General features: G+C 40.2%; 1 long non-coding RNA gene across 1 annotated transcript; it reads left to right on the top strand.

Moving 5' to 3' along the window:
- Positions 1 to 15361: 15361 nt before the first annotated feature.
- LOC144024975 (uncharacterized) lies at positions 15362 to 68066 on the top strand. The gene is made up of 3 exons (XR_013284824.1): positions 15362 to 15538; positions 46763 to 46855; positions 66684 to 68066. It is a non-coding gene; the product is annotated as an uncharacterized LOC144024975 (long non-coding RNA).
- Positions 68067 to 72089: the final 4023 nt, after the last annotated feature.

Genomic DNA, 72089 nt, shown 5'->3' with positions numbered 1-72089 from the left:
TGCTTTTAAAAACATGTTTATTAACAAGCTTTTCATATTTGCACCATGTTAAAGGACTCAGAAAAGGTGACAAGAATACAAGCAGATGTGTAGAGCAAAGGCGGAGGTGGCAAAAGCCAAAAAAGAAGCATATGATGACATGCATTCCAGGTTGGACAATAAAGAATGTGTTAAAGATCTTTACAAGTTGTCCCGAAAAAGGATGCACCCTCCGTCATTTTGCCAATGATGAGGTGAAACGGGGAATGGTGAGGTAAATATTTCCCATGCCTGCCACATTGGCGCGGCCAATTTATCTGTCAAAATTGCACTGGGGGAATATCGCTATACCAGGCATAAGTGTCCGCACGCATACACACGCACCCCCACACCTACACGCACACACACGTTTGTGGTACTATCTTTGTGGGGCCATCCCACTAACATAATGTATTTCTTAACCCCTTACCCTAACACCAACCATAACACAATTCAAACCTAAATTCTAAAACCAAATCTTGACCCTCAAAAAGATCTTCTAAAGTTGTGGGGCCCTCCAAAATGGCGCACTCTCTCTCTCTCTCTCTCTCTCTCTCTCTCTCTCTCTCTCTCTCTCTCTCTCTCTCTAAGTCCATCGTGTTCGAAGTTTCACCACATCACCCCCTTCCTGAAATCTCTGGTCTCAGCCGTCGCCTGACGCAGAAGTATAACGAGGCCTTCAGTGTATAAATGACATAGCGGCAATCAAAACAGAGCATTTTCTTTCTAAAGGCAGAATTTTCAGTGCAACTCTACTGACTGGCTCACCTGGATCACAGCTGATGTGGTCAACAAGTACAAATGTGTGAGGCCTGCATGAGTTTTTAGACAGAAAAGACCAACAAACACAAAGGCAAAAGATTGGAAAGTACAACCTTAGTTGCTACTAAAGAACAGTTGGCTGCCTCTCCGGGAAAGAGCAAAATCACTCGTATGTTATTGAAATCACGGAAGTCTCCATTATTTTCTTCTGAGTGGCACTCCATTTTGTGGATAAAATACACTTTAGTCATGTCGTTTTGTTTTTATGAGTGAATATGGCATGGCAGTAAAACCGGTTGTAAAAACGAGCTCCAACTAAACAGCAATATAACCAAAAATTGGATGATGACTACATGATGTCAGACATTGGTTCTTTATTTTTTAAAATATAATCAATTTTCAAGGCACTCCCATCCTCCATTGGGCCGCCTAGTGATGGTGTCATGAGCGCCACTATGGCTTTGATGTGCTATAAAGACATTCATTCTATCTGGGTGATAGGGACTTAATTAGAAACATAATGGATCTACTGCACATCTGACAAGCCTAATTAAGCCTGACTGAATTGTTTGGGATAATTGTGTTTTCAGACATAGACCCCCACACAAGCCTCCGCATGACCCTTTAACACGTCTGCGGGTCCCCGGTGATGTGTAATGTTAGAGTCAGCATATCATCATAGAAAATGGAAATCTTTCACCAAGTTGACTATTACAATAGATAATGTGGGTGATCTTTATCTTCCTCTGATGACCTTTATAATCCCATTAAACGTATTGTCTTTCTCTTATGGCTCACTTTTGCACCATTTAGGTTGTGGGCCCAAAGCACACATTTGTGGTTGGGTGTGTTGTTGATCTTAAAATGCATTAATACCATAATCTATTTTGGAGTCAGTGTTGCCAACTCCCAGTAAAGGCCTAGATTCACCAATCCGATGTCGGCCAAATGTGACCGACGCCGACCCCCTGTGGAGGTGGCTCCAGATGTCGGCATGCTGCATAGAAAAATGACGTAAATACATCGTCAATGTTCCCTCTAATTTTACGTGTGTCTGTGCATTCCCACAAATTTGAGCATTCAATGGACTATGGTGAGCAACATCCACTGACTTCTATATGAATGGACTCACAATGTCACTTACCGTAGCGAGAAGTGAAGCCGCCAGTGGCTATCTTACGTTGCCTAAGCCCACCAAACTTGAAAATATTGATATTCCCGCAGCATTTTCATGTTATTTACTGTCTCTACGGTAAAAATGCCACCGGATGTGCCGTATGGTTGTACCAATGAATCGGCAAAAAGTGCTACATGCACATTTCATTGATAAGGATGCATTTATAATATTTCTCTTATAAACTATTTGTGAGTGCTCCTCAAAAATATGATCGTATCAAGCTTTTTCAACATCAGACATGCTGGCGGCCAAACCAGTATCACACCTGTCCAAAACCTGAGATAATAAATTACATGGTATATATATGTTACAAAAAAAAATTCAAACCACTTGTAAATCAGATTTGTGACACAATTAGAATCAGCCCTAGTTTGTTTTTAATCACACAGGTCATTTTAAGCACAATCACATCTCAAGGATGTGTATAAATATGGGCCCACATCGTCCACTCAAAAATAATGGAAAACATCCATCCATCCATCCATTTTCTTGACCGCTTATTCCTCACAAGGGTCGCGGGGGCTGCTGGCGCCTATCTCAGCTGGCTCTGGGCAGTAGGCAGGGGACACCCTGGACTGGTTGCCAACCAATCGCAGGGCACACAGAGACGAACAACCATCCACACTCACACACACACCTAGGGACAATTCAGAGCACCCAATTAACCTGCCATGCATGTCTTTGGAATGTGGGAGGAGACCGGAGTACCCGGAGAAGACCCACGCGGGCACGGGGAGAACATGCAAACTCCACCCAGGAAGGTCCGAGCCGGGACTCGAACCGGAGACCTCAGTAATGGAAAACATGTCATTTATTATAACATGAACATTTCTGACATGCGAAGAGCCTCATTTAAAGGTGGATTCAAGGATTTTCTCGAAAAGTGGAAGCCAAACATCTGTTTGTCAGGTTTAAAAAACGGTGCATGCGAAAGACCATTCTACCAGCTCTCCTGCTCGTCCGGGGGAAACGCCTCTCAAATATCGCTAATGTGCGAGCTCATCTTCATCAGTCTCTGTAGCCGGCTTAAGCCTGGTTAACACGGCAGGAGAATTGGCCCGATTTTAGCCCCGAATTTCCCCTCCCGAAAATCATAAGGACGCGTCGAAACGCAAGCGATAATCCTGCCGTTGTGTTGTCACCACACACGGGTCCTCCCGATATCGGCGCTCAGAAGGACCCCCGACTTGAAATCGGGGATATCCAACATGTTGGATTGCTTTGGCCCGACTTCGCTCCGTGCAGCCGGTTGACAGTGACATGCAGCCAATCAGAAAGCGAGCCAGCGAGGAAGCCGGTGGGGAATCCAAAATCAAAACATTCATGAGCAGCAGAAAGTCCGTGCTCGCGCTATTACACTCTTTTTATTTTTTTTTAAATTATTATTATTATTATTATTATTATTTTATACACGCACACACATTCTCCACAAATAAACGTGGTCTCCGGGTGGGACGCCAACCCGCGCTGCCAGCACCGAGCCGAGGGCAAGTGATGTCTGGCCAGTTCCCATTTACACTCCTTTAAACAACACCTTTTCTTTTTATGCCGCTTTTTCGGCTGAAAACCAGGATCGACTCATGTTGACGACTCAGAAGCCACGTTTAATCTCGAGAGGTTTTGCGAGACTTCCCGTCACATTCTTGAATGAACTCCGCTCTGTGCGGCCACACTGCACAGCCACACACCACACACGGTACGTTCAAAACTGGAACTCCCGTGATTTTTTTTCTCTTCACGTGTGGTGTCCGACAAAGATTGGAAATCGCCCGACAATTTTAAAATCTTGCCGTGTGAACCAGGCTTTAACCTCGCTTCATACGGATGTCCTCTTGTGGCTCTCAGCTATTTTCAAAGTACGCGCTCAGCTCGGTCATGCTACAACGATGAATGGCCAAATCCGAAGCACAAACAGCAAAACACTTGAAGTGCGCATGCGCAACGAGGAACGAGCATGCACGGCATTGTTCCGCAGATTGATTGACAGGATCGAGAAACAATCGTTAAGATGATCCACCCGAAGACACAGCGACAAAAAAAATCCTTGAATCCACCTTTAAGGTGCTCGTAAACTACGCCCACATTTGGACTTTCTGAATGGAGCAGTTTGCGTGTCGCTGCAGTCTCGTCAGTACTGATGTGTGAGTTTGTGTCATCTATGTATGCTTCAAACTGCAGTAGAACAACTGAGTGTGAACCCAAACTGTAAGGAAAGTGGGAATGGTGTCCTGTTGTGTGGGTGTTACGCGCTGGCTGGCTGGCTGAGTTTTCCCCTATGTATTTCTATGTATTTATATATATTTATTTATTTATTTATTTATTTTTGGTCGCATTTTTCTTTCCCACTCCGTTAGCCACGTGCTATATAAAATTTTAAATTTCTTTATAGGAAGGTAATGTTAAACATACAAACAGTAAATACAGCAAAGGTTCCGTTTTTTTTTTTTTTTTTTTTTGGATGCACTGCGTCACAACGTTTGTTGTGCGCTGAGAGGGTGAGAGCACTGCGTGATTTCGCATGCACACAGCTTAGAGGGAACGCTGCACACCGCACCAACCCCAGCTATTACGTATCTTCAGTGCATGCGCGAGAAGTAATTCCCCTCCATACCATCGGCGGGGGTAGTCATTATTCCTAAAGGCAACCGGAAACCTCTTTATGGGCGTGGGATATAAAAACGTAAACAATGCATACCGGTTACTTTTTCTCTCATGATGTCCTTCCACATGAATGAAACCCTCCGGCTTTTTTCACAGTATCGTATCTAAAAGTAAATCCTACCTGCTTTATCCAGTCACATCCCTATGTCATGCCATATTTTGGCTTTCATACTTTTGTCGGCAAACCTTTTAACGGTAATATCATACAATGCCGGTCTCTCTTGAACCAAAGAAATGAAGTCATCTTCCCGATCTTCTGTCCAGACAGACATTGTACGTTCAAAAGAGGAGGGTACAGCAGGGTGACGATGCGCAATATGAGCGGGGGAAAAAAAAGGTCCAGGCTTTCCATCGCTACGGTTTATCCACGTTCGTCACTTCCTCTTCTTGCCCCGTGTGCTGATTCGCTAGCTAACAGCCAATCACAGTGACCAAAAGCCCAGACGCTGATTCAACATGTCAAATTTGCTGGAAACGCGCCCCAACACATATTTCAACTCGATCCGACTTGAAGACAGTAATTTATACACTGATCAGACGGCCATCGGCCCAACACTGTCCGACTCCTGAGGTTGGATTAGTGTATCTAGGCCTTAAGGAAAGTAGCTATTGGCCACCCTAAGAGTAGCTAGAAGTTGCTAAATGACGGCATTGCCTAATTTGCATTTAGTAGTAATGGACGCTGTAAGAATTGTCAAAGAGGCAAAAATTGAGTTAAAAAAACAAAACACCTTAAAGAACACCAGAAGAAGTCACTAGATTTGTCGTTTTTGACAACAAAAAAAAAAAAGTTGCCAAGAGGCTTTTGAAAGTCACCGGATTTAGTGAGAAAGTTACCAAGTTTGGGAACACTGTTTGGAGTGAAGATGGGTACACACTGCTAATCGGGGAAGGGAATCGAGAACCGATTCTCTCTCATTTGATTCTACTTATTGGTTCTTTGTTGAGTCCAAGATGGTAACAGTAACATAACAACAGAAGCAACTTGGTGGGCGGGCACAGCCATCCATGGCCCGTTCGTGGGGACGGCTGAGAGGATGGAAACCGAGTATCCCACCCAGGCTCTGAGCCTGCTGGTTAGCAAATCTAAACCATACAAATTGAGGCCACACACGGTTAGCCATGAGGGTATTACTTTGAAAGAAGAATCTTGATGTGTGAGAAAATACAGGAACAAACAAAATTCCAATGAGAGACAAGATAATTGTGCAACAGTAGCAACACAAGGAAGATAATCGCAGCAGCCGAGATGAAAGCACGGCAACATTAACACCAATGACCCGACACTTTAGGAGCCTCTCCATAGAAAATGCGTCCTCCCACTGCCGTCTCTGGGGCCATGCATGTGGATTAAAACCTCGTCTTCTCCGCACAGCGACTTTTGCAATTGTTGTCATGTCTCATTCTGTATGAGCCCTTGACAGATATTTGGAAATGTCATTCATCCGGCAGTGTTTAACACAACGCACCAAACATTTTGTTCATTTTCTTCCACTTCAGAGGCTACGTTTAAACAGGCAAATGGATAAATGTAGCATTCAATCACGTATATATTCAGTGACATTATTGTGCAATACAGATGAAGGAAGTTTAACTTATAGTATGTATCACACTTGTACTTGATTTGACCGCATGACCCCGGGTTTACACCGGATGCGGTTGCGGTGCGGTTGCGGTGCGGTCCGGCGACGCACAACGCAAGCAATTAGATTCCATTCATTCGAATGGTGCAGTTTACACCGCTTGCGGGTGCGTTGCGTGTCGACTGCGGAAGGCCTGCGGCGTGCCGCAAGCCTTCCGCAAGGATAGCCTATTTTCTATTTTTGCCGGACGCCGCAGCGGTAGGCCTCCGGCAAATGGCAAGCTAGCACAAAACACATCGAGCGGGACAGGAAGACCGAGGCAGTTTCAAAATAAATTTTCCGGTTACCTTTCAGAATAAAACACTCGCCAGCTCCTATTTCGCAAGTTTTTCAGCAAAACGTGACGTGGGCGTCGCCGGGCCATGTGCTCATTCATGGTTTAGACACCAGCGAACATGGACGAGGAGAGGTTTATATTGGAGGTGGAAAACCACAAAATAATATATGACACGGCACATCCTTTTTATAAGGACTGTAATGTATTGTGAGTTTGATGTTCGCGATTGCTTGTTGTGCCCGTCTCGCTTGCCGTACTGAGCGGCAGCCGGACGGGGAAGACAGAAATAAAGAGTGGACCCGCACTGACCCGACTCTCGTTATTAATATACTTTACAAGGACAACCAAAAAAAGGATGCTGCATGGAATCTCATAGCAGAAGAAGAAGAAAAGGTTAAATCAAAAGAAGTCCACCTCTCTTTCTGCTTCTCTGTTGAGCACAGACTTTCTGTATGTTTGTCGTTGTGAAATGCCACATGATCGTGCGCGCGCGGTCCCGCGAGACACGTTGGGAAGTGGGCGGCGACGGAGCTGCCGGACCGCAGCTGTGCGGAGCCGGTGTGGATTGACAAAAAAATTGACCCGTCCGGAGCACGCAGTCAAGACGCACCGCACCGCAACCCGGGGTGAGAAAGTGTGTCACATTTCGAAGAATATGAAGTTGACAGGCTAGTTAAAAAAAAAAAAAAAAACAGCACAAAAAAGTACGTACATGCTTTTGTGGCTTTCAAATCACAAAGGGAGGAAAAACTCCAGGGTTTTGGGGGAGAATAGTGGTTTCAGACAAACTACTTAATAATTTACACAGTCTTTAAACGGGACACAGAAGTGCAGGCTAGTGACATGCGCTGAACAAAATATAAAAAAATACAGTGCAACCTCCCAGATGAAACACAATTCAAAATGTCTGAAAATCATGGAAACTCAATTAACCGTTCCCAAGTAGGGTGGCCACTTCCATAAGGTCAAAAAGGAGGACATATTTTTCAAAAATTAAGTGTTCCCTCGCTACAACGCAGTTCACTTTTTATGGCCTCGCTGTTTCGTTTTTTTTCCTTTGTGCAGTTTTGCATGCATTTTTTTTTTTAACAGTAATGCACCTATTTTATAAAATTTATGGAAGTTTGAACATTGAGAATGCTTAAACAAGAGAAAAATTTGAGAAAACTGTCACTGCGAGGTAAGGTAGGACCCAGACGCAGGATAAGGTAAGCCACCAAGGCAGCAGGTTTATTTCCGGCCAACCAGCGTCTCCTCTCAAGCTGAGAGGAGAACGGGGAAGCAAAAAGGTGGAGAACAAAAAGCGCTCCACTAGGGAGGAAAAAACAGGCACAAGGCAAAAGGGGTAACAAAAGGCGCTCCACTGGGGAGGAAAAGGCACAAAAACAAGACAAGGCACAAAAACAAGGCAAGACAATAAGGTACCGGGAACAAGGACTCGAGGACTGTGGGACTGTGGGACTGTGGGACTGTGGGACGCTTCCATGCACTGACTGTGTGTGACACTTCGGCACTGAGGGGAAAGTGCAGGTGGCTTTTATTGTCTTGGTTGATTGGTGGCAGGTGGACATGATCATGGGCGGGGACCGGTAATTAGTGAACTGCAGGAAGGGCAAGTGACCTGGGGTGAGAAGGGAATCAGAAATTCAAAATAAAACAGGAAACATGAACACAAAAATAAAAGCATGGGCCGTCACGCGGCGGCGTGACAAAAATGTAAATGCCTTGATGAGAAAAGTGTATATACTGTGTGGTGAGGGGTTTTAAAGCCTTAAAACATTTTGAATAAGTGTAAACCATAAAGCTAACTACTTCACGGGTTTCATTTATTGCGGGTATTTTTTGGAACCTAACCCCAGTGGAAAACGAGGGAACACTGGACATCAGACTCACGGTGTATTTTCATCAACAATAAAGTTTTGCATGGTTTATAGATCATGTTTGTGTAACAAAATGGTAAAAAAAATATGAAAAAGTTACTTTTTTTATTTAGTTCACAGTACCATGTTTTTGTTGTTGTTGTTTGTTTTTAATCACTAAGCACACAGAGCCTTCGCTTTCATTTTGCTGCACGTCATCCCTTAATTGGCGAGTCACTAAAAATCTCTCTCACTTTCACACCACAATCTTCAAACCACACTTCTGTAGGACTGGTAATGCTAGTTACAGCATGGTAAACTTTACAAAGTTCAGCAGCAGTTGTTTGATTATCTAGAGGAGATGATGGTTCCCCCATGCTCACGTCCCCATAACATCAGCAAAGCGAGCAGAAACCATGAAACGAGTCTCGACTGCTTTTGGCCAAGACGTTGTGCTCTTTCGTCCATTCAATATTACAAGAAGGCGCTGCCTTTTTTTTTTTTTTTTTCTTGGTAGCGGGCTACAGTCAAAGAACACGTGGAGAAAATTATATAATCAGATAGCCACACGTGGAGCTTTGTTTACATTTATTGAACCAATATACGAGATTTTCTCACTCTTAGCCAGTCCCAGACCAGTTGACAAACATGGGGTGGGGGCGGGCTGGCGGTGCTAGTGTTGGCGGACAAACCAACGTCCGGTTTAGGGTTTGACGCCTGACACATCACGGAAAATTAGGACTGTCAGCCCTAAATCTGGACGTCTGGCCACCCTAAACCCAAGTGAAACTTGCATCATGACAAAAGCTTTAGTAACTGCAATGTTTCCATACAGTGGAGCCTCAACTTTCAAGTAAGCTGACTTGGGACTTCTTTGAAATATGGGCCGTCGCTTGGCTAATTGTGTTGTCCTCGACTTGCAAGCAAAAATTTGCGTTATGGTCGTAGCAGACTTCTCTTTAAGCAGCAGTTAGTTAGTAAGCCCAATTCACAATGGCTGCGGAACGGACGCGTTGCATTTCCATACGGCAGCCGTACGGACGCCGCAAGGATAGAAAGCATTCAAGTCTACGTGTCAATTTACACCATCTGCGTTGCGGTGCGGTGCGGAACAACTGCGGCGAAGCGGAAGGTTTCCGCAAGCGTTCTATTTCTTCCGGACGCTGCATGTGGAATTTCGTGACAGGAAATCGTCGCATCAAGGTAAATCCGGTATATTTCAAAATAAAACCCTTTGCGAACTCGTTTTTTTTTTTGGGAAGGAAGCTAGCTAGCTCCATAGCATGACATGAGTCGGACATTTAACACAAAAAAATGAGTTCAGAATAAATTAAACATGACAAAATAACACTATTTTAAGAAAAAATGTATTTTCCCATGGTAGAACAGCCATGGTAGAAGTCCCAGAAATAATGTCCAAAAAGCATATTGATGTGACAACAGGCAAGCTCTTGTTTACAAATAGGACTCTATATACACGGTTGTTATTGGGTGAACTCAACTCTCCAGCGTGAACACCACATGATCTTGTAGTGAATTGCAGCCCTTGTGGAAGCCGTGCGGAAGCCGTATGGAACAGGTCCTTTCCGAAGCCAGTGTGAATTGGGCTGTAGTGAAAGATTCCAAAAATGGCCAAAAAGGCCAAGTGCTTGCTTCAAGCCTGTTATTGCCACTACAAATTAAAAGTTGCTGTACAAATAGACATAAGGCCAAGAAAATAACACTTGACTTCTGAAAGTATGCTAGGTTAAAGGGATCGTTCGGATTTTTTAACATGAATCTCAATTTCATCCTCACCTCCAGTGTGTGCGATCAGCACTGACTTACCCCTGACAGCTTTCTGTGACACCAGCTCTGGTCCGGCGTTGGACGAGAGGAAAATAGTACAGCAAGCTGGCTGGGGTTTCGGAAATAAAGCGTTTTTCTTCTAAAAACTATTTGTTTTCAAAAGCGTGATACATTTCCATCACAATACTCCTTTCCTGAAAAAAGTCAGACGCCATTACTGCCAGCCACTACTTTTCTGTTCGTTCGCATCACTGCGCGTCGCCCTGTAGACGGCTAATCGACGCACTGCTGCCAGCTGATCCTTCCGCTAGAAGTTGTTTGTCTTTTCGAAGGCGGAAGTATCAGCTAGCTGGCTGCAGTGCTGGACTATTTTGTTCTCGTCCAACACCGGACCAGAACTTGCGTCACAAAACGCTGTCAGGGGTAAGTCAGTGCTGATCGCACACACTGGAGGTGAGGATGAAATTGAGATTCATGTTAAAAAATTCGAACCATCCCTTTAATGCTAACACACGATGCAAAAACACCATGAATGGATTTAGCATTGCTACAGAAAATGTCCTTGAATCATTGTGACTAACAAAAAAAGGTTCCTTCCTCATTCGACCTAGAATTTAATCTTTGTCCCTGCTCACTGTAGTTATCCTGGCTTTGGTTTCAGCACCAAAACACTTGGTAGGGGTCAGTGAGACAACACTTTTGGTTGTCATAGTGACAGTAGCAGTGGGGCATGCATTCAAATTAAGTGTGAGGCTTCTGGGGCGGAATGACTCATGTTCACTGGTCTCGATCATGCCAAAAACAACACACACAATAGTGTCACAGACATACAAGTCCAACACAACACGGCCGTCCTTCTTCCCAGTCGAACATGGTGCATTGCTCCTTGAACCTGCTGCTGCCCAGTGTTACTGTTACTTGCTACCCACCACCAGTGTTGCCGGTAACGCGTTACTTAGTAACGCGTTACTCAAAAAAGTTGCTTTCTAAAGTAACTAATAGTCTAACGCGTTACTTTATTCTACAAAGTAGTCTGATTAAAGTTACTGTCCAGAGAATCAATGCGTTACTCCACATTTTCATGAAGAAGGCAAACTATCTCGCTGTTGTAACAGTCACAAACAACTACTGCTAACTACGAAGATGAGGCAGAAGTCATTGATCACCACACTGAATTCAGCCATGGTCTGGTCATGAATGGTTTGCACATTCAAAACAAAAGTGATGATACTTTTACTACTAGTTTTATTAACCAACAGGCACACAACACAACAAAAAAAGTGTGCATTATGGACCATAAAAGTGGTAAAAAAAATAATTTATTTCCATCCTCAACTGGTCCGTGAAGCATTATGGGATGAGGTCGTCTCCGCCCTCTCGCCAGGGGGAGTGACGTCAGACAAGTTACGTTTTCAGTAGGGGTGGAACAAAAAACGATTCGACCGAACCATCGTTCGTCAAGGGGAGCTAAACGACCGTATCGGTTGCGAGTGAGGCTTTATGGTTTTCATAACAATAGCAAGAGTTCTGCGCCGTGCTCTACTTGTTTTGTTTACATTTCAGTAGCATCACCATTCAAGCTACTTCCGTGTTTCCGTGCTCGCGACACGGCGCGCGCGCGCGCAACGAGTGACAACATACAAATGGAGACAGTTAGCAGAAGCCGGTGCCGTACATCTCGGTATTTCCCATGGCTATCGAGTCCTCTCGGTGCACTTGTATGTCCCGGGCCGGCGTTGGTACTGCGCGCGAGCCAAAAAGAATAACTCCCGTGACGATCCAATGCATGGATTCAAACGACACAGGTATGTCCCACAGCCAACACACCAGCTAAGCTAAAAGCACACTGCAAGTATCTCATTTCTCAGTTTGTGGCTCCCTGTCAATGTCTACAACTAGCATGAGCAGCAGATAGGAGAACTGAGACGTGCCCGCGATTACGACAGCCCAAAAAACAAAATATAAACAGTAGTGATTCTGTGGTCATCATCGTGTCTCAGATTAAAAAAACAAAAACAGATGTCATACATTAACCAAAAATGAAAGTGATGACAAAAGAAAAAAAAATTGTTAAATACAAAAATTGTTGATTAAAAAGGGAAATGAACTTTTGGAAATATTTTTGCATATATTAAGTGGTTAAAATGTGTTTGATAGATTTATTGTTCCATAAGGTGGCTTCATATTTCTTTTGGCTGGACGGTAGGTTTATTTCATGTCTTAAATTTATGTTTCTGAAATACTTCACAATGTGCAAATATTCTGTTTAATTGTGTTGGTGTCTGTCTAAAGGTTAAATATTTATATTTAACATTAAATTATCAACCTTTTGTTTTCCTGATCCTTATTTTGAAGAGAAAAAACAAACAAACCAAAAAACAATTATAACTGTCAATAACTACTAATAAATATTTAAACTGATACATGTGTACACACTGGAATAGCGGAACAAACAAACAATAGAGGAATTTAGGGGATTTTCATTTTCAACCTGGATAGATTTTTATTTTTTGTTTTAAAAAAAATATTTACGTTACAAGAAGTCAAGAGAGACTGCCTATTTTGTTTTTCATAAAAAAAAACTTTATTTTCATGTTAAAAATGCACTTTCAATAAAGTATTTGGAACTCCGTTTCTACTGCATTATTTTTATGTTGAGATGGTGTTATCGGCAGCTGCTGAAAGTAACTAAAAAAGTAACTTTTAATCTAACTTAGTTACTTTTAAAATCAAGTAATCAGTAACGCAATTTAGTTACTTTTAAAACCAAGTAATCAGTAAAGTAACTAAGTTACTTTTTCAAGGTAACTGTGGCAACACTGCCCACCACTAATTGCATGTCAGAGCCATGACAATACGTGTGACTCAAATAATTTCTTGCAGGCGACACCACAGTGTCAGGCCTGACTTGTAACACCATGTAATTAGCAGCGTATTGACTCTCCCAGATGGCTAGCTGCTCCAAGATGAAGAACGCTTTCAATTTGTCTTTTGCCCTCTCCACTGTACAGATGGGACTTGGCACTAAGTGTTCTAGAAAGACAAGAAGAATGCCTCTCAAGCTATATTTGTCTTTTGAAACAGAAATATAATATTGGGCCTTTTAAAAGTAGGATGGGAGGTAAAGCCTTTTGCTATCAAGCTCCTCTTCTGTGGAACCGTCTTCCAGTCCAAAGTGCAGAATTTATCTCTCCATTCAAAAGTAAACTTATACTCCCTGTAAAGTGTGAATAAATATGACACACCACAGAGAAGAGTGTTATTAACAATCCTGTCACATTTCCTTCAGCATAGAAAATGAGGCTTAAAAGCAGTTAATGTCATTGTGCCATCTGATTGGGCTGGCACACGCCCTGCTCAAATGTCCATCAAATAATGCTTCTACGACGACGACTACACATCCCTACACAACACACATCCCTGTTGGCGCTACAAAAAATGCATCTGCTTAAAGCATGTGGTTGCCGTAATATATGCCACTATGCTGTTGCGGGGCCTTTCCTTGCTGAGACGAGACATTCTAAAGTGGCCACGCCAGCCCAAAGCGTTGGTCTCCACTCTGGCTGTCAAATCTGACATTCCCACTACTCGCGCTTCCAACTTCCTCTGCGTGAAACGTAGGGCTGTAACGATAACGGCAATATCGTGATAGTGCAATATCGTTGTCGTCATGTCACGATATTTAAAGCAGCACATCTGCTAAAAAATACTCGGGTTGATTTCATTTGTGTAGTTCTAGCACCCTCTGGTGGCTACTTTTTTTTTTTAGTGCAGTTTAATTTTCTCAAGGCATGTTTTGGCCCTTCTATGGTTAAAATCCACACGAATTGTCAGACGAAGGGGGACGTAATATGCTTATGAACCGAGTCAATAGGTGGAGGAACTCAATGTGTGCTTGCATTAGCAAGTAAGTGCGTCAACATTTTTTTATATATTACCCATTCCGGCAAAAGGGTCCGCATTTCGGCAGGATCAATCTAGAGATATGGATGATATTAGACAGTTGGACTTTATTTAGCTATTTTGAGATTTCCCCACAAATAGCCTTCTTGAGGTCTCTAGTTTCATTTCCAAGCAGCACAAAAGTCAAAATTGTATGTATCGAAGTGTATGAAAATAAGCAATTATTAGACAGTATGCCTCGTAACTAGGGGGAGTGTTTTTAACCTAACCGCTAGCCGCTAGCACACTTCTTGTGTAACTGTTTAAAAACAACCTAAATTTCCTAGCCTCAAATGTAATTCACAAATGATTTATGGAAATATTGTGAGGATAAGCGGATATGCTAATGGATAGATGGACATAGCAACCAAAAAAAAGTCGAAACACACCATTCAGCACGAAAGTCAACAGAACAGTCATATTGGAGCAGAAGCTATGTACTGTCATCGGTCCCGGATACCGGCGAATTGTAATCCAAGCAGACACAGGATCTCTTTCTTCATGAATAAGTTTCTACTTTTATTTCAAATTACTACATTCACACACTAAACCATGTCGAACTCTAACGGGGGAGTAGCCTCAATGCCTCCGCAGAGCAGAATGATGACAGGCTGTCACTACTCCTTCACTCAGACCGAGTCCGGACTTAAAAGTTGTGACATGCGCCAGTGCCTTGTATTTAATGTAGACTAATGTAATAATGTATTGTAAATACCAATTTAATGTTTTGATCGCTTGTCGATGTGTATTTCATACGACGCCGGACACACCGCTTCTTCAACGCGTCAAAAATGAAGTCTGCCTGAATACGTCGCAAATATCACTGCACCTTTTCACTTATGCTCTTTTAAATGGGATGACATGAACATAAAAATGACCTATGAAATATTTAATTTCAAGATGAAAAATGGTCCTCTCAAAAGAGTCATAGTATGACACCCCGCCCCAAAATGCACATAGGCTATATTGACTTGTAGTTTAGTGTCCCTCGTGTATTACTTGGGTGGGGGGACAAAACAAAAACAAACAAACAAACAAACTAACAAAAAATTGTCATTTTCTTCATGTGACTAAAAGCATTTGAGATATCACATCCATGATAAGTTATCAATGAAACACTTATCACATAATCGATCCTGTCAATCAATCTGCGTAACGTCGTCATGCGTGCTCGTTCCCAGATGCGCATGCGCACTTCGTGTTTGTAGCATGTAGCTCGCTTCGTGTAGTGAGCTTTGTATTCGTCCATTCATCGTTGTAGCTCCACCGAGCTGACCGCGTACTTTGAAAATAGCTGAGAGCCGCAAGAGGACATCCGTATGAAGCGAGGCCGGCTGCAGAGACTGATGAAGATGAGCTCGAACGTTAGCGACATTTGAGAGGCGTTTCCCCCAGACGAGCAGGAGAGCTGGTAGGATGGTCTTCCGTATGCGCAGTATACGTATACGGTGTCATAGACCACAGAATGCCGAAATTAAAAACACGTAAAAGTGACTTGTTCCTAAACCGTTTTGCTTTATGATTAAAGAAACATGTGTATTGTTCTGCTGTGAGCATGACAGAACAGTGGGTTGCATTACAATGAATGACTTCACACTGCCCACAATTGGGAGTTGTGTGTGTATTAAAAATAAATAAATGAATAAATAAATAAATAAATAAATAAATAAATAAATAAAGATTGCGGAGGTGGTGCTAGTAATGTGAGGATATAACGTATGAGGAGATTTACCTGCAGGCAAATGCTTAATAACTCTGCAAACTAGGTGTCCAACTAAACCCCGGTGGGATCACACAAAGAAGCAGAACGTACAGAACACTTTGGGGCTGCGTGCTGACAACAATGTGTGCCTGACATAAGCGTTTCAATGAAGGCAAGGATGTCTATGTGTGGAGACTGCTAAGTGGAGCAGAAGAGATAATGGGATATTTATCAATTGGGGACCATAAGTCTAAGACAAGGAGAAAGAAACAAGCTTGTGTGACCCGAGCATCCTTGCTATTATGATAAACAAGCCCATTGTGTGCAAGTCTAATGACCTTCAGCGGCACACGCAGTAACATCTTAGCATTTGAGGATACGTGTATTGGAAATACAAATAAAAACCCAAGCAAATGTTGGCTGAACATGTTGCTGTGTCTTACCTTTGGACGCTACTTAGTACAGTATTTATACCTTAGTCTTCTAGTGAATACAATCAGGTGCAACCAACTAATAAGCCGAGTAGAGCAGTCAAGTACTATCAATCCATTAGTGGATCGATCCAAATATCGAAAATATTGACATCAAAATTGGTCGTGAGATTGATCAATATCAGTGACATGAGATTCAACTTAAAAAAAATAAAAAATCAGGCATGCAGTAAAGACAGGTAAAACAAAGTCACACAAAATAAATTAATACATAAATATAAGTGTAAATAAGTAAAAGTATCAATAAATTAGTAACACAAAATACAGCAGCCACCAACTGAAACAACGCTGGGTTTCATTCCGAGTCAAAAGAAAAAGAATAGAGATGCGTTTTAAGATGGGTTATAAGTTTCATAGAGAGGGAGATTGCTGAATATATTTAGCAGAAAGTGGTTCCCAAGGGACCGGCAACTGAAAAGGGATCATTGTGCACTCAGCGAAAGGTAGGCATCATCATTGATGGGAAGTGACGGAGTGCACACCTCTGGTATTTCATTTGTATCTATCTAATCTTGCAGTATCACACTCCACTACCATTCATGGTTTTTGTCAAAATTTCCATAAAATAGGTTTAATAGCTACTGTAGTTAACATACCAGAATACTTCTTTTGTGACAGTAACAACAACATAATGAGGAAGGAAGCCTTTCACTGGGCTACACAATAAAAGAACAAGGTTACTTTAGGACTATTACCACTGTACATCCTCAGAGGGCAGGCGTCTAATGAAAAAATATTAAATATTTTTAATTAGGAGTCTCTAGAATTTCTTAGTTGCACCCTCTTGAAAATGTTGAGATAGAAAAGGTCACGTTCCTCTCTAAATGTGTTTCATGGGGTCGTTTCTGCCGTTCTTCGTAAACACTTAACATGCACTTCAAATTTTACTGGGTAATTTTATTCATCAACTAGGTGACTGCTAATTACCATCATGTTGGATTGGACACAATGAAAACACTCTGCTTGGTTTTAAGATTTCATGCATTTATGCATCAAGCATTTTACGGAAAGCGCTGCCTACATTCTGAGAACACTGATTCCCTGTAAGCTCTTGGAAATGGAAGCCTGAAGCAAACTGCTGGAAATACATGTGGAAATACAAATCACACTTCCATGTAATTTATGTCCATATACTAATAAACAAGCACTCTCGAGTTAGGTTGAGGGGGACAGAATCAGGAAATATTTCTTTAGAGAGACTTAAACAAGATGCTTTAAGACTTAAACAAGATGCTTTAATCAAAGTTTCAATCTAATATGACCCAGTGGAGTAAGAGCTGAAATGATAATGGTTGGAATAGACATTATTTGCAGGATGGATTTTTTTTTTTTTTTTTTATTATTTAGTCAGTCATCCACTGCTGATAGTAATGCCACAGAGCAATCAAAACTGGGATAGCTTTGAGATGAAGGCGAAGCTAGTATGTCTCCAGAGGCATAGTTTATTTACTGTACTGTACTGTGTATTTAAGGAAGGTTGCCTCATCTCTAAAAGCATTGAGAAATTACTCAAATGCAGGGAATTTTATTTGCAATATGGATTGTAAGACAAAACAATTTGATTTTAAATTCTTTTAGCATATAATCTGGAGAGGGACAGATATGACTTTGGGAACTTCGACACTGGTCTGTAAAATGTCCAGTGGATTTGTGTGATTTGTGGCCCCTTTGGCAGGTCCGCGGATGTTGATTTTTGTGTTTTCAAGCCAATGCTAGTGTTGTTTTTGAGCTTGGAAGGTTGTGAAAAGGACTAAGGTGGCTTTAGGGGGTATGCATACCAACTTGCCCTAGAAAGAGCTAAACCACACTGTATCTTTGGAATGATTACATTTTGCAACACTCGACCGTTTATTGTGTTTATTGGTAGAAAGAAAATAGTGCGAGTGTGTGCCGTCAGTCTTCCACCGCACATCCTATGTTGCATGTTTGAGTTTGACCATGAAATTTAAGTCATCTGTCACAGACACACCTAATAATAACAAAGAGGGTACAAGACAGTAGATGTTTCGTTTATATTGGGGAAGCCAGTTTAAAAATAACCCCACAAGTTTGAATGCTTTACTCAACAGTGTTGTGCCGATGATGTTTTGGAATCATAAAGTCAGATGTCTTGAAAAATCATCAGTTGTGCTCGATCATAAAAGCCAGCATCCTTTTGTGCAATTCTTTTGGAGTCAGACCGGGGTGGGCTGGTTATTAATGTAGGTCCCAAAGTGGTGTACATGAGAGTTCATCGAGTGGAAACGGAGTTGCTCTGACAGCCTCTTAATGTGGCAACACTCAGACTTTGGGGAGAGGACTGTCCAACGCAACAAAAGAGACCAGCCATGCTTGCGGGCATCCGCTCTGACTGCCTTTCATCCCTTTTCCCGGATTCACTGACTCATACATACATTTAACGTCGTTTCTCCGAGGCTCTTTTAACTCATTTCAGATTGTGCGTGAGTGCCTCCTAAAACCAAATGCACGTTTTATTTATGACTAAATTGTTCAGTCAAAAAGCATTAATATCCTCCAAAGTCAAATACATCTAATGTTCTGGAAAACATGCCTCAGACGTCAAATAAAACTGTATTTCAAACCAGAGAAAAGTACAATCCCGTACCTTGGCTTGGGCATCAAAAATATTTTTCCCTCAACATTTCAAGCTACTGTATTTAATTTTTAGTCAAGAAGGTCCCTGTAGGCAGTGCATATCAAAATGCAACAAAAAGCTCTAAATAAAGGCTGTTCAGTACAATGTGTCACTTTTGCAATAAACTGCACAGTGGTGGGGAATGTTGACTCTCCACTGACCCAAACAATACATTCATGTCAACAACAGCTGACCTTATACAATTTTTTTTTCTTTTAATGCCACAAAACCTTTTTCAATAGAATTTGGAAAAATATGAAGCGCATATGAAGAAATTGCACATCCTCGTCTTTTCCTGCACCACATGAAACATATCAAGTCACAAGAGAGCATTGCTTTTTTGTTCTTGATGCATTAACCACAAGAAAGTTTTTGCCTGAGAGGCCGGTCGCCATGTCAGGCTGCTATTTCATTTTCATAAGTGCATGCCTGAGGTTTAAAACATCCCTTTCTGCACCACTGCTGTACCACCTGCGCACATAGGAGGGCTTTTCTTCATTTAATCACCTTAACAGCCTGGCCTGGAATATTAATGGACTCATCCATAAAATCAGATTAAATTGAAAACAATATTTGCAGATATTGTGCACCAGATTTATTTTTGCTACCTAGTACTATAAATGCCGCTTCTTAATAGGGAAATTTTAACTCCCAAGGGAAAGGGAAAGAAAAAAAAATAAAGATAAATACATAAACATGAACAAAAATAGTAATACTTTCAAACGATTGTTTGAGATTTTACATAATGTCATTTGGCAGGACAAATCTTATGAAATGTTCACAAATATGCAATTATTCATAATCCAGTCATGATGGGCATCAATGGGGCATGCCTAAAAAAAATTAATAATAATAAAAAAAAATAAAAAATAAAATAAAAAATACATTATATAAAGTGTAAAATATACTCTGAAACTCCAAAGGAATCCCTCCACAGTATTCATTTAAGATGGTCTCACGTCACACAGAAACTTCTAAATATTTCATAGCTGGCTTAATTCTCTGTCCAAAAGCAGCAATAATGAGTAACAATTGAAACAATTACAGCTTCTTTATGTGCAACGTCCTCGGTGAGAGAGCAAAGATGATGAAAAAGTAAAAAGATTCAAAGGTGGTCCCGAAGTTTAAAACAAGGGAGAGGAAAACAAAATCCTATTTAAATCAAGTTAGTATTCAATACCAAACATTTTAACCATTCTTTCTTCTTATTATTTTTTGCTTGCTTGCTTTCACTTCATTTTGTTCCAAGTCTTTGCACAACATGTCCTGCCACCTTCTGTATCACCTCTCGTCTTCGCAACACAATCAGTGGTGGCTGTGAGCAAAACACAGAAATAAATAAATAAAAACACAAACAAATCATGCAACTATAAATTAGGTCTGGAAAAGAAAACATTTAACACAAAAGGAAATAAAACAAACAAACGCAAGAGATTTACTCTTGGGGTTATAGTTGAGAGGTAGAAGGTAAACCCCAATGGGGAACTTGCTGAGATTCTAAAAAACAAACACAAGCACTCTTTTTCTGGTTGAAAAATATTTAATAAGCTGACACCCCAGATGGATCGTTTCACATATCCAACTGAGAACGAGCTGAGGGGAGCTGTTCGGATGTGATTGGATGAACATGCCACATCCGTTGGAGCCAGTTATATCAATTTGGCAACTTCATATAGTGTAAACGAGATAAGCATCCGGTGGTCCTTGTTAAGCAAAACTTGACATTTATACACTACACTACAAGTCGACTTTTGTTATGATGGACTACCTGGTTGCATCAGTGACATTTGTGTTGTGTGCTCATGTTTCAGACTGACTGAGGGATATGTTTACGCATTCCAACAAAATGTGTCGTAGTGTGTTGTATTTTCCATGAATCATTACATTATTTGGGTGCCCTCTTCTGGCAGTCAATGGGACTCTTCCAGTTCCAACTGGCCATAACTACAATCATATTTCTTGACATCAAAACCAAAAGAGCTGTGGTGAACAGAAAGTGAAGTTGAAACTGGGACGAGCTCAACATCCTTCGCTCAATAAAAAAAAGCCTTGGTAACGACAAGGCGTCCATATGTCATGTGACCAGCAGTTGACCAATCACAAAGTAGTAGTTCTTAGTAGAGTTGGCCAAACGCTCTCTCAATACGGCGCTGATTCAACAGCGCCCCCTGCTGTAAAGTTTACTGGCGTTGCGCGTGTGGATCATGGTTTTCGACACGTAGAACTGCTCGGCAGAATATCACTGCCAAAAGTCACGTGACTTGTATCCGTAGTTGTAGATTTGCTTTTGACGTACACAAAACATTTTTTGTTCTGTGTGTACGTCGATCAAGTTTTGTGTACGTAGATCAGGTTTTGTGTACGTAAATATATCAGTGATTTTCACGTTTTTTATTTTTATTTTGCGTGTGCGATTTCCATGACTTTTGCTTGCGAGTTGTCGAAACTGTTTATTTTTTTTAAACAAACATCACACTGTTTTGAGATTTTCACACACACAAGCCCTCAGATATTTACATGTCTAAGGCCTGTACCTCCTCCGTCCACAGGGAGGCAGTGTTGCTGTCTCCATGGAACGGGAACAAGCTGTTTCTCGTTTAAAATTGGATACTGTAAAATAGAAATCGAGTCTTTATCTGACCTTCCATTACGTGTTTATTTTGCACATGTCGGGAAACAAAATGTGACCTTTGTGTTTCCCTTGAGCTTGTTTTGCCTTCATGCGAAAGACACTCTCCTTCTGCTGTTAAATTTTCTTCTTCTATGCCACTGCAAATGCCATACGTTTGACTTGAACATCTTGTTTTCAAGGCCATTACTGTGTCGTACTCACTTCCTGGCAGATGTCGTCCACAGACACATCGGCAAGTAAGTTGCCCATGCGCAATCTGTAATGGTGCAGCTTATTTTCTCCAATCTCCGTTCCCTGACTGGCACTGTATAAATAAAGTCAGTGAGATGACTGTGTTATGTGGATCTGTGGCCTTGTGGGAGATATGAAATAAGGGTAGTGAATTTGAGATATTGGTATGAGCAGTGGCCTGGGGGAATTCTTATTCTTTCATTTGTATGTATAAGAAAGTAAATATACAGTGACACGTTAGCTGTGTATGTGTCATTGCTTGTTTGCTGATCAGACTGGATGACATTATTCTGAAAATATTGGTCTCACAAAAACATACTCGGCCACAATCGGAATTCTACAACTTGCCAGGCAACTGTGGAAAACTATGCTTCTCATTTTGTGTGAAACCCATTTTCTGTATGGGACCGTCCAAGCAAAGTTCTGTTTTTTTATGTAGAAGAAACTAACAAAAACCTTTTTGGAGGAAAGCAATCATGTTGAAAGTTTTCCAGCAGGATAGGACACTTTTAAGATCACAAACGTTCTTGGTATTGGTTGCTGTACATGCAAATGATTGTTGTAAACTCTGAATTACTCATTTCTAAGACTTTCAAGTCAGAACTTAAATATATCTCAACTTCATTTGTCAAGCTCGAGCGCCAAGACTGCAGTTAACAGCACTGAGATTCGGTTACGTCTCCGAAGATTGCTTCTATAGAAAATACTGAATACTCCAACTAAAAACAGTCACTGCTCAGTCAGTCACAGTGTGCTCATCAGGAACTGTGCCCACTGCATTGTCAGGACATTCAAACTGGCAGCAACAAACATTTCAAAGAGAAAGAGAGGGAAATTGGGACACTGTCTGGATAATGGACTCATCACGGAGCACTGTGAGGTAGATGCCGGAAGCATCAAAGCTAACAATACAGCCCTTCGGAAACAACACAAACCACTGACAAAAATCTACTAAGGCCGAGAGAAGAGTGTATTTTAGTGTAATGGTGACTTTTGTTTGAAGTAAACTAACCTCTGAAAGCAAAGGGATGTGAAAATGTCCCTGCAGTTGCCAGCAGAGAGAAGAAAACAATGCAGCCAGTTAAAAATAGTGATGGAGCCATCTATTGTATGGACGTAGACCATTACCATCAGTTTTAGCACTCATTGGGAGGGAAAAGGTGTTTGACAAGTCACAGTGGAACTCTTCCCATAATGTTGAACGCTTAGAATTGTTTCTCACCTCCACTAATGTTGCATTACGAACATGACACCACCACACAGCCAAGTTCAATCTAAGTGTGCAATAAACCATACTGAGTATAATCGGCGAGAGCGATCTGATACCAGTTACAGCATACTGTGCAAATGCTCCTTTACAATTAATAGCTTCATTAAGAATTTAAGAAATCAGAGTAATTTACAATGTGCACAAATTAAAATCTCAGAAAACATGAATCTATTTGGTAAAGTTCAGTGCTCAGCGCCATTTAAGTGCCACATTTTCTCCTTCTGTACACAGCAAATCGGTCAGTGTTAAATTTTGGATTTCAATGCTGTCTTTTAAAGCATTTACATCCTCTTGGCTAAATGTCTAAGTGACACCCCTATATGCTGAATAACTCTGTGACTGCTAATTATGCTTTAAGGTTTGGGAAACCAAATGCCAGTGTGTACCTTCTTTTAATCACAAAGGGAATCATGTATTGGTCATCATATAATCATTTACCTTTTGTTACTTTTATAATCTTTGCAACTTAAAGGCGCCAGCTGAACTTACGAATGTGAACACATGCACATTTCTTCAGATGTCAGTGAAAGTAGATCTGCCCAAGAGCTAAACACGGCGACTTTGGAAACGCTATTTCTAGGTAATGGGCTATTCTAATGAACAAAAGTGACAATCTGATGTTTTGTGACTACCAACTGCAGGAGGCCCCTTCTTCACGCTTGGAGCTAATGTCAGAAATGTCTATTTAGGATATTTCTGTCATAACACCTGTAATAGCTAATCTGAGATAATTTGCAGATACACAATGCGCATCATATGTTACCTTATGTTTTACGTGTGAACAAATCCTTTTGATACCAGTAAAAACACGTCACTAATTTTGTGCTAAAGCAGATACTATTAGGTTTTAGCAAACTGTTTCACATGACGTAAGTGGGCCTGGCTCATATTTTACCAATAAATGCGGAGGCACTCGGCAAAAGGTGGGTATCGTCATTGACGGAACTGACGATTAACGGAAGTGCCCAACTCTGGTGATTAGATGAGCGGGTCTGGGGGTGGGGCAACTACACCCGAGGAACAGCAGGGAGCATGTGAATACGACGGAGAGAGTGAGCTTTTATTTGGGGGCTAATAACTGCGGGGACAGAGTGAAAAAAATATATATAAATGACATAAATAATAAGTTGACTCAACTATCATCACCATAGTATCAATTACAATAAGTCTGATGTCGTTCAATCCCAAATTTTGGCAATGATAGCAACAGACAATGTTAAAAAAAATCTGAAAATACATATTTATATTCCTGGGTCCAGTTAGACACTCATCACAGCGAGGCATTAATTTGGCACTTTCCTGACTTTGAGGATGACCTACAGCCTCTGTGTTTACTCTTAGTGTGAGAATAAATTGAAAATAGTCTATGGATTAGCATTAAGCGGGAGTTTACATCATTATCGTAAAGCAGCTCCAAACTCCCCCAGGCTCCCTTTGGATCAGTGGGAGAAGGCACGGAGAAACTGATCAGATTCATCGCAGGCTAACTTTATAATTATTTACTCCATTAGCCATTAGTGGGCCACACAAAGTGCACCGACTCGCGAAATTAGAAACTTTATCTGGATGCTCCAGAGCATTCAGCGCATTCTCAAAGAATGCGGGAATGTAACGGAATGTGGCCAAACAAGGAAGTGCTGTGTGTGTATAGTGGGACGCCGAGGACATGTCATTATGAGGGATTATTTGTTGGTGCATGTGTGTGTGTTGCTGAATCACATACCACTGAAATTGTATTATTATTATTATTATTATTATTATTATTATTATTATTATTATTGTTTTTACATTTAATTGTTGAAATAGGTAAAATGATTAAACAATCTTTATCTGAATTATGAAAAGAGAGGTCAGCATAATTGACAAGTCAAATAATTAAGATCGGTGCTGATTCAATTCAAGTCAACAATTTATTTCAATCTTTCAAAGAAAAAGGAAATGAAAGGGGACAGGAAGAAGTAAAACTTGTGATATCGGCCCCTAATCAACATTTAAAAAAAAACAACAAAAAAACAAAGCTCAACACAAAATAAATGACAGCAAACAGTCAAGACGCTTTCATAGTAACTTAAACAAAATAATTCAACAGCATGACCTTGTGCCAAATATATTTTTCCAGCAATTGTGGTTTTATACATTTTTTAAGAAATACAAATAGACTGAGATGATTTGGTTTTATAATCCAGATTGTTCCACAAACATTGTTCCTTTTGTTTTATTCTGTATTTAAGTTTGGGGGAAAAAAAAATCTGTTCCTCTTAATTTGTAAAAAAGAAAAAAGAAAAAAGATTTGCATGTTAACTGGTAAAATTTCATGATGGGCTTTATACATTATTTTTGTTGTGTGCTGAGAGGTAGGATCCCAGAATGCAGACACAAATACGATTTTCTCCATTTATTCACATCGAGACGCAGTACACCTGACAGTTGAGCAATAATCCGGCAAAACACACACAATTCTCAGACTCTTAAATAGACAGTGAATCAACCTCATTGGTTGTGGCCAGACATGTGATTACCAGTACTGACTGAATTCCCTGATTGGCTGTTAACCCAGTAATTACAGATAGTTCTGGACATCAATAAACATCATATAGCATAAAATATTCCTGACATCACAAAGTCCAGACATCATATAGCCAAACTAGTTGAAACTGGATGGAGTTACATCAATAACAAAACACGAAAAGACACGTAACGGGTCGTGAATTCTGGCGTAAGGTCATGAACTCTACTCCAACTTAACCCAGACATGACAATTTTAAGGCGGTTAAACTCCATCAATGCATGATATTTTAATGTTTTTAATTGTATGAATATTGGATTAGTGTGATCTCTGTATTTACAACCGAAATATATATATTAGGGGTGTTAAAAAATCGATTCGGCGATATATCACGATACTACATCGCGCGATTCTCGAATCGATTAAAAAAAAAATCAATTTTTTTTTTTTTTTTTTTTTTTTTAAGAGCTCAGAATTGTTCATTCGGTAGTCTTACCGATTCAACGTCTTATCATCATTGCCTTTTTTTTTTTTTGTGTGTGTGTGAATCGATTTTTAAACTTCCATTTTTAATGGAAAAATATTCAACAAAACATCTGACTTCGGGTTAGGACCTTGAGCATGGAAGAATGTTATATGAACGGAACATTAAGCCTTAATATTTTATTTTAATGCTGTTCAAACATGAAACAGATTACAACCTCTATAAGACTGAAATTTCAGATAAATAAATAATACATTTTCATATAAATCTTACACTCTACAAGCTTACTGATTAGTATTTTCTAAATTTGAATGAAAAAAAATCGCAACAATCGACTTATAAATTCGTATCGGGATTAATCGGTATCGAATCGTGACCATTCGTATCGGGATTAATCGGTATCGAATCGAATCGTGACCTGTGAATCGTGATACGAATCGAATCGTCAGGTACTAGGCAATTCACACCCCTACTATATATATATATATATATATATATATATATATATATATATATATATATATATATATATATATATATATATATATATAGTGACTGTTCTAATAATTTCAGAGATTTGGGCATATGAGTAGGGATGGGCACATATTTAGTGAGGATCGATCACATTTTCATATTCGCGGGCCAGGCCTGGTCGCCTTGTCACCTGCTCTCGCTTGGAATTGTTTTTTTTCCCCCTCGGAGTGTGGCCTACTATCCAATGCGCCGTACTAAAACAAGTCAAATATGAATAAATGAAGCAGTATGAAAAATACTCAAACAATATAATAGTTCAGTGTTTGATAAAATAATAATATAAGATGTCATCCCGCAAATTAATTAACAAAATCGTCTATATGACCCCGGCGTATGTAGGCCTAAATAAATTAAAATACAGTGTTGGCTATTAAATCATATTTTAAACACTATTGAGGAGCAGGGAGCGCAAGCAATGCGCTCACATCACACTTGTCCCATGCGTGCTTCATTCACGCAAACACTCCCTGTCCCTGCCTCTTTTTTTTTCTTCTTCTTTTTTTTCCCCACCTCCCCGACAAACAGTGGCCGACGTGTCTCTCTTGGCAAGACAACACGAGATGATCGGCTGGTGTCTTGTCACGTTCAGACGTGTAGCGTGACTACACGCCCCATCCACGACACGGAGCGAATTTATCGGGTAATGTGACAGCACAACTGTCGTGTAAGACAAAAAAAATCGCGTAGTCTGACCTCGGCATAAGTTGTGACATATTGGACTCGGATAACAGCAAACTCACGCAGCACACATCCACTTCCACGCAATTTTCTTTTCGGATGTTCTTCCAACCTAGAGATTTTCACTTTAAAGCCACCTGCTCTCTGTGAGGTTTGCCATTTGAGTGACCATTTAACCTCTGGTTTGTTCTCTGGGAACCACAACACCACCCATGGTCATCTTTTAGCAAACCACTTTGGAATTTCATTGGTGAAACAACAAACATGGTTGGTAAATCCAACAGTTTAAGAATCAGAGGAAGCTGAATGTTCTGAAATATTTTTACACAATGATGCATATTTTTCATGGTCGAGTAGCTGCCTGTAAGCATTGCATCATCAAGGGCAATGCCAAGCATTGAATGAAAGGGCTGAAATACATGCCACCATTGGAGCCTGTAGCGTTGGTGTTTTGTGGGCTGACAAATAGCGGTTAGCGGTCTGGACATCACAACTTGCCTGATTCCGTTTCACTTTCACACTAGCACCTGATTGCTTGTTTTCATCAAACTCTCGTTTGTGCTGTTTGTTGGCCAGGAGTGGATATGATGTTTTTGAAAGAACTCTGGCACGGTCCATCGTGCATGGTGAGAAAAGCGATCCACTCTAAATTAGCAATGTATGGATTGATACTGAAATATGATGGTTATATTTTAAAAATCAGTTCTCAAATCAAATTTTTCTGAATTTGCAGTCATTTCAGATAATACAACAGAAAAATAGGCTTGTTTTGTAGACACAATGGTAACTGTGTCACGCATGGAGCTAAGTGTTGTGGCATCAGAGCAAACATTGTGAAGCATCTCAGGTTAAGCCACAACGCAGAATGTGGAGCATTTGCAGAAAAGGAGAGCACAGAGTCAGATGCTGCCACGAGGGCAAGACAGACGTCTCTGGTGGAGTTGTTGAAATATCGGAGACAGACGTACGTAGGCTATTGCCTTATGGCACCGTCAAGAGATGCGAGTTATCAGCCTCATCTTCGAGGCCAAGCTGCATTCCCGCAGTCACACCTGGGGTCATTATTTCTCAATCAGCGGGGTTTCAAGACTCAGATCAAAGGAGTCACCATCCAGAGCTGCCATCCTTTACTGCCTGATAGTCACGTCAACTGAAGGTCCAGGAATCCCTTCAGGTCATCAGTTACTTTTTTCATAGTTGTTCAAGGAAACTAGACTTTGACATCAATATTTTATCTAGCCCACCAATGCAAACTATACTAAGATGACAATAGTTTTTAAAAGGCCATTCACAACATAAAAACTGAGCAACAGTATCTTTTTAAAAGTGGAATTTTCGGACTAGTCCAGTGGTGCAACATGCAAGCAGATTTGAAATATGAGAGCTGTATGGTGGCTCTGATTTTGTGCGTGTGTGTTTTTTTTTTTTACCAACACATAACTTTGCTTTAAAGGCCACTAGGGAATAACATCAGAGGACAGTCTTAGTACATTTCAATAACTATCAGAAAAGTATAATTTAGGAAAACGGGACTTTTTAGGTACTTACAATTAAGACATTACTACTATGCAAATATTGTCTCCAAAACGAGGCACAATAACCTATTAATTACTAGGGGTGTGCCAAAAAAATCGATTCATAAAAGACTCAAGATTCTCATTTATTAATCGAATCAATGAATATTAATATCCAAAAATCTATTTTATTTAAATTAGAAATGAAGAAGAAGGGGGGAAAGGAAGTTGTAGCCCACATGCTGTTTTTGTGGAAAAAGGGACTTACAATACAAAATTAATAAATGTTTAAACAAACAAACAAAAAAAAAAGACACTTTAATGTAGTGTTGTTCCGATACCGATACTGGTATCTGCAGAGGTGCCAATACTGCATAAAAACAGTGGTATCGGTATTGGTGACTACTCACAAGTAACATGCCGATACCATTCATTCCAATGCTAATATAGGATTTTGGATGCAGCATCTTGTGACTTGCTCGTGCACAACATTCACTGATATATGACATGTTCACTATATGCCGATCTAAGATATCCTATTGGCTCTTGAATGCTCTGAACCAATGGCAGGACAGCTTTTTCATGTTGAGGAAAAAAAATCTTAAGTATCGGTATGGTATCGGTATGGTATCGGTATCGGCCGATACTACAACGCTGGGTATCGGTATCGGGAGCCAAAAAACGGTATCGGAACAACACTACTTTAATGTCTGCATTTGTCATTTTGTCTTGCAAAGCAGACTGAAGTAGATCATGACAATGTTGTGCATATCTGTAAATTGAAGCAGAAATCATTTGTCAATAAAATTATTTTGAATCGAAAATCGTTAGAATCGACAATCGATTCTGAATCGAATCATAGACCCAAAAATCGTAATCGAATTGAATCGTGAGACAGTCAAAGATTCCCAGCCCTATTAATTACTACATTTATTAGTGCAAGTAAAGGAGCATTAACCAAAAATCAGGTCTCAAAAATCTACACAGCATTACAAACGAAAAATAAATTGTGTACTGTGTGTAAACACAGATGGGAAAAAGAAACTGGAATGGAATTGTCACAAAATGATTGGTCAAATATCTGTGTAACGACTGCAACCACATCACGTTCCAGTCAGTGGAAGGAATTTACATGGAAAAATATCATGCGTTTCTTTATCACTCCACGAGTAAAGGAACTTCAAAGTAAAAATCCAGAATATGGCAAATGTTGGTGGAATCGTGGGAGAATATCAGCGGGTTATTTTCATATATTCTGGGAGTGTATAAAAATCACATTATTGGGCCAAAGTGATTGAAACTGCCAATCAACTCATGGGGCTACGATTGGAAGGGGACTTTAGATTATTTTATCTGGGTAACATTCCAATTGAGCAGGAAAGAAAACAAGTACCTACTACAAATATTACAGGCTGCAAGTAAGAAGGCCATTACTCGGAAATGGTTGAAGGAGGAACCACCAACCATAACAGACTGGATGGACATTATGCAAGACATTTACACAATGGAGCAGTTAACTCTCACGCAGACATTGCACTCTCAAATGTAAAAAATATTGGAAAAAAATCGACATCTTTTGTTGATAAGTAACTACTCAAATTGTGAATACTATGTAAACTATTAGAAACGAGTAAACTAGTAACGAGGTTTAGCCCCGCCCCCCCCCCCCCCCCCCTTTTTTCTTTGAGTTATGTCGGTCTCTAAATTTTTGTTAATTGCAGCTGATTTTTGTTCCTGACAAAAAAAATAAAGACAAAGTTTAAAAAAAAGAAGGCCACTAGCTTTATTTAAGCTAACACATAATGGAAAACAGTACAGACAGGATAACAAATAACCTCTATGTAGCAGTGTTACAACCAAAAAACAGATATTTGACCAAAAACACACAACACGTAGACAGACAATGCAATAATAGTGACATGCATTTATTCTTTATCCTTTGTGGAAAAACTATAGTTATTACTGAGGAACTGTGACCATCTCCACATGTATCCGTGTCTGTATTATACAGCCCCGAGATAGTACCAGGGGTGGGCAAACTCGGTCCTCGAGGGCCGGTGTCCTGCAGGTTTTGGAGGTTTCCCTCTTCCAACACAAGCTGATTCCAATCAACAGGATTGTTATCAGGCTTATGCAGAGCTTGCTGATGAGCGTATAGCAATTGTGTAGGAGAAGGAAAACATCCAAAACCTGCAGTACTCCGGCCCTCGAGAACCAAGTTTGCCCACCCCCCTTGTAGGTGCACATACCAGAATTCGGTTTAATTATTTTTACTTGTATTTAATTTTCATTATGGTATGTTTCTATGAAGAACAATAATGTAGAGTTTTTTGGTAAGAAAAATATTCTTACCCAAATTTTTTTTTTTTTAATCAAGAATGTATTGGTGTCTTTTGGGGGCAGGGGGTGCGAGGGGTCACTAGGCATTTCCATTGATTTCAAAGAGGGTAAATGATTTGTGTCATGGAATTAATTAAACTTGAATCTCAATGTACCACTGTATATATAAATGGTCTTCTTGTAAGTGTACTCAATCTCAGATTGCATTATATTGCGTAAGTGTGCCTAATGTTGTGACCTCAGTCTAACACAAAACAAGTCCTGTAAATATGTACAAAACATGTTGCAAATCATCAATGAAGCAAACCGCCACATTTGTTTCTATTTTGATTCATTTATCCGAGTTTAGATACTATGCTTCTAAAATGGTAGCGTCCAGCTGTCCTCTTCAGGGCCCAGCAGAAGTGCGTGCACTCCACTTACTTTCTCATCAAAGTCCCAAACTGCACTCATCGACTCTACTTAGCAAAGTCAATTGGAGTCTATATTTCAAAGGGTAAAGGAGCATTGTGCAGAGGCAATTACAAACAAGGCCTTTCTCCTCCCTGAAGATCTGCCAGCGAGTTCAGCTTCTGTCATCACTTTTTCTCTGGCCTACTGGAAAAGCAACGTGAGACTTTACTGTCTGATTTAGTCCAAGTTTGTCTACCTGCCCGAGGGCATTGGGAAAAGAAGAAAGCCCTCGCCGTGTATTTACCCAGCGTAATAAAGGATCACATCGCATGAAAGCATCAGAGAAGCGTTGAAGTTTGGGGGGGGAAACAACGGCAGCTTCAAAGTATGCCAGGGCGAAGCGAGAACACTGCAGCCTAACTTTTGTTGCCCTCAAGCAGTGGAATAAAGCAAAGCAGCGGGGAGCCATTATTAATTCACAGTGGTGCATTGCAAGTGTTTATCACCTTCTAAGTGTGGCCCTTTATAAAGTGGCCACATGCAGTGAGAAGTTTACTTGCAAGTTTACCTGTAAAATAACCCCTCGAGATGTAACGGGTCACTTTGACAAATTGAAACGAGTCATTCTTGTGCCAACAAATTTTGACAGTATTTTAGCATACAAACAGTATGTTATGTACATACAAATGGTGCACGTCTATAGGTTGGAGAGTGCAAAATACGTTATTCCTCAACATGAAACAAACTAAAAGTGTGTTTGTATTCATTCGTATGAAATAAGCAAAAGAGGAATCACTTTAAGCAGTCTTGAACCTCCCTTCCCCTACCCAAGCATTAATTATATACAGGCTAATAAAAAACAGCAAAATGAAGGGCATTAATGAATAAGTCATTGGATGTCCTAAATACAATAGCAAGAATTATGTTATTTTTAATGTTTTGAAATGGTCTGAATACTTAGGAGTGAAGCAGATAGGGAATTGCTTTCAACCACAGTAAGTTAAAGAGTGGCTTAAAAAAACACTTGAGTTGAAACAAGTGGAACGATAAAGTAGGTGGTTCCATAGGCAAAAGCCACTGAAGAGCTTATTGGAATCATCGATCATTGTAAAGTAGACTAATTGCTAATAAAGAATTGACTGAGCCACTCAAGTGGGAAAGCAAGTCGAGAGGCAGAAATCTATCTGTGCTGATCTTCACTTTGCTTTGGAAATTATTTAAACTAAACGACAGTACACAATTAAAGGCTTATCAATACATGTTTGGACACAAAGCCTGTTGATTTAATTCCGCTGGTTCAGATTGAAATTCTCATCGACTTAATGTCATCCAAAAGTCATTCGCTGCCTGCCACAAATGTAAGATTAGATGTGCTTCGTTCATGAATTCATTTTGGGACAATTGCTGGTATAGTGGTTCACATCCACCCCTAACAAAATCTTCATGACAGAAAACTGTGTAGTCAGATGGTATAAGCAATCAAAGAAGTTTGCTCCTCATAAGAACATCAAGAAAGAATCGCTTAACATTCCCGTAAAATGAAAATAAATGGCAATAACCCTGCCAAATTTCAAGGATTAAGCAAATTGGAAAGTATAAAAAAAAAATTAGAGACATTTTTTCTGCATTGAAACGTTGAATGCCAAATGTCAATCAAATGAGTCTAGCACATTTCTTAAATGGATCTGCTTAAAGCCCCCAGGTGGCTGGGATATAATATAACACGTACTTCCTGCTAGTTATTTACCCCGCCATGATTTCCATTCCAACATATTAAATTAGCCAAAAAATAACACAAAGTACATAAGAATTTGGAATTGAAATGACACTGAGCTGTTGTGTAAGATGCAAATTTTGGATGTAAGTTAGCTAGCTAACAACTGCCCACTGCATTGATAGAAAAAAGTAATTGGAACTAAATACCTCGTAATTGTGCTGAATAACTGCATACAAGGTTGCTCAAATTCTTATACACTGGGGGGGAGGGGGGACTCAGGCCCGAGTGGAAGTGCACGACTAGGCACCATTTTAGCCACGCCCCAAAAATCAGGAACACTGGAACTTAAAAACAGTTTAACGCCTGATTTCCACAATTCTTTTGGCTGCATTGCATGCAATCGTTTCACGTTTTCAGCAATTGCTTCAAGCATGTATCGAGAAACAAATCTCTGAACCCACTTTACATGGTCTTTAATAGGTTCTCTTTAAAGGTGCCTTTTATTTGTTATGTTGATGAGAATTGCTCCTGTTCTTATCTCATTAAGCACACCTCTAGTACCCCTTTCTTATAGAGGTACATGGCTATTGAACCATAAAATGAGGAAAAGACAATTACAAAGCCATATTCCTATAGTACGCTGAGATTACAGTAATAGACGACCAAATTATTGAATCCGTAAATCATTAACTAAAACAACCAAGGTTATTGTAATGTGCTGACCGTATAGTGAAGATGTGATAAATCAACATGCCACCATAAACCCTCAACTGCCTCTGATGGGACTTTTCCACATGATCAATGGTGTCCTTCCAGCGTGGTAGGTTAACAAGACAGGTGGCATGACCAAGTGTCATCTTCAATGAGTCCATTTACCTTGAGCTAACCTGTGTGTATACCCTGCTTCCTCACATGCTTCCATCCGATGAACCATTGCAGCGTTTCACCACCAATCTGAAGACAATGTCGGACTGGTGAAGGCCGAGAATAGATGGAAATATTTGCAGTAGGCAGCAAAGCAAGGACACTCAAATTAGGGTGCTAATGTAGCGTCTCTCTTAAGTGCAAAATGATATTGCGGCAGCAGGAACAGCCGGCTGTATCACCATTCAGGCTCATTTTCCGCTCGTAGCTGTGCCGGCACCTTGTTTAATAAGCATGGACTACTGGTCATAAAGAGTGATGGAGGGACACAATGGGTGGGCAGGGCGAGAGGTGGGTCAGCAACATATTTTTTGATGTCCTCAAGGATCAATGGTTTCAGGAAACGACTTAATTAGAATGGTAGCGTCTGGCACGGGCGTTTTTCCACCAACAACAATTACCAGGGGAATTAAATTCCCCAGGGGGCATCCAAGTACTATCTCAGCAGCAGGGTCTTGCTGAGCCAGGCAGGAACTTTGAGGGGGGCGGGCTGCAATGGCCACGGCTGATTGGTCAAATTTGGGGGTGTTGTTTTTACATCGGCTGGGCTCATCAAACTAATTTGAATTAATTACCAAGAACTCGAAGACGCTGTGGAAACACAATTCTAAATTCCCTGCTGAACTTTTACAACCAAGAAATCCCTTTACCCAGAACTCAAAGTTCCTGGTCTTGTTGGTGGAAAAACAGCTTTTGATGAATCAATTTGGAGTTATATGTTGTGTAGTTTTTTTTTGTTTTTTTTTAAATCCACACACATCAAACCAAAGTTTATCTTGATCTGACATCTACATTGTTTATCATTGTTAGATCTCATCAGATCTGGTTAGAGTTTGCTGTCCTTCTGTATGATCTTCATAACAAAAAGGAGATCCAAATCCCTTCTGGTTCCAACGAAATAAAAATGTCAAAGCTTAGTTTATGCATCGATTTTCCAGATAGCACACACAAGCCTCGGCAGGTCTGCCATCCCTGATAAAGTGACAGGACAAAAAGTGTGAGACATGAGAGTGTGTGAATAAAAGCACAGACATTGAGTTTATTCAGTGCAAGGTCGGTAAACAAAATTGTAATCAGATAGAGTGGATAAAACCAAGACGGCTTCGACTTCTTATTAATTTCGGTCAACAACAAATCCATCTGTGGCTAAACAAAAATAATGACAAGAAGTACAGGAAAGGATCAAATTCAGGATTAGATAAACACAATCTGATGAACATTGTGTATACACGAGCAGTGGCGGCTGCTGGTCGCTCAAGGAGGAGAAGCTCCTTTTTTCCGGCCTGCATCATAAATGTGTTTACATATATTTATATGTAAATTCTACCCTCCACAGAGTGACAGAAGCGAGCCACCAAACACAACATTAATCGTTGTTTATCAAAGGCTAAGTCACTAAGGATCGGTAAAATCTCTATAGTCAGTTTAGAACAACGGAATGAAAAATGCTACAGTGGAGGTGAATACTTCAAGATCGCTGATTTGCTTATTTCACTGTCAATCAAGAGGCAGACCATCCAATCATCATGCAGAAGCCGAGTGTCCGGGGCAGCCCGCTGCTTCATAGAACCCCAAAGATGTTGTTGAGTATCCGAGTTGCGGCATAAATCTCAGCATTTATCCAGTGACCGTCAGTTTTGCGCAGTGGAGCAAAGCAACCAACTCGCTTTTCCATGGAAGCGTTTCATGCTCAGTGTGCGGCTGTGGAAAAGTGCCGTGATGCTGTAGGGGTCATTTTAGCAAAAGATGAACAGCAATTGCTGCTGTACTAGAGGTTGAAAGACTAAATGTGTTCTTGACTATAATGTGATGAAAGTTGAGGTCAATTAAGTCAATTCATCGAATTCGAACAACAACGATAATAATAATACTGTAATTGTGTTCCACCGTGTGCTCTAAGACAGGCTTTGAGGATACTGTAGACACCTGCATATTTTAAAAGTGATCCTAATACAAGTCTCATTTTTGTTCAAACAATTCCACAATCTTCTTGCAGAGTGGGGGCGTTTTATGAGTCCGGCCCAGTCACTTTATGTTGATGCATGTTGTGATATGAATAAAGTTATCGTTAGCAGACAGTTGTTTTTGTCCATGTATAAATAAGGTTGATATTTTGGTGACGAAGTCGCAGTCCCGTTAGTATGAATATTTTAAGAAGGAATAGCAGGCAAAGCTAACTGCCACTATCAGCCACAACATGTATGATGGCAAATTGACTTACCGTATTTTCCGCACTATAAGGCGCACCTAAAAGCCTTCAATTTTTTCAAAAGCTGACCATGCGCCTAACCCCGAGTTTTCACTGGATGCGGTTGCGGTGTGGTTGCGGTGCGGTTGCGGTCCGGCGGCGCAAGCAATTAGATTCCATTCATTCGAATGGTGCAGTTTACACGCTTGCGGGTGCGTTGCGTGGCGACTGCGTCTCAGCTGCGGCGTGCCGCAGGCCTTCCGCAAGGATAGACCTATTTTCTATTTTTGCTGGACGCCGCAGCGGTAGGCCTCCGGCAAATGGCAAGCTAGCACAGGAAGACCGACGCAGTTTCAAAATAAATTTCCGGTTACCTTTCAGAATAAAACACTCGCCAGCTCCTATTTCGAAAGCTTTTCAGCAAAACGTGACGTGGGCGTCGCCGGGCCATGTGCTCATTCACGGTTTAGACACCAGCGAACATGGACGAGGAGAGGTTTATATTGGAGGTGGAAAACCACAAAATAATATATGACACGGCACATCCTTTTTATAAGGACAACCAAAAAAAGGATGCTGCATGGAATCTCATAGCAGAAGAAGAAGAAAAGGTTAAATCAAAAGAAGTCCACCTCTCTTTCTGCTTCTCTGTTGAGCACAGACTTTCTGTATGTTTGTCGTTGTGAAATGCCACATGATCGCGCGCGCGCGGTCCCGCGAGACACGTTGGGAAGTGGGCGGCGACGGAGCTGCCGGAGCGCAGCTGTGCGGAGCCGGTGTGGATTGACAAAAAAATTGACCCGTCCGGAGCACGCAGTCAAGACGCACCGCACCGCACCGCAACCGCACCGCAACCGCATCCGGTGAAAACCCGGGGTTATAATCCAGTGCGCCTTATATATGGATCAATATTGAGCCACAACAGGTCTCGCTGTCAAGACGCTATCGGTGACCCTGCACAATCGGTGACGCGCATGCGCAGAAGATCCAGCCATCTTGGATCGCTAGCTAATACTAATACTTTACCTCAGAGAAAATAATAAAACAGCTGTTTATTCATTTGGAGGGTGAATGGAGTTGTCAGAAAGCTGGTTTGTAATCTATTAATAAAGTTTGACTGACCTATCTGACTGTTTTGTTGACATTCCCTTTAGCGCAGCACCATCTAATGGATGCATAACGTAACCCCAGCCTCTACTGTAGCGCCTTATATATGAAAAAAGTTTTAAAAGAGGTCATTCATTGAAGGTGCGCCTTATAATGCGGAAAATACGGTATTTTGTCAGACAAAGAGCGTTATAGAAACGGCTACAAAGAAATGAGATGAACATTTTCTGTAAATTGACCAATTGAAAGATGATTGATGAAAAGCAGGTTATTAGTAGTCAACTACAAGCTTGAAACGTTAATTATTAAAATTATGCGGGTTAATAAAGTTCATTTATTGACTAATCGGTTCAAACCCAGCGTATACCAAGTATAGTGTCAAAACTAAACTGTTGTGATCATTTTGATTCCAAGCATTGGTGCTCCACACATGCTGCTCAGTGCTCAGATAGATTTAGTCAGTGTGAGAGGGATTAGCTGTTTTGCTACAACAGGCAGACAAAGCTGAGGTGATGGTCAGTTCAAGGTGGAGCTTACTTTTACAGGAAATCACATTTATAGATTTAGTTGAAAAAAAAAAATGTCACCACAAGGACTCTGTTTGTTATATCTCAACAACTTTTAGGCAGGGCTTTCAAGTCTTGACCAAACCTTGAAGTGAGACATCGGTCGGGCCACTGTCAGGTGGGCCGGGTAATGGTGTCGATACCAGATGAGATGGGGGATGCAAGATTTCGTTGACCTGTACGCCAGCCAATGATGTCATGCTACGGGATATAAGCGGCAATACCGTATTTTGTAACTTTGGGAATCAAATTGTGGTTAATGATTATTCGGAGGGAAAACATGGAGAAATATTTTACATTATACAATTGCAATATTGCAGCCCAATTATATTTGGTACGGACAGTGGACAGAAAATGTCTGGGCATAAGCAGGAATGGCATACGAGCTGTGTCACAAATGTGGCAGTCATGCACTCTGTTCAACAAATGGATACATTGTGCCATTTCAAACAGCGACAGAGCCAAAAGGATCAGATGGACATTTATTTATTTATTTTTTTTACCTGCTAGAATTTGCAAGCGAACTTGGTCTTAAACTTTACTGGTGTGACTCAAAGATAATATGAAATCCTGGGAAATGCAAAAATATCTGTTGATACATACAGACCCTGAGTACACCCCTCTCCCCAACTGCACCTCGATCAGAAGTTAGTGGATTTGGGGGGCACATAAGCGCACTGGCAATAGTTTTGACAGCATGCCCGCAACCCTCGTGAGGATAAGCGGTTCAGAAAATGGATGGATGGATAACAGTGTAACACTTTGTTTGCCAATGTGTGGACCCGTCGGCAGGGGCGGGCCTTGGGGGTCTGTGCCCGCCCTGGCAGTCAGCCGTGCCCGCCCTAGATGTTTTAAGATGCCTCGCCAACCAAATATTCTTCCTATCAGCCGCCATCTTGCGCCTTCTGTTAGTTTGTTTTGTTTGTTCATTTTTCCTTTCCGACAATACCCGAGAAGAAAAAGGGCTGACTGGATGAAGCCGAATCTAATTCCGTCCCCTTACTACACTAGGACGCAAGATCGGTTTGCATTCCGCCCATTGAGTGCAGGAGCAAGTACCGATGCATCCTTCCTCAGATGCGTCCTTGAATCCAAGTGCTTCGAGTAAAGCATGGCGTGCCAGCCAACCACATACCTCCTGAAAAGCGCTATACAAATAAAACTTACTTTCAAGTTTGGTTTTGATTGACAGCTAAAGCTAGCCAATGGCAATCGGGAATGGGAAGGATGGGGGGGTAGACGTGCGCTATGGAGACGAGTATCAGACAATTGAACTTCCGGGTTAGCGAGTAGTGCCAAACATTCCATCCATCCATCCATCCATCCATCCATCCATCCATTTTCTTGGCCGCTTATTACTCACAAGGGCCGTGGGGGGTGCTGGAGCCTATCTCAGCTGGCTCTGGGCAGTAGGCGGGGGACACCCTGGACTGGTTGCCAGCCAATCGCAGGGCACACAGAGACGAACATCCATCCACAATCACACGCACACCTAGGGACAATTCGGAGCGCCCAATTAACCTGCCATGCATGTCTTTGGAATGTGGGAGGAGACCGGAGTACCCGGAGAAGATCCACGCGGGCATGGGGAGAACATGCAAACTCCACCCAGGAAGGCCAGAGCCTGGACTCGAACCAGAGTCCTCAGAACTGGGAGGCGGACGTGCTAACCACTCGACCACCGTGCCGCCGCTAAGTATACAAGCAAATAAAATTAATATTAATAAGATGTAGGGAAGTGAATAAGTAAATATAAGTTTAATTAAAATAACACAAAATAGAGAAGGCACTATAAAACACTGAAATAATGCGTAGTCTCAAAGACCAAAGAATAGAGATGTCTGGCAAAAATATTAAGATATGAAATTGTGTCCATAACTTACAGTCCTAAATCCAAAAAGCAAACAAAGGCACCTGCTAGCCAATACCAGATAGAAGGGGCTGGGTCACAGAGTCATTCATTTGGACATAGTGGCGCGCGGTTTTGTTGCAAATCAACTTTTGAGTGGAATAAATGCAAAATTAACTACACCATTTTTTCCCCCATTTGTCTTTTAAATTTCAAAACGAACTGACAGAAAATATTTCTGAGCACTTTTGCAGTTGTCACAACGCCATTGTTCAGCCTGAAGAACATTAGATTTAGGTTGAAGAAGTGTGAACCCCCCCAAAAAATGTAATGTCTCCCCCCACCCCACCAATAATCTTTCTGCAAATGGCTCTGTATTCTTATTGCACTCATTGCTTACTTGCAATAGACTAATATTTGTTTTGGAAATTATTACTTTTGGAATTATATTTTAGTTTTACACGCTTTAGTGTTTTGTACTGCGCATGTCATGAACGCAACAAAGAGAGAGAGGTGTAACCGAGCGAGCCTCGTTTGAGAGGAGAGTTCACTAAAGAGACAAGCTCAACATCCTGGAACTACATCTTAGAAGTTAAGTGTGAGAGAGGGCTGCAAGCGTGACGATTGGCAGCCCTGTTTTAGGGGATGACGAGAATACATTTTGGCATCGATTTATCAAGATGAGAGATGCATTTTTTTAACAGAATTATTTGTTTGGCTTTGTGTCCATCTGCCTGTCCACAAGTTGCAGGACTGCATTTTTCTACCCAAATCGCTCCAATGTTAGTCCAAAGGATTTTCATGTTGATTTGTCCTTGATACGATACGGTATAAAGTCACTTACATTTTTCTTCCTTAAATGTGTCTATTATATAATAGTTTGTTCACGGATTTTTACAGTGTTCCCTCGCTATAATGGGGTTAATTTTTCGCGGCCTTGCTGTATGGCAGATTTTTTTTGTGCAATTCTGCATGTATTTTTTTTCTCAGTAATGTAACTATTATATAAAATTAATGAAGGTTTGAACATTGAGAATGTTTAAACAAGAGAGAAATTTGACAAAATGTAAATGCCTCGATGACAAAAGTACAGGACTGTCTTAGAAAATTAGAATATTGTGATAAAGTCCTTTATATTGTGTAATGCATTTAAAAAACAAAAATGTCATACATTCTGGATTCACTTGGAAACACTTGCAGGTGTTTCGAGTTAATTAGACGATTCAAGTGATTAGTTGAATAGCCTGCTAGTATACTTTTGATGATATTCTAATATTTTGAGAAAGGATATTTGAGTTTTGTTTAAGCTGTAAGCCATAATCAGCAATATTAAAATAATAAAAGACTTGCAATATTTCAGTTGCTTTGTAATGAATCCAGAATGTATGACATTTTTGTTTTTTTAATTGCATTACAGAAAATAAAGGAGTTTATCACAATATTCTAATTTTTTGAGACAGTCCTGTATATAAATTATGTGGTGAGGGGTTTTAGAGCCTTAAAACATTTATAGTAAATGTAAAACATAAAGCTAGCTACTTTGCGGATTTCATTTATTGCGGGTATTTTTTGGAACCTAACCCCAGAGGAAAACGAGGGAACACTGTACTTGGAAGAAAGGACTTCTAAAACATTTTTATGGCTTTTCTACAAAAGCTTCACAGCCTCCTCTTGAGAATGAATCAAAATTAAGATAATACAATTTGAGGAAATATGTTAGCTCAAACACCTTTTTCAGTTCAGCGTCTGCGAAAAGATATATTATTACAGTCCCTAAAATTGGTTAATAAAAAAAAAATCAGGAGAGGCAATTGTCTCTCTCACTCTTGCTTCAAGCTTCATTTTCATTCTTCTCCACTTCAAACATTACAACCTTTTCCTGCTCTCTCTCTCTTTGAGTTACCACATTTTCTTTATTAATTTGATAACTAAACTGCTTTCTCTGGATCATATTGTCAATCAGTCCACATTATTATTAGTATCCAAGCATGCAATTAAACAACGAAATGCTTTAGCAGCATTCAACTGTTACAAGCGGATTGCACTAGTGCAGGCCACATTACATTGTTGTGATATGTAGTGTCCTCTAAAGGACGCACAACAGTGTGCGCTGAAGTGTGTGACTGCAGTCTTTTATTTTGACATTTTCAAGTACCTCACTTGTTTCTTTCCTAACATCCCTCCTGTTTATGAGACACAACAATGGATCCCAGAGGAGTGACTTTTATAGTGTTATGTTGACCAAAACCATCCGCCTAATAAAAGTTGGTAAAAACTACTACTGTGATGACACACATATTCCTGACTGCAGTTTCTCTGGAGAAAAGAGTAGACATCAAATCAGTTATATTCCCACAAAAACTTTTATCCCCAGCTTACTTTTAGCGTGTTCAGCACAAAGTGTTGATCGATGCAGTTACAGATTCCGTCTTATAGCCTAATCCCTGGCAGCACCACTTCACATCAGATGAAAGTATTGTGGATTTGCAGAGAATCCGTAATTAGCCACATTCAGAACCTTGGCCAATTAGTGGACCTGAAACTTTAGATCTCAACCTTCCCAAAATCTAACTTGAATCAATATTTCCACTGCTTCCAAGTAGACACTAGACAGCAAGAATAATTTAGTTTTTAGCACAATTTTTACCTTCGTATTACATGACATCGGCACCTGGTCGTGTTGGCTTCCCCAAAAACACTCTGTCATTGAAGAACATAGAGTACGTTCTCATGAAAACGCTGAATATGGTTATTGTAAGAACATAATCAAGGAAGTTCTAAGAATGTGATTCTCTTTGTAAATTGGAACGGCTATGCTGGGTTTGAATGTTTATGAAACAGAAAAGGCCATACTTTAAGCCAGTGCTTCTCAATTATTTTCTGTCATGCCCCGCCTCGGAAGAAGAAAACATCCCCCCCCCCACGTCCACCCCCAACCCCCAAATTGGCTTCGTCATATTTCCTCGTCATAGCTTTCGGGCGACTTTCATTTTTCTATTTATCTCCGTCTCTCTCCGCCTGTCTTCTTCTCATCCCTGTTAAATATTTTTTCATGGTGTCACTTGAGGGTTTGCTACACTTCGTGCCTACACTTCATACTCATACTCTGTGCTGTGCGCAAAGTGCGCATGCTCAGTGCAAACAAAACCCCTACACCACCGAGCGAACTCTCCCTGCGCACACTCTGCCAATGAGAGCGCCACTGCCCCCTAATGTAGTGGAGGTGCAATTGCACTTTATTCTAAGACAGTAAAAAAATAAATAAAATAAAAATAAAAAATCATGTTCCCCGAGGTCAAACGCGCCCCTCTTGACGAAGCCTCGCGCCCCCCTGGGTGGGCCCGCCCCTGCCCCACTATTTGAGAAGCACTGCTTTAAGCCAACAATTAGCGCATGATCTCTCTTTGTATTCAGTGTATTAATTTATTGTGGGTGAGTGGTGATATTAGCAATCATGACATGTTTCAACATAATTCATACTATAAACAAGAAATATACTCAGTAGAGTTCATACTGTTGCCATGGAGGTGGATTGTATTATAAAATGCTGTTGAATAATTAATGTCTGCATATAAGTAATGAGGTAAATATGATGAAATTAAATGCAGGGAAAAGACATGGGCTTTCATCTATTATTCCATTACAACTGCTGATCTTATCGGATTTTGTACGCGCATTTCAGCTGCAGTATCTTATTACGCTTTGCAAATTCACATGTAGCCTACAGTCCAAGTAGTATGGATCATGCAAATGCAGCAAACAAGAAAAGGCCATGCATTATATTAAGAAAGAAGATATGGGCTGACAGAAACATAAAGGGCGTTATGTGTATGTGAAATAGTGGATGAGTTCTTCTCCCCGCAAGCAGGGCATATTTTAATCAGCTTGGAGCCTGGGGATTCATACACTTAGCAGCACGTACGGAAGCGGAGCTGGTGATTCTAGATGTGGCGGAATCAGACGGCAACAGAGGGCAAAAAAAAAAAAAAAAGTTTTCCCCAGTGGATTAGATATATAGAACAATGCATGTTTTAAGATTGCTCAACTAAAATTATAAACACACACATATAAGATTGTTTTCTCGCAGTTCCAGAAGTTAGGGGGAAACTACAATACGCGTCTGCAGAATGGAAATGTGGAAAGATGATGGTCTGAAGGAAACACTCGCTAGAGGAGCCATATTTTGTACTCAAGAAAGAGTAAGGTTACTTTAAAATAGTCTAAGTCAAATAAAGGTAAAAAGTAGTCCTCCATATAATTACTTCTGTGAGTATATAAAACAGAAATATGCAAGGTCGGGTACTGCCTTGCAATATCAGTAACTAAAACAATAAGTTCAATCTTTATCAAATCAAGTCAAATAAAATCAATTCAGGCAAATCCAGCCACAAGAAATTGACTTAAATGAACTTAAATTAATTATTTTGTCATACATAAAAAAAAAACACTAAAAAAAAAATCCAAAAATAAACAACTTAAAAAAAACGAGTATATATAGTTTTTGTCTAAAATTCTATCGATTATATGAGTCATACTTTCCCTTTGTTCTGATCAGAAGATGTCCACAGAAAGGTGAAGAAAAGCGTCTCATAAAATGAAACAATACTTTGACATAGTGGTTGTTTTTCCATTGTGACAAGCTGTGAAGAGTACCAATATAACTGATCTGATCTGCCGACATTGGCCTAAAGGGTGGAGCTTGATGGCAATCATAGAAAAAAATAATAATTCCATGCGACAATACAAACAGAGAAGAATCCAAAAAGCACATTCTCTTTATTGTGTCCCATTGCTGGGATAGACCCCAACTCAAGGTCCGGAATCCTGCAGGTTTTAGATGTTTCCGCCAACCAACACACCTGATACGAAAGACCAGGATCGTGAGGACAGGCGGTATACAAAATGGACAGATAGAGCCCATGGAATTAAAAAATAATCACTTTTTACTTTTGTATACAGTATGGGCAATTGTGTAAATACGGCCATGTTTTGTTCTGCTGTCTACGTCAACAGCAGCACCCAAATTTGAGGTTTTTGACAAGCATCCAATACTAGAAGTCCAACGGATCCACCATGGATTTTTCGATGAGTCATTCCATTTGCTTTCATCATATTACATTTTACAGACAGTCTGGCTCAGAACAAGCAAAGTGGCGCCACAATTCCCTCGTCATATTTTTAAATCCAAACAATCAATAAATTCTTCTAAGACAGCATATTTGTTGCAGACACATACAACCTGTCTGTAACTCTCAAATGGCTCACTGGAGGAATTGGAAAACTAAGATGCATTATTGCTCTGTGTTGGGTAATTTACTGAACATTCACCTTGGGCCTGCAGTCAAATGACCAAAGCCTGCTTTGGAATTATCTTAAAAGGTAGAACACATTCTCTACCTCCAGGACAAGGTCAGCCAAGGTACACAAAGATGAGAATCCTCCCAGAGGACTGTTTAATCCGAGACCCCACATGACATCCTTTTCAACCTTGAGTCGCCAGCAACCACGCAGGTCATGCTTGCTTGTTGCTCAACGGCTGCAGACTGTGAAGGCGCCGCGACATTATGGACACTGACCAGCTTAGTCCTGTACAAGGCCATCGATCGCACAGTGAGATCAACAGCAGTCTCATCTTAAAGAGGAACATTTCGTAGCAGCCAATCGGAGAGGATGGAATTTGCAGTATAACTTTGACCTTTTGATTAAATTGCACTTTTTTAGCCAAACGTATTACTAATTCAGATTCAAGCAGGTTTTACTGTTAGATGTTTGATTCTTACCAGCGTTGTTGAATATGAATAATTTGGGGTCTTAATATACATAAAAAAAAGTGCGAAAGACCACAACAGACAATTGATCTTGTGATCAATGAATCATATGAATCAAAAGATCCTTTCCCATCAAAATGTGTCAGTCAATATGAAAACTGAGTCAAAACTGAGCAAAAACAACAGTCAGAGCTTTAAACGCAAATGGAAGCACAAAGAAAGTATTTTCTAGAAATGTCAGATCTCCATATGTCGATCGTAAACCAAATTGTGGTTGCATCAAATAAAAGAGCTCGAACAAGCTCGCAGATCTTGTGGTATAGTGCCAGTAGTGTGGTCTCTGTTAGATAGTGTCGAGAAGGAAGTTGGTACCTTGGCTTCAAATGTCCATTAGATGGCAAAAGTGTGGTATTAAACCTGGCTCTGCTCGTTCCTCCATGACAAACGGGTTGTTTGCAGTCGTTGCATGTTGTTGTTGCATGTCTTGTTAGCAGGGAAAGTGAAGTGGTTAAAATTCCACGTCCGTACTTCATGAAAGTGCTGATCCCCGCAGGTTACTTTTGTTTTAATCACATATTTCTTCCTTTGTGCTCCTTATCTTTCTATTAACTAAATGAAGGAGAGGTGACTGCTGTGTGCAGCCCTTTGAGGGGGGAAGCACACTTTGACGTTTGAATACAAACTATGCAATTCATTCATTGCAATGTGTACTGCGATTTTAATGATGCAGTTTATACATTCAAGCCGCCAAGGGTCTTGTGAATACATTGCACTGTCGTGGATCAAAAAAGATGACATGAATATTTTAATATCTTTGTAAATGTAAAGGATTTCATGCAAAGAGCTTGACAGACCTTGCTTGATTACTACAGAGTGGAAGAATCAGTTGTGTGTTGATACCCCCCGTTGAAGTCAAGGTTTCTACACATTATTCTCTTCCCATTCATAAAACATATGGAGCATCCACGGCTATTAAGTACAGCTTCGGTGATTCAATGAGGGCATGCTATTGTCAAAACATGGGGTTCAGCTGACACTTGGCTGTCAGAGCTGAAGCTGAGTGACACAACAAAATCGTAACATTGCTATTCTGCTCTTTTTAACAGCTTTGTTTGTCACCTGATTCAAACCCATCAATGAACAATCTACAAACCATGATGATCCAAAGTGGCTGTGCTCTTTCGGAAAGGGTTGCAAAGGTAAGGTAACCGTAAAAAAATAAATAAATAATAATAATATAATGATCGTAATGTTGTATTCTGATGTCATGACTTACAGCGTCTTTTTGCAATGCACTCTTCACTCTTGAAGCGCAATACAATTTATACGCCTGGGATCTAGCTAAGCCTCGGCGATGCCATTTTGGTGACAATGGAGCAGACTCATCATAGAATAGAATAGAATTTTTTTGTGAAAAATCTAAAATGTCCTTGTATGTTATGTGCTCACCAACAGTGTAGCTGATGTTTATGATGCTAAAGCCACGTGAACATTCCTGGGACAAGTTGTTCTTAACTTGAGCTTTGAAAATGCATCTTTTCCACAGAGGGTGACTCCACAAAGTGAGTGAATCTCCCATGCAAACCAAAACCGAATGACATGTCACGGATGACACAATACAAAGTAGAAACCCATTTCATGTACTATGTTTTATTTATTTATTTACTTACTTATTTACTTATTTTTTTATTATGTTGGGGCTTTTACACATGCCAAAAAACAGAAACCAACACTACATATATTAAGTGTGAATGTGATTGTGATGGGTTATATTTGACATGGTGTCTAATGGATGGACTGGACAGACCTAAATGACAGTACTGGTATGTAGTGCAAATAGCAGTTCACAAGTAACTCACACGATGTCCACTTTGCCGCAGTGCTCGATTTTTGTTCCAACACCAAGTAACCAATGCACAAGGCCTCTGCTCCGGTAACTCAATGTCAACAAATATTAATGTACCGAAGGGCATCATTTCTTCGATAAGTTGTATAAAATAAAATAAAAATCAAGCAATGAACCAAGGACCAAGAAAAAAAAAGCAAAGGAAAAAGAAAGCCCACATTTTGTGTGCGTGTGCACGTGTGTATTTTAATCTTTCTATTTAACTCTGCTGCTGACTTATTTTGGACCTGGCTTCTACTGTAGCTTTACTATTTACTGAGTTTGTTTGCGCACGGGAGGAAATGGGTACAGACCAGTTGCTGGAAGACACTTCATCCAATGATTGAAAGAAAAATGAAGCCTGTGTAAATCAGATATGCTGGAATGTCAATTATAACCTCTGGAGAAGTTTTTTTTTATTTATTTTTTTTATGTATATCACAATGAAACAATGTGTTTAATTAGCTAATGGACCTGCATGAACACAGAGTTTTTGTTTCAACTAATTTGAAGCTACTGGGATAGAGTGCGATAACTTGGGTTTGTGCAATAGAGGTATATTCAATAGTTCGGAGGTGGTGCTTTTTAAGGTGGAAATTCCAAAGCTTTGACTTTTTAAGGATGAAGGGATAGCTGCACCAGCCAGGTGTGCCTTTACATTCAGCAATTCTACTCATCTTTTTATTTGAACATGTTTACTAGTGGGCCAATGCTACGAAGGAGATGGAAAATTTCATCCATCCATCCATCAATCCATCCATCCATCTTCTTGACCGCTTATTCCTCACAAGGGTCGCGGGGGGTGCTGGAGCCTATCTCAGCTGGCTCTGGGCAGTAGGCGGGGGACACCCTGGACTGGTTGCCAGCCAATCGCAGGGCATGGAAAATTTCAACATTCGGCAAAACAATTTCACCATGACGACAACAAATCGGCGAAGGTTGAAACTCAGTCCGTCCATCTCTGTCTTTTTTGCTGCTTGGCACCCGAGCGAGGTAATGCGTTCGGCCGCCCCCGTCACCAAGCTGCGGTCATTCTCTCCCCCTCTATCCAAACACATCATGCAAGAGATTCTCTGTGGCGACGTCTGACAGGGAAAAGCTGAAAGTCATTTTGTCGTCTTCCTTATTGGTTCTCTTTTATATTTTCATAACCATAATTTTACTGCATTTGCATGTATAGTAAGTAGTAAGTAAGCTTATATAGCTGGACAAGAATGTTTTCTTTTTCTATTCGATTTTATTCACTCTTTCTGTTCAGCACATTTTTACTGTTGTGATTGATTTTGTGGCCTATACTATAAGTTGAGCTGAAGTCTAGTATGTACTTATACATGGACCTGCACGTACTGTGAAACAGCAAATGTGTCATTAAATCAGGTAGGGTGCTTTGATTGAATCGCCAACATTTGAATAACGAGCGATTAGAAAGGTTGTCATGTTCCATGCCTGCAGGCTGTGCTCTCAGTCTTGTCTTATTGTTGTAATTTGTATTGTTGTAATTCCAGTTTGAGCCTGACCTGTGGTGGCGCCCATGAGACTCTGCACAGGTGCTGCTCATGACCAATTATGTCTCATGACCCCGAGACCTCGTTTGTCACCTCGACTTCGATCTTGCCTTCCCGACTTGTTCTTGAAGATTTTTGTTGTATTTTGCCTTGTTGCCTTTTTGGACTGGCTCAAGTTTGTTTCACCGTTCCGCATAATGTTGCATGCGTTTTTTTGTTATTGTCTTTTCTCTTGCCATTGTGAGGTCTTTTTTTGTTGGACTTTTGCCTGTGTGCCTAAGGTTGTTGTAAATCAATATTTTTGTAAACCCTACTTATTGGTTAGTGTTTTGGGATCTACTGATTCTTTACAAAGGTAACCAACCATTCACGGTAACTTCACATGATTCCAGCTGACAGATGCTGGCAACATTATCTCTATACAGTAGCCTACTGCCCGGAAGTTAGCATGCTCTCATACCCCAAACGTGGAAATGGTGCGTGCTTTGGGTCCATTAAGTGGGATCACAAGTTTAACCGAGAGCTTGGAATGAGACAAAGGCATGCCACGCAGTTAGGTAAAGTGACAAGCAGGCTCAATTATGATGATGATGATTATTTTATTCTACAACACCAATGTGCTTTTTAATTATATTTATATTGTATTACAGTGGTGATACTGTATAAGCCACTGTTCAGCTGATTTTTTTTCTTCAACGAACTTCCATTTGAAGTTTACTGTCAAACTAAACACGAGTGAATTATCTATTCTGTATTTAAACAACCACATAACTTCGCTAGCTTAATGCTAATGCATATTTAGCCCATTTTTGGAGGAGCTTCAGCAGTATAGGTTTGAATTGGATAATGATTGGGGTTAAGATAAGGATTAGGGTTATGCAATAATTAGTGAGGTTAGGCAAAGGCATTATGTCAATGAGATGTCTATAGACTGTGTGTGTGCCTGCACCAAAAAAAAGTAGCCTCATGGAGTAAGTCGTGTACATAAGATTGTTTTTCAGCAAACAAAAGCTCAATTTTGAAGTATTTGCATTAACAACAAGATACAAAAAGGCAGACACAAACTGTGCTAAAGTCAATTTTTTTTCTGTTAACGTTTTATATGTCTGCACTTCACCCATACACAGGGTTGCCAACTTTCTCATCCCGAAATAAGGGACAGGTGCACGGCACGGTGTCATGGTGGTGTGAGCATATGTGTGAAATCAGTGTATATTCTGATTAGAGTCGAAATGCACAAAGTTTGTACATTCCCTTTAATCCTTACTACAGGCCACCATTTATGTACCTCATACAAAACCTTAAAGAAACCACAATTTGTCTTTTTCCCTTAAAAAAACAAAACAAAACAAAAAACAGGTGCAAAACAAATCAATTGCAAAAGAGGAGCGTGACTCACCAAATTTACTTTTTCCGTGGATACTTTTTTGCTGCTTTTGGCTGACTGGCTGACTCAAGCAGTCTTCTGTCCTTCTCGCAGTATTTGTTCATAAATAGTACGAGAATACATCTTTGTATTGCTCCCGCCCCGTTCGCAGCCGACGTATTAAGATCGGCGTTTAGAGTTTTTTTTTTTTTTTTTAAATCACTCACACAAGTTTACATCTTGTAAAAGCCACACACGGTCTCCCAGGCGAAGAAGTGAACCCACGCCAACCGGCACCAAAGGCAGATCGACGTTTAGAGTGAGTGTAGGCGACATGAAGCTGTGACGAAACCAGGAAGTTTGTTTAATTAGTTGCCTCTCTACCTTGCAAGATCTCCACATATAACGTCACACCCAGCGGCTCTTTTTATTGGCTAGGAGCAACTTCCTTGTCACTTGTCAACCTACAGGTGGTTCAAAAATGGCTAATATGCCATTCTGTGCATTTAGTGTAAGAACTGAGAATTTTTATTTTATGGGACTTTTGAAGTCCCATACGGGACATAACAACTTATACGGGGAGTCCCAGCTATTACGGGACAGTTGGCAACCCTACCCATACACAAACTTGTACATGCATTTTTATTTTGTATATTTCAAGCGCATTTCTTTGTTGATGTGTATGCCAATGTAAATAGTAGACAAGTACAGTCAAAAAACAGCCGTACCAAGACATCTGTATATCATAGCTTGTTTCGTCGCACATTTTGTCCCATATATGTACTGTTATAATCTATATAAAGTGCACAGAAGCTAGATATTATTGAAAAATACAAAACACATGGATATTTTAAATAAGTGAGTCATATAAACTATTGATGAATGGCTTCAAATATTGAAGCTGTGACTCAACATCTGAGATGAAGTCCAAGAACAAATGCTTTCATGCATACTCCCTGTTCATTATGAAAATATACCTGTGCCAGCTAAAAAAGACAAAGCTGCACTGGAAAGGCAAAGTAAATGTCACCGATGGCTCGTACTGTGCCATCCTCTACACCCCCACACTTCGGATGTAGAGAGTGTGACTCACAGTCACGGCGTGGCATAGCTGGGTCACATTGTCCCCCAGTGGAGAGTTGGGCTGGGGGAGGGCCATTAGCCAGTAACTAGATCCCCAGCTGAGGTGCATCCGAGGACGAAAAGCGAACACATGGAGAGAGCACGCTGGAACGCAACAACATGGCATGGCAACGCATACATGACACGCATACGCACAACAAAAAACAAGGTCATGCCAGGCTTCGGTGCATTCACTTCATAACACACCAACACGAGTTATGCAGTCATGCCTAGAATACATTTAATTAAGTACAATTCACTATATAGTGGTGACTTGCAATATAGTATAGAAAGATGGGTATTTTGTTTGAGATGTCTCAGCTTATCAATACAGCACTAATATTAGTCATTCTTCACAGAGGATAAAGAATATACGACTGTCAGTACTGTTATATTGCTTGTCTACGTTTTCAGTGTGTGTTGAATCAGTTGCTTAAAGAGTCTAAACATCCTTTGGAACTTCTGCAATAATATTACTCATTTTTTGCGGAGGCTAGTGGAAATGTAGTGGCTCACAAAGCTGCCGTTTGTGCAGCTGGAATTGGGATACATTCCCACTCAATGCCCTTGAATGATCCTAAGTGGATTAGAAAATGGATGGATGTTGTTCTGAAAATGTACTTTTCTCCATGAGATTAGCTTGTCGCCATTTACATTTGTAACTTTGTTCTGTTACATGAGACTTGTAAAATCAATAGTGAAGGGCTGTCATGAAAGTTGTGTACTCACAAGCCAGTGATCCATAAGCAGCGCATGAGGCTGCTTATCAAATGGCTGATTTGATGCAAGGGGATGACAGCGGAAGTCAGCGACGGCGGAATTGAGAACGACGTGTCATCACTGCTTAAGTGGATCGCAGCAGGTTGTGAGCACAGAGCAACTCGACACACACAAGCACGGTAAAGCTTAGTATACAATACGATTGGTTCGAACTCAATCTGGGCTCTGGGTACCATTTTCCACAAGACGATAACACGGGACGAGAGAGAGTCATTACCTGTTGTAGTGTGGGAGTGTAAGTAGGAGGTGCGAGTGTGGGGAGGCGTGTAAAAGCACTCGAGAGACGAGTCAGGTGTTGGTTGCATCAACAGGTTCTGTGCTTTCATTTGCGACTGTGGGAAAAGGTGAGAACATGTAGCCTACGTTTTGGTGTGGTGCAGACAGGCTTGTTAAGGTTTTAAACTTATGAAGTAGGCACATTAACTATTGCTGAATCAGGGAACAATTACACACCTACTGACTTCAGCATTTTAACTATTTCTTAAAATCGAAGAGACCCCACACATTACCTGGAAAAAAAAATGAGCATGTGTGTGCTTTTTTACTCTTATCGTGTGTTGGAAATGACCAACACAGTTAACCATACACATAACTATATTTTCATAGACAATTGTGAGTCTCCTTGTCTGTCATACTATCAAGAATCTTGGGCTGACAGCCAGAAAACACAAAAAAAGTGTGATCAACACAGGTTTAACATTTTACAAGTTTAACTAGGGGTAGGACGGTACTTGGTTTTTGACTACCATTCGGTATGCCCTGTACAGGAAAATACACCCTTATAAAGTGCAGTTCATTGGTTTTGCAATGAAAGCGCACCAGCACTGTGATGCAATTCCGATGTATCCAGTGACTGGCCAGTTCATCCCATTAACCTCCGTAAGAAGAGAGAATCGACAAGCACAAAAACCCAAGTGCTTCAACTGTAAGAAAAATATTAAATATAATGTGAGGGATACTTTTAGGTTTTTGTAAATGAGCATTGCTGTTTACCACTTTCAATTCACTTTACAAACTATCCACTACTTTGTAAATGTTATGTTATCCCGCAATTGCTCCAGATAATCTTCAAAGAAACACAAGCCTTATTAATCACTTTCCAATATTGGATTAGGCATTATGTAAAAAGAATAAAAGTACAAATATCTTTGGCATCTTATTCCCTGAATTTTAATTTAAACCGATTAAGTGTCCGAATTCGATTGTATGGTGTGGGACGCCATGTACCTGGTCACATGATCGTGATGACGTATCCCGTGCGTAACCTTCTGCGTTCATTGCTGCCGCTGGCTTCCATATCATTCAATGTGTATTTTACGCACGCGATACGTCACGATGATCACGTGACTGTCCAAAATGCCGAATACAGTACTTAACGTAAAAATATTAATAAAACGTGCTATTAAATGATAATTGCTCAACATAAATTGGCAGTTTTTTTCAGGGAAGGGTTGAAATGAGCCATTTCACAGAATAGCTGGTTAGTTTTTCATAAGTCTTGTGTTCCTTTAAGATATATCCTTTAATAAGGGGAACCCTTAACAAACTCATAGTGCCTTACTATATACAAGACAAGAACAAAAACACTGGCAAAGTGTCTCTGAAAGTAAAACAGGAGGCATCTCCAGTGGAACAATCATTAGATTCAGTGAAGCGGCCTGCATTTAAGTGAAGGCTTAAAACTTCCTTGTTTGATAGAGCTTATCATGAAGGTTAGCTCGGACTTCCCTTGAACTGCCCCTCATAATAATGAAACTATAGGCTCGGACTCCTGAGTGATTTCTTAAGATACACTGAGCTCTTTTTCATTCATATTCATAACGTATCTCTTTAAAGAACCCAACTTGACCCAGACTGTTTTAAGTTGATAACTTGTGTCCAAAGTAGTGCATCAAAAATGATTAGCACGATAATTATGATTCTAAATTAGCAATTACATAAAATTGGGAAAACTGGACAATTTAGTTGGTATATGTCTTGGGCACATGCAGAATAATGATGTTTAAATGAGCTTGACCCGGCCCTGACACCGAGCGCTCTTGGCTTTTATCAAAGTGAAGTTTTTTTCAATGAGCTGCTCATCTCCATGTAGCGTAGCTTCTCGCCTATGAGTGAAGGATATTCAAATGGACTAAATTAGGTGTACATGAGCTAATACTACACAATGTCTGCACACCATCCTGTCAGACTGATATTTACAGTGAGCCCTGGCCTATCACAAAACTCAGACTGTTAAAATTTGGTACTAAACCAAAGCCTTGCTTATTAAAAGTAGCACATGAATTTCCAAATGGGTGTATGGATGCATATCATCATCATCATATGTATCGATCAGATTATGTTGTTATGTCTTCAGAAATGCAGGAATGTATTTGCAGGTATGTAATTCACTTGACGTTTACTAGCAAAGGGCACAATTGATTCAGGCCCAACTTTTATTGAAAATAGAGACAGGAAATTGTTAGTTTAGACTCTTTCGTGCTAAAACTAACCACTGCAGGAGTGATATTCAACAGCGGCTAGACTACTTTGAGTGCATATTCCAAATCCTAACAAGATCAAATCTACCTCCCAAGCCTACAGTGTTCCATTTCTCCCAGTCTTGTCATTCGTCATTCCGCACTTTAGAGCAGCCATCCCAGACGATAACCCTACAAAGAATGAAGCCAAACGCTCTCCAAGTAAAGCATCCAGTCAGGGAGGAATTGCGTTCTGGTATCAGCAAGTGTGTGAAAGAAGCAGCGAGGTAACGCAGGGATGATGGGAGGCTCAGCGCGCGAGACCGGAGTGCTGGTGAGGAGAATGTCTAGTGACTGGCGCTCAGCCCAATGGCAGCTTAATGACTTGCGGTCAGTTGACTCTGTCTCAATTAATCAGACTGCTCTTTCCTATCCGCCTACTTTTATTTGTCCTTCTCCCTCTGGCTTTAATTCCTCCTTCGGTCTTTCACCGTGGGTGGGGAGAGGATGCTTTGTTCTTGCTGTCTTTGATTTCTACTTTTTCTATCTCTTCTTTTGATTCGCAGTCTCTACAACTCACCTCTCTTCTTTTCTTCTTGAATACACCTTTAACTGGGATCTGATTTGTTTGGTCAGCCTTCAAGACCTATTTATTATGTTTGAAAATAATCAGAGCCATGCTACTTCCGGGTGGCAGAGATGTTGTCTGTTATATTCCTAGTCTCGTCCTTCTTCACTAATGTCACTGTGCAGGAGGGGCACCCTGTCATTGCCGCACAGAATGGCCAAACAAATAGGACCCTTAGCTGTCCAACAACATGCCTGATGTAAAATACACAAACTAAGCACTAAACTAATGGTTGTATACAGTCATTGGCGAAACGGCAGTCCGTGAGTGAAGGAAGTAAAATGCCTCCCCGCCATTGCCGATCAGGCCGGGTTACGTTATGTGTCCTAAACTAACAGGGAAATATCCCCCACCCCCTCTCTCTCTCTCACTCTCTCTTGCTCTCTCTCTCTCTCTCTCTCGCTCTCTTTCTCTCTTCTCTGCGTGATCAGTTGGCATGCAATGCCGGAGATCCAGGTTGCGTCAGGTTAATACATGCTTTCCAAAAACGTTATTTGCGCTGGCGTTAGTGAATTAGACGCTACATATCAATGAGTCTCATTTGCATTGGGGTGGGCATATTTTGCATCATATGTATGCAAATTACCTAATTTACATACGCGCAAATAACACCGGCGCATCGTGATGCAATCTGATTGGCAGCACACTTAGTGACGGATTTCTCCATCTGCGCGTGTTTAGTGAATTAGGCGCTTCCAGATTGCTCCATTTTTGCCAGTTAGCGCGGTGCAAAGGCGACGCAAACCTTTAGTGAATAGGCCCCATAAGTGTAAAGAGTTGTGATACCTGGCTAACAGTTTCAACTGATGCTTCTGATGAAAGGTAAGAGAACTTTGGCCTTCTTCAGAAGCCAAAACTGGCTTATCTCATTTCTCAGTTTGTGGCTCCCTGTCAATGTCTACAACTAGCATGAGCAGCAGATAGGAGAACTGAGACGTGCCCGCGATTACGTCATCAAACTCAAAATGAACGACAACCCAAAAAACAAAACAAACAGTAGTGATTCCGTTGTCATCATCGTGTCTCAGATTAAAAAAACAAAAAAAGATGTCATACATTAACCAAAAATGAATGTGATGGCAAAGAAAAACAAAAATTGTTAAAAAACAAAAATTGTTAATAAAAAGGGAAATGCACTTTTGGAAATATTTTTGGATATATTAAGTTGTTAAAATGTGTTTGATAGATTTATTGTTCCATAAGGTGGCTTCATATTTCTTTTGGCTGGACGGTAGGTTTATTTCATGTCTTAAATTTATGTTTCTGAAATACTTCACAATGTGGACATATTCTGTTTAATTGTGTTGGTGTCTTTTTAAAGGTTAAATATTTATATTTCAAATTGAATTATCAGCCTTTTGTTTTCCTGATCCTGATTTTGAATTTAAAACAAAAAACAAAAACAACAATTATAACTGTCAATAACAACTAATAAATATTTAAACTGATACATTTTCAGTCATATCGCCCAGCCCTTTGTTCCGGTCCATTTATATAATTGATTCAATATATAAAAATATAGAAGACGTTGTTGTTCTTTTTTTACACATTTGTAGATACTGTAAAAATTTGTGGTGTTTTAAGATTGTTTACAAGCAACAAATGTCACTATAAGTTTTGAATATTGAAATTAATCGTATCGAATCGAAAATCGTATCGTTCCCAAACTTAATCGAACCGTATCGAACCGTTCTGTTCTGAAAGATAATCGTTTTTCAATCGAATCGCAACTTGTGTATCGAGATACATATTGAATCGGCCTCATGTCAGAGATTCCCACCCCTAGTCACCATGGGCGGGCCATAGGGGTCCGTGCCCGCCCACCAATATGATTGTGCCCGCCCAGTTGAAGCATGGATCTCTAAAATGGTTCTCCTTTTTTTATCATTATATTTTTCCATTCATTCGGTTTAGCACTCTTATATCAGAGTGTCAGTAAACGCAACACAGGTCTCGGGGTGTCGGAGGTATGTTACGTTTGTGTTGGCTGCTTCAGTTCATTGCTTCTAATGCTCCCCACTCGCCGAATTGTTCTTGTTTTTGGCGTCGGCTACGGCCAACGGTGGCCATTTGTACAAGTAACGTTTTCTGGCGGCATTCTTGCAAGATGTCACAATATGAAGAAATAGTGGTATGGTTTTGTTTGATTGATAGTCTTATCTGCAACAGCCATCACAGTCTTACTGAAAATAATGCTAGGTATGCCTTACGCTGACTTATACGCATACGCGACAAATATGTCAATGTTGGCGTTCAATGCAAGAGTCATGTACATTTTGTACAAGTGAAGCTGCAAGTTTCTGAGGACGCTGGCACACATGACAAGTGAGGAGGGACATACTACAAACTACTTTCGTGTCGGCAACTAAAGAGTCACTTGGAAAAAAAAAAAAAAAAACTCTACGGGACCCACATATCGTTTTGGCATCTAGAATGAGGTAGGATTTTGCTTTCCTTTTTTCTTTTTAATTCTGCTGCAGACACCGTTCAAACAGGTGGCCCGTTCGAAGCAGTATGTCAGCACATCCGCCCTATTGGATGTGGCAATTGTATTTGCCATTACATCGGCAAAAATAGTAAGATTGACTTTGAATTGGATAATATAATCAAAGGTAATAATAATTCCTTATTAATCCAATGAGTTGTGACTTGATGATACATCTCCAAGGAGAAACAGAAGGAGGCATCTTTACAAATAGCTTCACTTTGCCTCATCCAATATGGCTGCGGCGTCAACGTACTCACGACGCCACCGCAGTCTACTTTATGTGTGTGTACTGTAAATGCATCTATGATAATACTGTCAGCGGGCGCCATTCAATGGATAGATGCATGACAGTGCTACATAAATTTATCCAAATATATTGGGCAAGTTAATGCTGTCAGTATGGTATTCATAATAATTGGGCCCGCCCATGCATTTCATGTGCCCCCCTTAAGCCTGGGCTCTGGTGACGGGTCTGCTCTGACCCATGTGGAAAAGAGTCGATATTCAGCCATGGAAACACAACTTGTAAGGTCGTGGAAGTCGATTGCGAGAGGATGTGCGCAAGTGCCAACTGGGCTCTCGTGTCAGTTGGTATCAGTTTTTCAAGTGATCCCATAGGGGGCCTCGCTGCCCTCTCAGGGTGGTGCTGACATTTGGAGGACTGGTTCACGATGGCCTGTAGTTTTTTTTTGGTGGGAGGGGGGCTTTGTCTCCAAAGATTTAGATTCTGGTTGTCACCTCCGTCTCTTCAGCTCTTTTTTAACTTTCTGCCTCTGTAGCCCAACTTGTTCTTTCCTTGAGTAAACGTCATCCGTCTTGTGCTCACATCAGGGCGTCCTGTCCCTTATCTTATTTTCTTTCTTTTCCACTGGCTGCCTCTCTGCTGGGTAACTGCCCGGAGCGGCCAGCCCGCTGTGGCACTTACTACATTTTAGGCTGAAGGGAGAGAAAGAAGGAATGGTGAGAGGGAGAGACAAGACCTCTGGAGTAGCCAAACTGACCCCGTCTCCTCCCTTCAGGGCTACTGTGCAGTCAGCGGGACAGAGGGAGCAGCAAGGGGTCAAACGCTCCAAGACGTTGATGTAACAGCTGTGATACGAGATGACGGATGTTGGGACATAATTTTTTTTCCCTCCATTTATGTTCATCTGAACTTTTTGTGCTTACAGTTTCACTTTGTGAGAATGTGGAATCTTGGGACGTTTTTTCTTTTGTTTTTGTTTGTTTTTTGCTGATAAACTAGATAAACGGGTGTCTACTAATGCTGTCTACATGTCCTGGTCATTATTTTGCCTTTTAAGTGCATGTTTGTTGAAAGCTTGAGACCGTGTGTGGCACCATCTTCACGTTAAACACTGGGATAAATCCAATTTTTACTCTCATTGGATGAGAAGTGATATACTCCGTGACTTGTACAGTATGACATAGTTGTTCTGCCACACACCGGCTCAAGACACGCCTCCTTAAATGTCTCCTTAGTGAGTGAGGTTGGAGTCTGAGCATTTTGTAAACATCTTTATACTGATTTTCAGGTTAGTGATTTATTAGCATAACATTTGATTAGATTATTTAGCATAGTCAGAACTCGCGCAACGGTCCTTCAGGCAACACGCGCTTTGAGCGTCATTTTCAAATATTAGTGAGGAGTGGAGCAAGAGTCTGATCTTCTGTTAAGTACACTTTAACTTATGAGTTTAATGTTTACCAATATTATAACTCAATTTCCTCTGATATAAAATAAATTTTCCTCATTTAAATGAATTAAAATAATAATTCCTGGCCCCTCCCTAATCACCAATTTTTGTTAGTTTTAATTCAGAATAGTACCATTCTATTGTGAATTACAAATATAAAAACATAATAAACTGGCTTTATTCACTCATTCACTGCCATGGATGTTTATATTCGTCAACTGGAATCCGACAGTTTACTGCCACTGACAAACATATTTGACATTATTAGTTTTTCACTGGTGGAAACAGGTCTTGTCCAGGGCCCAGTTGTTCAGTTTTCGGTTATGTTAACCACTGTTTAACCGGCCGTTAAATATGCGTTGTTCAAAACATGGTTAGTCATGCCGTTTGTAAACGGTACAGTCAAAGTTAACCGTGTCGTTTATGTCACTGGTTAGCACAGATATATCCCACAATTCCTTTTTTTGTTTACTTCCGGGTCGGCGAAAGCAATGGATACTATCTAAATGACCGCTGGCACTCAACGGAAAAAAAAAAGAAGTCGAAAGTTTTCTGCGACGAAGAAAACGTTAAACAATCAATGGTTGAAGTAATTTAGGAGTTTTCGTAACATAAGTTATTTATTTATAATTCATCCTAATTTATTTTTGTTTTCTCTGTCCATTTTTAGAACTTGTCTTAAAAAACAAATTTTTATTCTTTCTCTTTTGACTCAGCATGAGATTTGGAATTTTATTACTGCTATGAGGTAACGTGTGCTTAACTCTTTATCAGAATAATCACCACCGTCAAAGTCAAGCCCTCGATAGACTCTTTTTCTTGCGCTCAGTGGACATCACAAAGGCAGCATTAGCCACAAACACAGAGTTAATCACACTGTTAAAAAGTTAGCGGTGGTCCTTCGGTGTGTTAACTTTAACAGAAAGGTAACAGCCGGTTAAAGTTAACAGAGTTTTGAACAACAAGATAACAGTGCCGTTAAAGTTATCGGTCGGTTAAATCTACTTAACCAATGGTTAAAGCTATAACTGAGTTTTGAACAACCGGGCCCTGATTGTCTGTGAAATGCATGGCATGTCCAGGACACAGAAATGAAATTCCTTTGCTTGTGATGAGGTGTCAAAAGTTACAACCGGCCGATAATCGTTACAAGAGTGTGTGTTACGGTAGTTAGAAAGTGTGTGTTGCGATCAAGAGACTAGATGATGCTGTTAATGGAGTGAACGAGGAACTCCACAGTAAAAAAAAAAAGAAGAAAAAAAAAGCCATGGTCAGTTAGCGTTGCTATTTGACCATTTGGCTATAAAACATCAGAGCCAATCATTTAAAATGACTAGTGAATCCCTCCAGATATAGTATGGTTTGTTGTTGATCTTGTTTGAATATGAATTATTTTGTTCTCGTCTTTGTTAATAGTGCATTCATTGGCTATTTAAACACCTCTGAGACATGTTTGAACCATAGTGATAGCCTTGCTTGTAATATTATATTCCACATTTTGTAAAATTGATATTCTCATACCAACATGAATTTAAAAAAAAAATAGCCATAACGTCATCCATCCATTTTCTTAACTGCTTACTCCTCACAAGGGTCGTGGGGGTGCTGGAGCCTATCCCAGCCGGCTTCGGGCAGTAGGTGGGGTACACCCGGAACCAGTTGCCAGCCAATTGGCTGGAATGGCAGGAATAGCCATAACTGAATAATTAAATTAATACACATGGCCAGTTTTCAACTAAGTAAAATGTTCATTTGTTTTCATCCAACAGTCTTTAACCTCCCTGTAGTGATTTGATAATCACCATGTTGAAAAAAGCCATACCACACTTGCCCTTTTATCGCCTCTCACAACAGTGGTAGAAAGTTTAAAGCGGCATTTTCCCCAATTATCTTGTCAGGACGCGCTGGCTTGGCGCTGAACCTCAGCGAGTGTGTTTGCCAATTTGCTGCGTCAATTAGATTTTCTCCCAGGTAAGTAATCAGAAGGCGGGGAGAGCTGAGGACGAAAAGTAATTACAGCTTTCGGGGAGGTGTGCAGCTGTTCCACGCTGCCACCCTGGAACCCCTGTCACATTTCATCACGTTTATTGGACTTTATAGAGACCCTGCTGCCGTTCTCGCTAAGAAAGTAGATTAGACACTAACAGAGATAACTGACAAATACTTGGGGACGCATTACTGGGCGCCTCTATGTGCTTTCTCTCTCCGCTCCTCTTGTGCATGAAGCTATAGGAGGGAAGCCAATATGAGGGATGACAGCACTTGAGCTTCAGTCGTTAGAAGTTAGTGTTAGGGTGTGAATGCTCAGAGACCCCCCCAAAAAAAGACGAGCTAACAAATGGCATCTATGTTAGGGTTTATAACATTTTGAGCATTTGATATTTGAACATAACATTTGAACAGTGCAGCAAAACAGGTAGACAGACAAGATTACAATACTTACAGGGATACATTATGTGCTTTATCCCTGCAAAGAACGACTTATTCAACTTCTTATTGTTTGTCTGCATGTATTATACTGCCCCTGGCGGCCATGTTGACACCACAAGGAACCACAAATTGATCATGGTGCACAAACTGTTTATGTTGCTACTGTTTTTTTTATGAAGTACAATGTTATTAGAGTTCTAGTTTCCCCATTAAGAACACATTACAAATGGAGAAAGATGATTTATGTGTTTTGAGACGTAATGGAATGGGATTAAAATAATATCTTAAGGCACAATTGCATTGTAAATTAGAATCAATCCATTCCGAGGCATACATTTTTGTTATTAAAAACAAACTTTTAATGCTATTTCTATCTATCTATCTATCTATCTATCTATCTATCTATCTATCTATCTATCAATAGGGATGCTCGATTCTGGACAAAAAAAATAATAATCATGATTATCCTGGTAATAATTGAAATCACGATTATTTATTTATTTTTGTTCAAAACAAGAAAATGTTTAAACATTTGCAAATAGAAGAAAAAACAAAGAGTCTTTCATTAACATGATGGTTCTGATTGATCTGCGTTTGTGTTGGAGCTTGAAGTGTTTTTAGAAGACGATGAGGACAGATGGACACAAGAAGCATAATTTGGCAGCAGTTGCTGTGCACTCTCCAACAGTTGGCTGTCCTGAGTGCCCTTGTTGAAAAGTGACACCCGCTCCCAAGGCATATCTCGGCATCCTGTCACAGTCAGACAGTTGGGACCGGTCCAAACTCGGCCCAGATGTAGGACACACTTTCAATCCCGGGAGAAAGCACGCTTCTATGTGAAAGTAATGTGCATTTAATAAAGCGAATCATTGTACAAAAAAACCCAAAACAAATCTCATTTAATTAAACAAACAACTAGTGAATAAAGTAGATCATAAGGTGTACATTTTTACGATGTATGCACTTTTTATTACCCTCACTCTGCTTTTGGTCTGTTTCTATATATTTATTGAAATATTGACCACTTTTACTGTGCTGAAATCTAAAGACTTTCATCACATTAATTTCAACTACAAAAAAAACAACTGAAGTTCAACTTCTGCATCGTAAGTTTAAAATTCATAGGGAAAAGTAAATACTGTTTATTATATTACAACCTTAAGAAAAACAGTGAGTGTCACATGTAAAAGTGTATGAGACACAACTGCTCGCTGTGCTTACTAATAACAATGTGGCCCTTTTAATCCGATCATTAATAAATAAATAAATAAATAAATAAATAAATACAAATGGAAGGCCACAACCGAATACGTTAGCTTGAGTGTGGTTTGAAATAGTTTATGTTTACGGGGTGAAAATAAGTGTGTGACCCAAATTAACACAAACACGCACGCACGAGTGAGTGAACCAACCAACCAAGAGCACCCTATCAGCTTTTTGTTAATTAGAAAAGCAAGCCAAAAGTTCTTCTCCTCACTTCCTGCCAGAGTAATCTCTCTAAAGCAATAAGAATAATCATATACAGTGGTATGAAAAAGTATCTGAACCTTTTGGAATTTCTCACATTTCTGCATAAAATCACCATCAAACGTGATCTGATCTTTGTCAAAATCACACAGATGAAACAACAGTGTCTGCTTTAACTAAAACCACCCAAACATTTACAGGTTTTCATAATTTTAATGAGGATAGCATGCAAACAATGACAGAAGGGGGAGGAATAAGTAACTGAACCCTCTGCCTAAGGATACTTAAAGAGCAATTGAAACCAATTTTTACCAAACAATTTAAGTCAGGTGTGTGCCCAATCACTGATGAGTGGCTTAAAGCTGCCCTGCCCACTATAAAACACACACCTGGTCAGAATTGTCTTGATGAGAAGCATTGTCTGATGTTCACCATGACTCGCTCAAAAGAGCTGTCGGAAGACCTGCGATCAAGAATTGTTGGTTTGTATAAAACTGGCAAAGGATACAAAACCATCTCTAAAAGTCTGGATGTTCATCAATCGACAGTCAGAGAAGTTTTGTACAAATGGAGAGAGTTTGGCACTGTTGCTTCTCTCCCAAGGAGTGGCCGCCCACCAAAGATGACGCCAAGAGTTCAGCGCAGACTACTCAGAGAGGTAAAAAAGAACCCTAGAGTGTCTGCTAAAGACTTACAGAAATCACTGGCACAGTCCAATATCTCTGTGCATGCATCAACTATATGTAAAACATTGGCCAAGAATGGTGTTCATGGGAGGACTCCACGGAGGAAGCCACTGCTGTCTAAAAAAAACATTGTTGCTCGTTTGATGTTCGCAAAAAGGCTATATATATATATATATATATATATATATATATATATATAGAATTAGTGGCAAGCGGTGACTTTTTCGAGTGGGTATGCTGAAGTGCCACATATGCAAGCGCCCGCAAGGGCGCAAAGTGAAACATTTTTGGGTACCTTTATTATTAATTTCATCCATCAATCCATTTTCTTGACCGCTTATTCTTCACAAGGGTCGCTGGAGCCTATCTCAGTTGGCTTTGGGCAATAGGCGGGGGACAACCTGGACTGGTTGCCAGCCAATCGCAGGGCACACAGAGACAAACAACCATCCACACTCACAAGCACACCTAGAGACAATTCAGTGTGTTCAATTAACCTGTCATGCATGTCTTTGGAATGCGGGAGGAGACCGGAGTACCCGGAGAAGACCCACGCAGGCACGGGGAGAACATGGAAACTCCACCCAGGAAGACCGGGGCCTGGATTCGAACCCGAGTCCTCAGAACTGGGAGGCGGACGTGCTAACCACTAACTCACCGTGTACAATGAATGTAAGGATGTTTGAACATTAAATAAAGTGCAGTGAACACTGAAGAGTGGTTCTTTTCTCCAACCTGCGTTTCATTCCTTCTGATTGGATTGTGTGAATATTCGTCACTGTGTTGTTTTCATTTTCATTTTAGTCATTGACGAAATTGTCAGTTTTAGTTATCATCATTGTCGTCTCAATGAATGGGTTCTATTTTGGTTTTCATTTAATTTTCGTCAGACAAAATTATCACTGTTAGAATAATAATGCTTTACATCTTGTGATGCAAAATCTTGTATTTACTCATGTCTTGTGTGATATCTACGGAGCCCCTAAGGTGGCATGGTAGGTGGGGAAAAAATGATTTCTGGTTTCTTGCAAAAAATTGCACTCGCTTCCAAAGCTTGTTCCATTTCAATATTTGCGTCTCCTCGCAAAGTCGCGAGATTGTGTTCTCTTGCGAAGATTGCAATCACTCGCAAAAACTTTTGCATTCCCTCGCAATAATGCCAGATAACGCGAGGGGACACCTTATTGTTTACTTATTTTTACGTGTTTATGTACTTCCGGGTCAGTTTGGATTTAACCCCCCCACAAAAAAAACACACCAAAAAAAAAAAAAACAACGAAAAAAACACACAATCACAAACAAAAAAAACGTTTGCGTTATCTCACAATCTTTGCGAGGGAATGCAAAGATTTTTGGAAGAGAACATGTTTGCGAGAGAACACAAAGTTATTTGCGCAGGAATGCAAATTAACCCCCCCCCACCCACCCCACCCCCACCATGTCACCGTAGTGCTCCGTAGATATCACACGAGGATGGTTTGAAAACGTTTTGTTTAGACATTATATGCATATAATCACATTACTTTTGAGGCATTTGACTTTGGAGGCTGTACTGTACTTTCATGCACAGACGTTCATATTTTTTAGGCTTTCGTAGACAGACTGACCCGGGGTACTGATACTATATCTTAATATGGTTTGATGATGATACCCTGAGAAGTCAAATGTGTACTGTGTGTTAAGTAGTAAATTAGTTCTATCCTACAGAACCTTCCGTTATTTGCTATTTTTATTTCATTAACGTCAAAACAGACTAATTGGCGCATTAAGAGAGCGTGAAACTTGAAAACAAAGCGGCTGCGGAGCTTGCATGAGGATCAGAAGATGAAGACTGATCATCATGGAGACTGATAATGACAGGCAGGGGGTGCAAGTGAAACGAAAAGCAAAAGCGACATGGAGAGATGTAAACAAGACACAGCTTGTGAGCTCACTTGGAGATTTATTTGTGCCTTAAAGTTTTATGTTTGCTGCAGAGAAGCTGATGCATTGTTTGAACTGGGATCAAACGATCGGAGAGACGGTCACATCAGACCTGGCGAGAACCTTCTCTGATGTCCCATGATATTATACTGAGCCTTGTTTGTTTTGTCAGATTTTCTGTCAGCGTCCTCTGGGCACCTGTCCCCCTCAGTCCTGTTTTAGCAAACGCAACTACAAAGCCCACTATAGTTTTTTCTCTCAGCATCCTACTGTCGCCTGAAGGCTTTTTATTCTCATGCCATAAATGTTACATTCATTTTGTTTTTGATTCATGCAATTTGATTCAAAAAAAAAAAAAAAGTCAGCTTAGCTTCATGCTAGCACCATGCAAAAGACGATAGGCCCAGTACCAAATGGGCAGTCCGTGGACCGGTGGTTGTGACCACTCCCATAGGCTCATCTCAGGGAGCTCCCATTCTCAAGGGCAGTTTGACATCACATTGCAGAAAGCTAACCTTGCTTTCGCAAGATGAATTCTCGCTGTATTTGTGAGTTCACAATCTCTGAAGAATACATCTCGTATCGCTCCCGCAGATGACCGCCGTTCCCGAACCACCACCAATCACAGAGCGACATTGTGATTGTGCTTGGGGGCGGGATATGCAACTGTGACGAAACCAGGAAGCCAGCGCCGACGCAGGGGCTAATAAACAAAGCCAACATGGACAAATGGACTCTACAATTAATTCTGTTCTCGCAGATTTACTTACCGTTTCCTTGTTGAAGGTTGGACAGCGAGAGGCTTCGTACATTTCTAGCTCGTGAGATGTTCGTTCTTTTCCCCCCTTCGACAAGAACGAACACAAAATTTTCACCCGTGGCCGTGATTGGTTAAAACAAACGTCGCATCAATGTCGCATCGTCCAATCAGCTCGAATTATTGTACAGAATGTCCCGCCTTTTCACGGCGAAATTACTGTGGCGAGGTACCAGATGGCATTGCCAGGTTAGCAGAAAGTGGTATAAGCCCAAAATGGATGAGCCTATGCAGTTTTGCATTGTTAGCATTGTTGTACAGAGCAGCTCAGTCTCTGGCTAATAGACTATAACTCATGTCTCATGATATTCTTTAGGTAGTACGTGAAGGACGTTTGAAAATGCAATATACACGTTTTAAGAAGCTATTTAGAAATGTTCTTTATGGTTCTTAACTTCAATAAAAGTGGGTGGCAACTTTACTACAATAGTGAAATGCAGGCCCCAGGGTGGCAAGAGTTGAGAAGCACTGCTTAGACACTCCACTGCTGTGGATAGGAAGTGATTCCCAACACCCCCATAGAATAAACTAGGCTAACTGTTAGCTTATCTGATTACACTGCAGTTGAAAACTGCGCACCTTGGAATTTTTATTCTAAGCAGATTGAGGAAAATGGAAAAGAATCACTCCTGGCACACTACAGCATACTCTCTACTTTCTGTACATATCGGCACAAAGCATGCACAGTGTGACCTCGCTGACCCGGTTAGCCAAGAACGTGGTTTCATGAGTTTGCCAGTTTGAGGACTTTGTGGCAGCTGCAAGGCTCTTTCATCGCCCGCAACAGCTGGACGGGAAGCACAGTGACAGTCTGCAATCGGAAAGATGAAAGAGGACTAAAGATGGCGGGAAGGAGTCCATCTGTCAACTTCCTGTGCAGAGCTGTGATGCTGGCTAACGCCGACGTTAGCTCGCCAATGCTCTCCTGTGAGTGGGGAAACTACTTGAAGAGCCTGAAAAGAATTTTTACAAAGTACAGCGGTACTTTGACTTACAAGTTTAATTTGTTCCGTGACTGCCCTTACGGAAAATACATATATAAAACTTACAGGAAATCAGTGTGCTCTGTTTCTAAGTCTCATATATGATTTACTCCTGAAAGTGGTCACTTTCGCTTTCTTTTCATACACAAATATTTCTAAGGATTAAGTGTGACACAAGTAAAAAATATGTATGTGATATATAAGAAGGTGTATGCATGGCAAAATATGTTTTCTATACATGATTCACATAAGCTTAATAGTTTTTAATTATAGTGATGTTATCTGTTTTAAAGTCATACTTTTTATATATGAATCTACAGCATGATTTATAGGTTTTCTGCATGTAAAGTATATGTAATTTGTAGGGAAATGTTTGCAATCTTTACATGTTTGATATACATTCTTTATAATGTGATTAAAATTCCCAAAACATATACCTGTGCTACCGAAAATGTGACATGACGCGCAATTTTCCAACTAGATAGTCGACGTGGCTCCAGCACCCCGGCGACCCTTGTGAGGATGGATGGATGGATGATCGACATGTGGTATTATTTGCCATAATTTGAAAAATAGCACATACGTCAATTTTAATTTTTTTTATTAGATAACACTTATTTACTGTTTATGCAATTTTTAAAATCCTAGCATTATATTTTCTGTTTATAAATGTAAAATGGAATGTTTATAAATGTAAAATGGAATTCTCTTAATATTATTAACTTTTATATAACTTTTTTTTTTTTTTACAGTGTATGTACATGAGTTGAACAACCAAAAGTAATCTTACAGTTTGCAAGCAGGGACTACTGGGACCTAAATTTGGCTAGAATATTCGCTGACTGGGTGGGGCAGTTTGGTGTAGATGGTGGTAGACATGAAAAACACGTATATGCAGTACGCACACATGCGCACGCAAACACCCACACAATTTTGGTGGGTGGAATGGCGGGTCTTGGACAAAATCAAACGTATAAAGATTGCATATGTTTCCCTACAAATTACATATACTTTATATGCATAAAACCTACATATTATGGTATATATTCATATATAAAAAGTATGTCTTTAAAACAGATAACATCTAATTAAAAACTGAAGCTTATGTGAATCATGTGTAGAAAACATATATCTTATATATCACATCCATAATATGTGAGTATGTGTGTGTATGCATGTATGGCCTACTGTAATTTATTTTTCTCCTTCTTTTTTGGGGGAGGACTTTTTTTTTTTTTTTTTTTTTCCCCCAGAGTTGTAGCTCTATAAATCCATCGGTCCACTTTGGGACACTCTAATGGTCGTCCTCTGCAGACTTTGGTGTGGATGAATGACAGCCCTGAAGCAGAGCGCGGCCATCATCACGGAGTGCTTGACGTCTCGATATATTTATGACTCTATTAGAAAGGTGCACAAGGACAAGGTTGTTGTGCGGAGCGGCGATTCATTCTTCCTTCCACCACTTGGGACCGCGTCCTCTTTTTAATCCATTTGTGTGGGTCATTCGCTCAGATTGATGGTGGCTACTGACTGATGGAAAGTAGATAGATCGTGTACAGTAAATGTTTCTGTCGGTATTGACATCTATGTCTTTTTGTCATTCACAGCGTGTTTGCCAATATTTGTTGTCTATAATGAAAGATGAGCAGGCTATAAAGTCATCATAATTACTTCTTCTGGTTTCATTATGTACTGCACACTGTTTACTGGCTTTGTGACTTTGGAAATGACACATCACTAAATCCCCCAAGATTATTACTGATAATTATTGGATTCCTTTATTGGTGTGTCTCAATGAGAAAATAAATGTGATTTATGTTAAACGAGTGACATACAGCCTATTTGAGTCATTTCAGTAGCGTGCCATTGGTCCCTCAAAATGTTTTAACCAAATGCAGTGGCTGTCTTTATACAGCTATATTATATTTTTCTGCTGCATTCAATCTAGGATACGTACAGGTACATGGTGCACAATTTAAAGTCTGTCTACAAGATTACAATATGAATTACCACTTTAAAAATTACAGTATTTAAATGAGGAAGATATCAGAGGGCATTCTTTCATCTTAGTATAACTTTAAAATACAACACAGGACATTTTAGCATAGTTCAAGTAAAAAAACAAAAACAAAAAAACATGACAACTTCATCCTTATTACCATTATCCTCTTATATATATCATCTCCAGGCATAAATGGATGGATGGATGGATGGATACTTACCTGCTCCTTCTGCAGCTAGTGATATTTTTTTTTTAACAAATCAGGCTTACTCAAATGCAGTTAACCTTACTATTTATACTCATTATTGTCTCAAAATCATTCAGTCTTACAATCTTGAGGCGACATAAAAGAAAACCAAAAAATATACATATATGTAAATAAGATCTGATGTGAGGACATACTAATGTTATCAATTAGTTTAGAACTGTGAACTTGACCATTTGACCCTTGAAATTGACTCATCGAAACTAATCAGTACAGTAGCTGAAGATTGCATTAAGACTGAGTTGCTTAGACTTTCCAACAGTTTCTAAAATAATAGGTTCACACGCAGGTGAAAGCATCAGAGAGAAATAATGTAAACTGAATAAGTAAACTTTTGCCGACTTTTCATTCCACCTCAATAAGTTCAACATTATGAAAGCAACTGTCAGACCAAAAAAAAAAAAAAAAAGTTTCTCCGGCATCGCCTCCCACCAGAGTGCTCATTAAGCAGAAAGCAAACACGGAGCCACTTGTAATTTATAGGCTGACTTTGTAGTTATGCTATATAAGGAACTTCAAATGCTGGAGATCTAATCATCGGATTTGGAGCTGTCACGCCGCAACGTCAAATGTATGACTGTTGTTACCGCGGAGCACTCCATTTTGTCATTGCCTTGACATGTGAGTGTTTGCTGTGGGCTTCAACTCTAATTACAGAAAAAGAAAATCAGTGTTTTTTCGCTGTAGCGGCTCAATATGTACTGTAATACAGTGATTCTCAAAGGAAGAAAGACTGACTTCAGTATTGTTTCGTTGTATTTAACTTTTAAATTGAATACATTTGCACTTAAACTTTAGGACCTGTTTTTTTTTCAAAACCGTAGTTAGTGATGTGCAGGTCAATTCTAAAAATCGATATCTACCATACCAGATTGTGATATATTTTTATTTACAATAAATCTATGTTGCTTTCACTTTTAAATGAAATTTTCAAAAAGATTGTTATGCAAACTTTTGCATTTTTTTCAACTGGCATTTTGAATGTGAGTATTATAAAACATGAGCAAATGTTACCTCAATATGCTTCAGATTTGAAATCAAGTAAAATTAATTATTTTCTTGGATTCTTTATGTACTTTCAATATGAAATACACGACTTCATTTGAGATTTACCATACATATGACATTAGATGTATTTGCATGAGGTATCGTTATCGCCGATACCAGTTTGAATTTTACTCAGCATGAGATCGGAAAGCAAATCGGTGGTATTGAACATTACTAGTAATTATCACTGCATCATTAAGCTTCACTGTGGAAGCCTGAAGACACACCGCATGCCTCGCTTTTTTCAAATGTATTTCTTTTTAGCAATGATTCATTACATGTTCCATTAATGTGAGGCAATGGAGCAACACTGACTCATTCGGTTTCATTTATATCTACAACGAATAACCATCTGATCAATCAATGAAAAAAAATACACAAGCAAGCAGGTCTACTCACACATACTCACAGCCTACGAACAAATGAAACCATTGATTGTGCTCCGTGTTCTTAAGATTCTATTGATTTGTTTCAGCCATCTGAATAGCCTCCATCTTACATGCTCACAAGCATAATATCTCAAAACGCAACAACCAACCAACAACACTGCCTGGTGATTTGCGGCACTTTGATTTATTGTCCGTCACACATGTAGAGTTGAACGTACAATCTGTGTGTCACTCGTTCTTTTCATTTTAAGGTGGCTCACACACAAAAGGAGAAAAATCAGAAAAACAATCAGAAATAAAAAATAGGGGAAAAAAATGGCCACATGACTGAATTAGTTTTTAAAACCGTGGGCCTATAGTAGTTAACATAGTTGCCTAGTAGTAGGGACGCGCGCTCTGCAGACGTGCCTTAGCCAAATCTACTTCCGGGTAGATAGTGCGCATTTGCCGGCTGGCGCTGGGACAAAGACTGAGCAGTGAGCACGTCGTGCCGCTTT

The sequence above is a fragment of the Festucalex cinctus genome, chromosome 1 (genome assembly GCF_051991245.1).
Source record: "Festucalex cinctus isolate MCC-2025b chromosome 1, RoL_Fcin_1.0, whole genome shotgun sequence".
Taxonomy (NCBI): domain Eukaryota; kingdom Metazoa; phylum Chordata; class Actinopteri; order Syngnathiformes; family Syngnathidae; genus Festucalex; species Festucalex cinctus.
This window is presented reverse-complemented; position numbering and strand designations above follow the sequence as displayed.